This window comes from Pygocentrus nattereri, chromosome 8 (assembly GCF_015220715.1).
Source record: "Pygocentrus nattereri isolate fPygNat1 chromosome 8, fPygNat1.pri, whole genome shotgun sequence".
NCBI lineage: Eukaryota > Metazoa > Chordata > Actinopteri > Characiformes > Serrasalmidae > Pygocentrus > Pygocentrus nattereri.
In genome coordinates this window covers 4,585,703-4,655,889 of record NC_051218.1, presented here as the reverse complement: position 1 = coordinate 4,655,889, position 70,187 = coordinate 4,585,703, and the positions used below count along the sequence as shown (strand labels likewise).

The following is a 70,187-nucleotide window of genomic DNA, read 5'->3' as shown; positions in this document are numbered from 1 at the left end:
TAATGTTTCCTGCTGTTAGTTTAGGTTTGGCCAGGCTCAAGGACAGCAAATGGCTACAAAAACAAGCACTATAGCAGGAAGGATGATGCTGGATGGGAAGTTTGGCACAGCATGGCTGGATGGAGCTGGCTTGGGAAGACCCAAAGACAAGGCTGGTGAGAGAAGTTTTGATGACGAGGCCTGCGAGTTGCAGCAAGGCACAACGGCAGCATGGTTGGTCAAGGCCAAGTGTTTAAGCTCCAGGGTCACAAGTAGCTTCGGGCCTTACCCAAATAACATTACCCCAATTACCCCACAGCTCATCGCAGAACAGCGCAACCCACACATATACACATCCCCAAACCCACAGCAGCAACTGGATGTAGATATTTACAAGATAGAAGTCTTTCACACCACTACCACAGTGGTAATCGTGGTGCTCCATGCACACCACGCCACATGACCATTCCTCCCATACGTCTATGGCTGAACAAGCCGGTAGCAGGTTGACACATTGCCCCCCCAGTCAGCCGTCTCAACAACCTTCAAAATGTCCAAACAGAATTCAAGCAAAGTCCAAGCAGATAGTCACTGCATAGAAAGGGTTATGGACTGTCCACTGTGACAGCTGCATGTATCACCAGTCCAACCTCAGGGTCACATCCTCCTGCCCATGGCACTGGAACACTGGAGACTGAGTACCTCCTCATGGCTTGCAGCATTACTCCTGGCACTACTAGGGACAGCAACAGCAGTGGTACTTTCTCTGCCTACTCTCTGCTTTCTCTGCGACCCATGGCACTATAGACTCCAATGAGGCTGCTGCTTGTGCACGCTGGAGTTCTGACATGAAGGCTTCCTTATGCCAGCCACTGTCCAGATGTCCAGAGCCAGCAGGTTCTTGTGGCTGGCAGACTAGCTCTGCTGTTGAGCCTCATTGCACAGCCTCAACCACTGTTCTCAGACTGCTCCTCTTCAGTCATCAGCCAGTGATCGGTCTTTTCTGCTGTTTTGCCACCAAGTTTGCCATTTACCTTTGGTCCACTAGGGGGTATTCCCACTTCTGACACCAGTGTGGTGTCGACGTAGAATAAAAAGACGTGGGAAATATAGTGCTTCTACTGGCTGCTCTTTTATTGAGACAGAAGCAGGGGAGACCTTTCACTGCTGAACAGAAAGCAGTGTAAGTCACCTATGGCCACACAACTTTACCTGACAAATGACAGTAACATTACTCCAACTACCCCACAGACCATCAAAGAACAACACAAACCACACATATACATATCCCCAAAACCAAAACAACTGTTTACAAGATAAAAAAAATCTCCCTCACCATTGCCGCGCCTCCTACGTACCCATGGGCAAATGAGCTGGTACACTACAGTATTTAGCTGTTGATGGTTCTGTTTAACCTTTCATAACAGTATATATCTTACTCAGATTTCAAGATGCATTGAATTCTGAATTGAAGATGTGACATTAAAATTTTGATCAAAGTTAGCTAAAGTAGCCTTTATAACAGATGACACCTATTGGAATAAGCATTTATAAACAGTTATGTAGGGTTATGTCAGTTGTCATGACAAGCTTATGAAAGTGTCATATAGCCTCATGAACAGAAGTATCCAATAAAGTGTTACCACATTTTGTGTAACTGGTAAATGTGTAAATCATTGTATTTAATAAAAAAGGAGCAAATAAAATATTTACAGATTAATTAGAAAAAATACTGAGTGTACTATAGAGTGAACTGCGGTGCGTCCTGTATGTTTACAGGCCCGGCCAACCTCCCTGGTTGGAACAAAAAACTTGTTACATTAACTTATATTAAAGGTAGGAAAGTTTTTACTTCTCCTGAACATTTCCTATTTTGGGGGATGGATGGATGGATGGAACTTTATTGATCCTGAAGAGAAATTGCAGTGTTTCAGTAGGAAGACATATAATTGCACATAAATGTACACAAACTATGCGGAAAAATAGAAAACAGAGATAAATCTAGACATAAGTTGAAGTATAAGAGAAAAAAAAAGTATCTATTTACATATTTACATGGCATATGAGACAGATTTATGTATTTACAGACAGCAGGCACCGAGTGGTATGAGGTAAAATAAAAGCACAGATTACAGACATGACTAACTCTGAGTTGCATCAGTATTGCACCGTAAAGTAAAGTGCATAGTGAAAAGTGTCATTACAGTAATAGTCGTGATCCATTGCACACTGTGTATTAATCGGAGAGGAGCTACAGTGATGTGGTTCAGCACAGTTCAGACAGCAGGAGATCAGTACCGTCTCTGCAGTCAGGAGAATTGTTGTAGAGCCTTGTAGCAGTAGGTAAGAAAGAGCTCACATGGCGCTCTTGAACACAGCACAGCTGTAACAGGCGGGCACTGAATGTGCTTCTCCGTTCATCCAGTGATAAGGCATAGGGTGTGAGGTGTTATCCCTTATGGCTAACAGCTTGTTGAGTGTCCTCTGCTCTGGCACAACCTCCAAATAGGAAGAGGAGAAGAAAGATTTTCAAGCTGTCTTTTACTACCACTTATAAAAATCTCTCACCACAAATACTACAAGAATATGTGTTTGATAGACAGACCAGATCTTTTTATTTTGTTTACAAATTAGCATATTTGTGGGCAATTTCTCCACTGATATGAATTTGATTGGACACTTTAGTAAAAAATAGAATGTGTGTGAACTCGACTGATTGACAGGAGGAAAAAAGAAAACCATCTGCTGCACTTTGAGATTTGTAACGACTATTTTGAAAGTCCAAATTAAAAAATGTAATGAGTAAAAAGTATGTTTTTCTCTTGGAAATGTAATTGAGAGAGTACAGATATTCAGTTTTACTTAAGGACAGTAAGAAAGTGTAATTCGATTATAGTGTGTTAATCTGTGTCTGGAGCTGCAAGTAAAGCTAGACAGTGTGTTAAACTTACCTTGAGGGTCTGAGGAGATGGTCATCAGCAGGACCAGCCCCAGCACCAAAGACACACAGCTCATCTTCATCTCCATCTTCTCTGCAGGTGCCCGAAGCTCTGAATGCTCCTCTCTCTGTCTGTATCTCAGCTTTGAGTTATTGAGACTCTGTCACTCTTTTTTATAGCTCATTTTGAGTCCTTTATTAAAGGCTCTGCCCCCCACAGCCTCCCCTGTTGACCACATCTTCCTCTCAGAGCTCAGAGCAGAAGCTCTAGTATGAAGATGACCCATGATGATAGCAGCTCTGATGTGTCTGATATGCTCAGTGCTCAGTGCACTAAACATCATACAGTTACTGAAAAGCTGTGACACAGTTTATTCATTATGTGGACACTTATCAGTGCGATTGGCAACACCCATTACTAACAGATGAATAAAACCAAGCTTACGACCATGCAGTCTCCACCGGCAGTAGACTGAGTCATACTGAAGAGCTCAGAAACTTTCAACACGGGTCTGTCCCAGGACTGTCCACAAAGTCAGTTTGTCAAATTTCTGCTCTGCTAGAGTTGCCCTAGTCAAATGTCAGTGTTATTGTTGCTACTGGATGTTTCCAGTTTAAAACAGCTCACCTGAAAAGATGTACACTACACAAGATCAAACATGGGACTAATACATGCTGAAGCTAGTGTTATTGAGTTTGATTCCCAGCAGAGCTACAGTGGAGACAACTGAGGAGGCTGTTACTTCCTAACTTGGTATCTAGAAAGCGCACATTGGTAGACCACGCTGATGAATTCATTATTAAATAGAAGAATAAATAAGTAAACAAATAAATATTGTGAGCTTTAAGTGTCCAGACGGAGACTGGGGAGGGCTGGAGAGGTCAGACTGATGTGGCACAGTGAAGAGAGAGGTTTTGAGTCCAGGGGACCTGAAGAATGTGAGAAGCTGAGATCTCAGCCCACCGTAAGTCTGTCTACTTAAATGTGCATTATCAGGCCTCCAAAACCACAGGGGCGAGCAAGCATTTGGTATCAGAGACATCAGTATATTTGGAAGACAACCCACCACTATTTGAGTTCAGGATGCTTAAGGAGTGCTGACCTATAGAAACAAAGCTAAAAAAAACATTGATTCAACCAATAAAAACCTCCTTTTCAGCTGGGAGGCGGGGCATTTCTCAAACAGTAAAGCCTTGCTGAGCTGCTGTTCAGTGAGAGGAGCTGCAGCTCACTAATACAGTAAAAATGCTTTTACAGTGATATGAGATCTGCTTCGCTCAGTCAGAGAACAGTTTATGGTTCTACACTGTGTGATTTTACTGTATGTCTGTTTAAATGTTTCCTGTTTGGTGCAGAACTATCAAACTTTTTGTTTAGTTGAATCCATTTAACACTCCTGTATTCACCAAACAACCAAACCTTTCTCAGAGACCCTCTATCATTCGTGCAGCACGAGCAGCTGTTAATAACACAAACAAAAATAGTGAATAAATGCTTTAGATTTTTGCACATGTAGTGGTTGGTTAGTGTAGTGGTTAACACCTCTGCCTTTGACACTATAGACTGGGGTTCAATCCCCACCTGGTGAAACACCCTACACTATACCAATAAGAGTCCTTGGGCAAGACTCTTAACACCGCCTTGACCTGCCTGTGTAAAATGTAATCAAATCAAATTGTAAGTCGTTCTGGATAAGAGCGCCAGCCAAATGTCGTAAACGTAGAGAATAGTTCTGGCCAGCAGTCAGTGACCTGTTGCTTTACGATGAATATAAACATTAAGTGTTTCTGCTTTTTTCTGTTTTCATGGTGGTGAATGTAAGAATAAAAGGCCACTTGCAAAATCTCTGAGCAACAACCCAAAACCCACATGTGTAATTTGGTGCCCTTTAGCCAGTGCAGTGTGAAACCAACCAAAACAATGAAAAACCCAGAGTGTGGTGAGAACGTCACAAAACCAAGTCAGCCTGATGTTCGGCAGAGATGCTAGTGAGCAGAGGCTGATGCTGAACCCAGCGACTCGATCAAAAATAACTGACTCTGTTCATGAAAAGGCTGGCCTTTTATTAGCATGATATGAAGAGGACAAGCTGCATTTTATCTCAGCTGAGGGTTTTTTGTTCTTAGACAATAACCTTTGCCCCACTGCCTTTGGAGGCGTGAAGCCACCCTGTGCATTATTACAAGATGATTATACTAAACACAACATTGTGGATCATGTTTATCTCATTATTACAGACTTTTTTGTGATTCTGAATGTAAACGAAGCCTCTGCCCTATCACTACTATATCACTCTCACTGCATCACTCTTATATAATATCCATGTACCACTGTGGCAATATAAATGATTTTCTTGAAATGTTTGAAACGCACTCTTTTATTTTGATTCACAGCATAAGCATTAAAAACACATTGTATATTATATAGAATCTGTATTTTGTTGTAGGATGTTACTTTGCCTTGCAGAGATTTTTATCATACACTAATACTGAAAAAGCAAAGCGCTGACTGATAAAATCCTGAGATGATTAAAGAGGTGTGTAAAGCTTTCAGCTTGCTGTTTGCTGTGTCTGGGTTCTGTTGAAGCTGCAGCTCTGAAATCCAGATGTACTGCGGGTTCTTCTTACACAACCTGCCCTTTGAGGTTGTAAACCTGAAAAATGCAAATCAGATTTAATATAGAAATAAATGTGTTAATGTGACATAATAAAGCTACACATTGTCTCTATTGGAAAAATTATGTTGTTCTATTTTCAACTGACTTTGAAAGTCCAAAAAATTGCAAGGAGTAAAACTTTGTCGCTTGGAAATGTAACAGAGGAAGAGTCCAAATATGTTTCCAGGAGTACTTCAGTACAAGTCTTCCAACATTATACTTAAGTACAGTAAGAAATTACAGTTACTCAAGTATTTTCCACCCCTGACTGTAGTGTGTTAATCTGTGTCTGGATCTGCAAGTAAAGCTAGAACATGTGTTAAACTCACCGGTAGCATCTGAGGAGAAGGTCATCAGCAGGACCAGCACCAAACACACACAGCACATCTTCATCTCCATCTTCTCTGCAGGCGTCTGAAGCTCTGAATGCTCCTCTCTCCGTCTGGATCTCCAGTTTTATGTGGTAAGGCTCTATTTAAATTAGTTGTTTATCAAAAACAGGTGGTTTTGCCCCCCCCCCACTCACCACGTCTTCATCACAGAGTGCAGAGCAGAAGCTCTAGTATGAAGATGACCCATGATAGCAGCTCGAATGTATCTGATGTGAGTCTGCAGACAGTCAGTGAAGGCCTGTAACTTGGTCTGTTGAAGAAGTAACCAGTGATATCATCCTTTAAATTTACCAAATTAAACCCAAACTGTTAAACAACTCAGTCTATGAAAGCTACTTTGATGCACAGGTGGAAACGTATTGTAGGGACGTACACAAACAGCTTATCATCTTTTTAAGATCTTCAAAACTGATCTTCAAAAACTGATTAAGAGCTTCTGAGAAAATGTTCCTCCTAACGACCACCTGGAAGAGCTGGTTGACCACAAAACTGCCCCCATCAGATAAACTGCACTGAAAGATTGGAGAACATCAAGCTGCTTCAGATCTGAAAACATCCACAGGTGTTTCTGTCCATCCTTCCACTGGGAGAAGACCACTCAGTGCTGTGGGTCTGAAAGGATGTGTAGCTGATCAAGAAGAACCTCACCGAGAAAAGGAGACAATTGAACAAGGAGAACATTTGCCCCAGAATACAAAAACTGGCCATTTAATAACAAAGTCTAATTGTGAAACTGAGATCGTAATCAGATCGTGAGAAGCAGAAAACGCTAAATTTGCTTCTAAGACTGAACTTCAGAGGTGAGATTCTTTGAAAGCGAGTCTCCTGAAAAGAGTGGAGGCTGCCCTGAAGGTAAAGGATGAACAAATTAATTACTGAAATAAACTGATGAAGTTGTGTGTTCAGGGTGCTGTGATACCACCACAGTATTCCAAGATGCAGCGAAGGTCCTGGATTGAAAGTAAGGCCCAGTCCCATTTCACCCCTTGCCCCTAACACTTAGCCCTACCCCTCCCTTTTGCGCGTTCACGTCTAGGGGTAGAGTTGTCCTGATTGTTGTTGAGATGGAGGGGTAGGGTGAAGTGTTTGGGCTATTTGACCCTTCAAACTGAGATTTTTCAGAGGCTGCACTACAAACGGAGGGTTATGAGGAAATTCCCAGAATGTCCTGTGAATCATCAGCAAGACGGCTGCACAAGCGGCCAAAGGGACACATAAATGTAAGTATTTCTCTGTTAAAAAGCCGCTGTACTGTAAGAACCACTGTAACAGCGTTTTATGCTCATTTCTTTCATAACACGCATAAAAATCGCCAGTAATGCGCTGATGTCTCGGTCGCTACCGGGTGAAACTTTCCGTTCCACCTTAAATGGTGCAGCAGTTACGTTCTGGCACCCGAGGTTGCTGCACCATTTAAGGTGGAACGGGAAATCAATCATGAAGCTGGCGATTAGGAAGCTAAGCTCAGCTTCATATCACCGAAGAATTCTTGGTGGTGATAATAAATAATTGCCCCCCTCTTTGAAGGCACATGATGCCCTAAATGTATTTAAGCAGTGAGGAGCTGAACTTTCCCCTCCTCTGCTGTCACTGCAGACCGGCAGGGTCCCCCACAGAGCTGTTAATGAAGTGATGTAGTTTTCTGTTTGTGCTCTTTTATATTTGGTGACTCGTTTGATTGATTGAAGTGTAAAACTGAAGCTGTGAATGAATCGGGGGGCCAGGCTTTTCAGTCTCCTTCAGATAAAAGGCGAATGTCGGTGTCGCTGCAGTCTGGAGACAAAGCAGGAAAACACGTCCTGATTATTTTTTTCAGGATATTTTAAATGTTTCACCTGTCCTGTCATGTGACACACAGGTGAGCCCACCACAGCTGGAGGCAGCATATTGGAGATGGCTGGAAAACCTCGCCTCGTCTGTTTATGTAAAAGTCGCTGATGAAAACTGATGACGTTCTTGAAGGGTTGCCCCGTTTCATAGGGGCAAGATTTCAACCAATACCCCTTGTAACTCAGTTTCAAGAGAGATTGTTACACTCAAAAACAAGGGGAAGGGGTAAAAATAAGCAATGTGATTGGGCCTAAGAGTCTGACATTTGTCTAAAAATTAAGTGGTGAAGTCAGATGAACTTGTCGAATTTGAATCCCAGTGGAGCCACAGCAGCACCAGGAATCCAGCAACTGTGGATGGAAAACTTGACTAGATCAATAAATGAGCGAACAAACAGATATTTGAAGAAATTTCATGACGCTTCACTGTTCAGACAGAGACACGTGAGGGTTTGATAGCTCCTCTCTCCAGATAGAGACGTGCTTATTATCTCACAATTATAACCAAGTCTGCATTCAGAGCACATTCAGCCCAAAATCTGCATCTGAGCCACAAACAATCCACCTTTAACAGCTTCGCCGCCACAACTGGTGCCCATTACCAGGACTTTGTCAACTCTATTCTGATTGGCTAGCCCTAGATCCACATGCATGCAGTTCTGTTTATGGGTCAAAACAGTTCAAGAGGAAATGCAACTAGTTCTACACTCTCAGAAATAAAGGTACTAAAGAGTCACTGGGTCTGTGCCTCTCTCATCACTGGGGTGGGACTCTAAGACTCTCATGCTTTAAAAAAACAAAACAAAACATTTTATCTTTTTATTAAAGGCTCTGCCCTCCACTGACCACTTTTTCACATCTTCCTCTCAGAGCTCAGAGCAGAAGCTCTTGCATGAAGATGACCCATGATGATAGCAGCTCTGATGTATCTGATAAGCTCAGTGCACTAAACACCAGACAGTTGCTGAAACCCTGTGACGCAGTTTATTCATTATGCAATAACTCATAAAACATCATACACTACCATGAATACTTTGAACCATAACTGCTACACTGCTAAAAGTGTGTGGTCACTCCTTATAATTTGTGTATTTCGTAACATCAGCTAACAGATGCATAACATCAAGCTGACAGACATGCAACCTCCAGAGACTGTTTAGCAGTAGACTGAGTCGTACTTAAGAGCTCAGTGACTGTCTGTCTGTAGTGACTAATGCCTGGCCAGAAAGTCAGTTGGCCAAATTTTTGCTCTGCTAGAGCTGCCCTAGTCAAATGTAAGTGTTATTGTGAAGTGGAAACATCTAGGAGAAACAACAACCCACCTGCAGAGGGGTATGACACACAAGCACACAACCAGACTATTAAGTGCTGAAGCTCATAGCATATAAAAAAGAATGGAAGCTGTAATAAAGGTAAATGGTGGACATACGAATTACAGAAAAATATGAAATTATGGTTAGTTTTTGAGATGAGACAGAATTGTGGTGTCACTGTCATAGTCCTCAGCATAATGTGATGGGATGTAACCAGTGTCAGAGTATGCATGTGTCATGGACAGTGGCTCTTGTGTGTGATGCTGATCAAAAGTGTGGCATTATTTTTGTTGCACGTTAATGCACGTTTCATTAATCCTACAGTTTCGTTAATGTCATTGTTTGTTAGTCTAAAGTGGGTGTGGTTGCTTATAGGGCTGGGAATCTCTGGGCACTTCATGATTCAATTCAGTTACGATTCAGAGGCTGTGATGCGATTATAAAACAATTATTGATGCATCTTTTTTTAATATATATACAGGATTTCATTTTTTTACTGTGTTATTACTTTGTACTTTTAAAGCAAAGTATTTGTAATGATCCACAACGAATTTACTTCCAATATATTTTATTAATAAAACAAATGGAAGTGTTTTGGCAAGTGAACTGGAAGGCTCTCATTCACTGCTCTTGTTTGGAGCACACGAGACACTGCTGCCATTCATCTGTGATAAAATGCGTAGTTATACTGAAATAAGATCCAGTGGCAATGCATGTCCACACAGCACATTACAGCCATCCTACCCATTTCATTTAGTGATTTTTCCAGTTTTGGTCTTGTTGTAGAAAGGGAGGGGGTGTCGCTGTGTCATTACAACATGTTCGACACTAAACGCTCTCTCAGCAACATAGCGCGAAAGCCCGGGTTCGTAATTCAGTTCCAATTTGGATGGAAGCTTTGACATTGCTTGCTTGAACATTTGGAGATGAACAGACTTATTCGCATTTATAAGTAGCGCAGTTGGTTTCCTGGCGCATTAAATCGTCACCGAGAGATGGTCAAACACTACAGTTGTGAAGATGACGTCACTTCTTTTTCGAATGTCCCCATTTCACCTTAAATGGTGCCGCGTTTCCGTCCTGGCGCCTCAGTCAGAATTTAAGGTGGAACAGAAAAATTCGAACAAGAAGCTGGAGAATGAAAAGCGACTTTAGCCTCATTTTACATTTACGTTTACATTTACGGCATTTGGCTGACGCTCTTATCCAGAGCGACTTACAATTTGATCATTTTACACAAGTAGGCGAAGGTGGTGTTAGGAGTCTTGCCCAAGGACCCTTAAGTGGTTTAAGGTCTGATTGTGAAGCTTAAATCCGTTTTTCCAGGTGAAAAGTTGGTATTTGTTCCTTTTCATAACCGAATGTTTTAAAACAGAACAGTAGAGTAAAAGCCTGGAGGCGAGGCGAGGCGGGGTGTGTGGAGTCAGTACAGCTTAAAACAGATCATTTCAGTGGATTATGGTTCATTTATGTTCCCTGACTAAAGGGACTGAGCTGGAGCTTTAAGGGAACCACCCCAGTGATGAGAGGGGTCCTGCCCCAGGGACAGTTTAGTGCCTTTATTTCTGAGAGTGCACAGAAGAGCGTTTCCCATTGAACTGAATGCACATGGATCTACGGATGGATAATCAGAATGGAGCTGTCAAAATCCTGATATTGACACCTGATTTGTAGCTGAGAATTTGTCACAGGTGGATTTCTTGTGGCTCACATGTGGATATTTTGCTGAATATTGCACACAATAACCCCACAGCCCGACACAGTGAATCATTAGGGGTGAGGAAAACTCGACTTTTAGATGCATTGCGATGTGGACGTGGACGATTCTGAATCGATTCACTAATGTCAAAAATCTATTTTCTAAATATTTATTTCATAACGTAACGTTGACGGAACATAAAAGGCGGGCCTTGGCAGTGCGGAAGTGCAGTGCCCAGACAGTCTTTGGCGGCACAAAAACAACTGGATGATTGAGAAATCTGACCGGCTCCCTCTGCATTAAAAGCCAGGTTAGGTCAGGAGTCACAACCCAAATGTTAAGAAGAGACATTTTGTCCTTTCAACATAAATCAAGCCACCTTGGGAGCCACAACATTTAATGCCCTGCATGTCTCAGTATGTGTTTATGTCCTAGTGTAGGCTAAAAAATATTAACGACAACGCAGGTTTACTTTGCTCTGCTTTAAGCTTCAGCTATACCCGCTTTCCTCCCCTTTTTGCCAGGAAACTACTCCAAGCATTGAACAGTTTCTTTTAAAATGTTGCTCAACATTCGACTGTTTCATGAGGCTCCCCCACCGGGGTAAGCACCCTACACTATACCACTGTAGAACCTTTTGAGGGGACATTTACACTGTTTGTACCTTGAGTGAAAAATGTACCAGCACAGAACCTTCATTTCTAACCTTATCTGATCTGTACTTACAGAGAAAAACAGACCTCATCAGAGTCAAACAGGGTTTCTGTGTTTACAAAGACAGTAGAGATCTTGGCATCGCATCTTAAAATCAGTCAAGGGGTTAGAAGCTCTTCAGCGAGAAATCATCGACCCGACTGCTGATTTGTTTTCTACAGATCAAACTTATACAGGTTGGCTGGTTTGTTGGTCAGTCTAAAGGGCCAGATCCTCTGATCGCAAAACCCAAAAGCCCAAACATCACCCTTTATTTTTATATCCATACAGCTTTCAACTGTATTGCTTATTTTTGTCTGTTCTGTGTATCTAAATATGTATAATTCTTGTTTCATTACCACACAGTTACTCTAAACACAACATAATGCCTCATCCTTAACTCATTATAATGCAGTTTTTTTGTGATTCTGAGTGAAGACACACCCACAGCCTCTACTACGTATATCACCACTATACCACCACTATATCACTCTCACTGCCTCTAATATCCATGTAACACTATGATGATATAAATGATTCACTTAAAATGTTTGCAATGCAGTTTTATTTGAATCCACAGTATAAAAAAAGCATAAGTGACATAAGAAGTAGCAAAACATTCTTTATTGCACAGAAGCTCTAGCACTGAAACCTAAATGCTGATGTTATTTTTCGCCGCAGAGATTTTTCTTGCAGAAATTGCCCCTCGGAGTTGTAACCCTGAAAAACAGCACAGTTAACCTCATTATGCTTTCAGTGAAGAGAGTCTCACCTACTGATATTAATAAGACAATAAACCACATATCGTCTCTAACAGAGCAAACCTCGGTTGTTTAACATGAGCTGACATTCACAAAAATCTCATGATGAACGAGTCCAATAGAAATTGGGAAAAAATCTCGTTGCTTTAACGTGCAGTAAAGTTAGGAAAGTTTTTTCCTCTCTTGGAAAGTTTTTATTTTGGAGGCTTTATTCTGACGGCGACGATCATCTTCTAAAGTTTGATACTCACACAAAGCCGGGCTTTGGGCAGTCAGAATGTGTTTTTTCAATTTTTAGTATTTCTTGTTCTGGAATTTTAAGAGTGATGAAGCTGTAACAGCAGGGATAAGGATGGGCATTGGAACCACCTGGGGAAGAGGAGAAGAAAGATTTTGAAGCTTTCTAATGAAGAACCTGCAGTTTAATCTGCACACTTAACTACTTTCACTATGAATACCAATAACAAAAACTGGTCAAATATGCTCAAAATAATAAACAATAATGAACAGTTTTCTTCTTATTATTGATCAGTAGAAATTATTCCCATTGCTATTTTTAGTAGTACTAATTACTAATATTAATAATAGTTTAGTCATTGCCTTCTGCCCGAAGACTGCAGGGATAGGCTCCAGCACCCCCCTGCGACCCTGACGGAGAAGCGGTTTAGGAAATGGATGGATGGATGGATGGATGGATGGATGGATAGTTTAATCATTTTTAATACTGAGTTACTATCTGAGAAACTATGTAACTGAGATGATTACAAAATAAGAGTCTTAAATTAATCCATATCTATATTAAAACATATTTAAAAAAATCAAAAAGTTACCGATAGAAAAGTTTGTTCTATCCTTTTTAATGTTTTAATATATTTAATTAACTAACACTGGGTTGTTTTGGATGTTTTAGAAAAAAATTAAAAATAAAATCTGTGAAATTTAAAAAATCCTAATGTGCAGTAACTCAACTGATTGACAAGAGGAAGAAAAAGGAAAGCATCTCCGACACTTTGAGACTTGTATTTTGTAGAGTACAAATTTCAGTTTTAATAATACTTCAGTACAAATCTTCCAAAATTATACTTAAGTACAGTAAGAAAGTACAATTACTCGAGTATTTTCCACCCCGATTATAGTGTGTTAATCTGTGTCTGGATCTGCAAGTAAAGCTAGAACATGTGTTAAACTCACCGGTAGCGTCTGAGGAGACGGTCATCAGCAGGACCAGCCCCAGCACCAAACACACACAGCTCATCTTCATCTCCAGCTTCTCTGCAGGCGTCTGAAGCTCTGAATTCTCTTCTCAGCTGCTGAGACTCTCACTTTCTCTTTTATAACTCATTTTCAGTCCTTTATTAAAGGCTCTGCCCCCCACGGCCTCCTCCATTCACCACATCTTACTCTCAGAGCTCGGAGCAGGAGCTCTAGTATGAAAATGACCCATGATGATAGCAGGCCTGATGTACCTGATAAGCTCAGTGCACCAAACACCAGGCAGTTACTAGAATTACCACAGTAGAGCCGCCAGCATCTGGCACTGATCATGAACTCCATCTCTTACTTGACAGAGAACCTATTAGACGGTTCTAGCTTTACATTGCTTTCCTCTTACAAGCCCAATTCCAGTGAAGTTGGGACGCTGTGTAAAACAAATACAAACTGAATACGATGACTTGCAAATCCTTTTCAACCTACAATCAGCCATACAGTCATTCAATCTCCACACACAGAAATATGTAGACTGAGTTGTACTGAGGAGCTCAGTGACTCACAGGATGCCACCTGTCTACAAGGTCAACTAATTCCTGCCTGCTAGAGCTGCCCTAGTCAGCGGTAAGTGTTATTGTGAAGCAGAAACATCAGCAACAACAGCTCACCCACAAAGGGGTACAACACACAAGCACACTGAAGGGAACTACTACGTGCTGAAGCTCATAACTCATAAAAATCTTCTGTCTCCTGAAAAGAAGCAGTAATAAAAGTAAATGGTGGACATAGTAAATACTGAAAAACAATTTCTGCATAATGTATCATAATAGCACACAGACTGAAGGCAAGGTGTGAATTACAGGGCCTAATCAACCCCTCAATGTATTTTTATTGCTTTCAGGGGGTCCCTAAAAAGAAACATGATAAAGAAGTCATGTATTGTGATGTCTTACAGAAGCAGGCATGTACAGTGGATATAAAAAGTCTACACACCCCTGTTCAAATGCCAGGTTTTTGTGACGTAAAAAATCATTTCACAACTTTTTCCACCTTTTAATGTGACCTATAACCTGTACAGTGCAATTGAAAAACAAACAGAAACCTTTACATTGGGAAAAATATAAAATAAAAAACTTAAAATAACCTGGTTGCATAAATATGCACACCCTGAAACTAATACTTTGTTGCAGCACCTTTGGCTTTTATTACAGCACTCGGTCTTTTTGGGTAGGAGCCTATCAGTGTGGCACATCTTGATGTGGCAATATTTGCCCACTCTTCTTTGCAAAACCGCTCCAAATCTGACAGATTGCGAGGGCATCTCCTGTGCACAGCCCTCTTCAGATCACCCCACAGATGTTCGATGGGATTCAGGTCTGGACTCTGGCTGGGCCATTCCAAAGTCTTAATCTTATTCCGGTGAAGCCATTCTTTTGTTGATTTAGATGTTTTGGGTCATTGTCATGCTGAAAGATGAAGTTCCTCTTCATCTTCAGCTTTCTAACAGAAGGCCAAAGGTTTTGTGCCCCAGTTCCAGCTGAAGAAAAACAGCCCCAAAGCATGATGCTGCCACCACCATGCTTCACTGTAGGTATGGTGTTCTTTTGGTGATGAGCAGTGTTGTTTTGGCGCCAAATATACCTTTTGGAATTATGTCCAAAAAGTTCAACCTTGGTTTCATCAGACCAAAACACATTTTCCCACATGAGTTTGGGAGATTTCAGATGTCTTTTTGCAAAATTAAGCCAGGCTTGGATGTTTTTCTTTGAAAGATAAGGCTTCCGTCTTGCCACCCTACCCCATAGCCCAGACATATGAAGAAAGACGGGAGGGTGTTGTCACATGTACTGCACAGCCAGTAGTTGACAGAAATTCTTGCAGCTCCTTCAATGTTGCTGTTGGCCTCTTGGCAGCCTCCCTGACCAGTTTTCTTCTTGTCTTATCATCAATTTTGGACGGACGTCCTGTTCTTGGTAATGTCACCGTTGTGCCATGTTTTCTCCACTTGATGATGACAGTCTTCAATGTGTTCCATGGTTTATTTAATGACTTGGAAATTCTTTTGTAGCCTTCAACTGACTGATATCTCTGAATAATGAGATCCCTCTGACGCTCTGGCAGCTCTTTGCGGACCATGGCTTGTGCTGGAAGCCTACTAGAACAGCTGAACTTTATTTGGGGTTGATCAGAGGCACTTTAATTGGTGACAGGTGTGTGCTGACTCCAATTTAACATGAGTTTGAATGTAATTGGTTAAATCTGAACACAGCCACACCCCCAGTTATAAAAGGGTGTGCGCACTTATGCAACCCCATCATCTCAGTTGTTTATGTTTACTTCACCTCCCTGAAAGGTTTCTGTTTGTTTTTCAATTGCACTGTACAGGTTATAGGTCACATTAAAGGTGGAAAAAGTTGTGAAATGATTTGCAGACACATACACATTTACACCACGGGGCAATTTACCACGACCAGTTGGCCTGCATGTCTTTGGACTGAGGGAGGAAACCAGAGAACCCGGAGGAAACCCACGCAGACACGGGGAGAACATGCAGACTCCACACAGAGAGGACCCTGGTCGCCCCGGCCGGGGAATCAAACCCCAGCCCTCCTTGCTGTAAGGTGACAGCGCTACCCACTGTGCCCATATCAATAAATAAATAAATAAATAACCAATTAAAGACATTTTGTGATTCTTCACTGTCCAGATGGAGACGGAGGAGAGGCCAGGTTGATGTCGCATACTGAAGTGAAAGTTCTTGAGTGCAGAGGGACCTGAATCTTCTTGGCACTTCACCATTCACTGAATGGACGCACGATCTCTAACACTGAACACTGAACCTCTTCAGAGCGAGACGCAGTCTATGTATTTATATAAATGTGAAGTTCTTGGCGTCACATCTTGAAGGATTTCTCTGAAGCATTTAGGAGCTCTTACGCGAAAGGTCCTCCCATTTTCCACAGACCAAACTTTAACAACAGTCTGAGGTTGGTTGATCAACATCGGTGGTTCTTGGTGATGAACCACTCCAGAGTCTCTGATCACAGGTTAACGTCTGGCTTGTGAGACTCACCGTTCACCTCCTTCATAGAACCAGAGTCCAGAGCCCAACATCGCACACACAGTCTCTACAATATCACTATTACAGCATCACTCTTTCATATAATAACCATGTAATACTGTGACGAAATAAATGATTCACTTGAAATGTTTGCAATGCAGTTTTATTTGAATCCACAGCATAAAATAAGCATCAATGATAATGAAAAGAATCAGTACATTGATTATTGCACAGAAGCTCTAGCACTGAAATCTAATTTGACTGTTTTTTTTTCTCTCTACAGAGATTTTTAACCATGCACTGTTTATTTCCACAGAGTTAAACAGCCACTGATAATACTGAAAAAGCAAAGCGCTGGCTGATAAAATGCTGTGATGATTACAGGGGAGTGTAAAGCTTTTAGCTGCTCTGTTTGCTGCGGCTGGGCTGTGTTGAAGTTACAACTCTGAAAAATTAATGGACAGAGTCCTTCTTGCAGATTTTGCCCCTCGAAGTTGTAATCCTGAAATACAGAACAGTTAACCTTATTAATGCTTTTGGTCAAGAGAGTCTCATCTACTGATATTAAAAAGAAAATCAGAGTTAATATAGAAATGAAGGTTTTTTATGTGACACAGTAAGACAATGAACCCCATATTGTGTCTAATGGAACAAAAACGGGCACCTTCAGTTTTTTAAACATGATTTGAAAACAGCAGCTGACATTTACATCCTGCTAAAATCTCATGATGAACGGAAAAGCTCCTGTTTTGAAGATAAGAGGTTTAATTCCTTCAGTAATGACAAAGGCAGATACTCACACATAGCCTTTGTGTGGGCAGCTGGAATGTAGTTTTTCAACTTGTTTTATTTCATTGTATGGAATACTAAAATGAACGAAGCGGAAACAGCACTGAACAGGATGACCAAAGGCAAAAGCTGTGGAGGAGAAGAAAGACGGTGAAGCTCTGTCTTCTAATAATGAAACACTTGGAGCGGCGTTTTCTGCACACAACTTTTACTATTAATACAGATGAAAAAACGTTTCTGAAATGCTCATAATAATAACAACACTATAACTGTATTATTACAAGTTAACAATTTTGTTTTTATCATCACTGATTTACCATTTTCAGTAGTACTTGTTCTCATTGCTATTTATTATTATTATTATTATTATTAGCAGTAGTAGAGTCACTGTTTAATACAGAGTTACTATCAAAGAAAGCATTTTAACTGAAATTATTACAAAGTAAGTGTCTTGAATTCATTTATTTCTATATTTAAACACATTCCATTAACTACATATCTAAAAAACAGCAAAGTCAGCACATCCATTTTAATCTTAAAACATTGTTAACTTTAGTGCTGGGTACAAATCACCTCCTCCATCACCCAGACTGGCCAACCTGCCTCGTCTTAACACCAGAACTATGAGAATATTACTGTTATTAATAGTCAGAACTGTTTCTTCCACAAAACATAATCTAGCATAGTTGTGGGCTGTTAGTCCACTGATATGAATTTGATTGGATGTTGTAATTAAAACACCAAATGAGTGAGAACTGAACTGCTTCAGAAGAGACCGAGAAGAAGAAAGGCGTCTCCTGCAGCTTTAAAATAGTTCTTACAAAAGTCTGAATTACAAGATGTAAGGAGCTTTTATCATTTGGAAATGTAATGTAAAAGAGTAGAAGTGTTCAGTTTCACATACACTGAAGTACAGATTTACCAAATGAGGACTTACAGTAAGAAAGTGTAATTACTCGAGTAATCTTTCACCCCTGATTATAATGTGTCTGGATCTGACTGGAAAGATACAAAGTGTGTTAAACTCACTGTCAGCGTCTGAGGAGACGGTCATCAGCAGGACCAGCCCCAGCACCAAACACACACAGCTCATCTTCATCTCCATCTTCTCTGCAGGCGTCTGAAGCTCTGAATGTTTCTCTCTCTGTCTATATCTCGTTTTTTGAGCTGCTGAGACTCTCACTTTCTCTTTTATAGCTCATTTTCAGTCCTTTATTAAAGGCTCTGCCCCCCACGGCCTCCCCCTTCACCACATCTTCATCTCAGAGCTCAGAGCAGAAGCTCTAGTACAACCCCAATTCGAATGAAGTTGGGACGTTGTGTAAAACATAAATAAAAACAGAATACGATGATTTGGAAATCCTTTTCAACCTATATTCAATTGAATACGCTACACAGACAAGATATTTAATGTTCAAACGGATAAACTATGTTTTGTGCAAATATTCACTCATTTTGAATTTGATGCCTGCAACACGTTCCAAAGAATTTGGGACAGGGGCAACAAAAGACTGGGAAAGTTGAGAAATGCTCAAAAACACCTGTTTGGAACATTCCACAGGTGAACAGGTTAAATGGAAACAGGTGACTGTCATGATTGGGTATAAAGGAGCATCCCTGAAAGGCTCAGTCATTCACAAGCAAGGACGGGGCGAGGTTCACCACTTAGTGAACAACTGCGTGAGCAACTAGTCCAACAGTTTAAGAACAACGTTTCTCAATGTGCAACTGCAAGGAATTTAGGGATTTCATCATCTACAGTCCATAATATCATCAAAAGATTCAGAGAATCTGGAGAAATCTCTGCAGGTAAGCGGCAAGGCAGAAAACCAGCATTGAATGCCCATGACCTTCGATCCCTCAGGCGGCACTGCATTAAAAACCGGCATCATTCTGTAACGGATATTCCCACATGGGCTCAGGAACACTTCAGAAAACCACTGTCAGTGAACACAGTTCGTCGCTCCATCTACAAGTGCAAGTTAAAACTCTGCCATGCAAAGCAAAAGCCACATATCAACACCACCCAGAAACGCCGCCGGCTTCTCTGGGCCGAGCTCATCTGAGATGGACTGATGCAAAGTGGAAAAGTGTCCTGTGGTCTGACGAGTCCACATTTCAAATTGTTTTTGGAAATCATGGACGTCGTGTCCTCCGGGCCAAAGAGGAAAAGGACTGTCTGGATTGTTTTCAGCGCAAAGTTCAAAAGCCAGCATCTCTGATGGTGTGGGGGTGTGTTAGTGCCCATGGCAGGGGTAACCTGCACATCTGTGAAGGCCCCATTAATGCTGAAAGGTACATACAGGTTTTGGAGCAACATCTGCTGCCATCCAAGCAGCGTCTTTTTCAGGGACGTCCTGCTTATTTCAGCAAGACAACGCCAAGCCACATTCTGCACGTGTTACAACAGCGTGGCTTCATAGTAAAAGAGTGCGGGTACTAGACTGACCTGCCTGCAGTCCAGACCGTCTCCCATTGAAAATGTGTGGCGCATTATGAAGCTCAAAATATGACAGCGGAGCCCCCGGACTGCTGAGCAACTGAAGCTGTACATCAAGCAAGAATGGGAAAGAATTCCACCTACAAAGCTTCAACAATTAGTGTCCTCAGTTCCCAAATGCTTATTGAGTGTTGTTAAAAGGAAAGGTGAAAAGGAAAGAAAACACAGTGGTAAACACTCCCCTGTCCCAACTTCTTTGGAATCTGTTGCAGGTATCAAATTCAAAATGAGTGAATAGTTGCAAAAAACAACAAAGTTTATCCGTTTGAACATTAAATATCTTGTCTTTGTAGTGTATTCAGTTGAATATAGGTTGAAAAGGATTTGCAAATCATCGTATTCTGTTTTTCTTTGTTTTACACAACGTCCCAACTTCATTCGAATTGGGGTTGTATGAAGACAACCCATGATGATAGCAGGCCTGATGAATCTGATAAGCTCAATGCACTGAACATCAGATAGTTACTGAAACCCTGTGATGCAGTTTATTCATTATGCAATAACTCATTAATACTCATTACTCATCTCCAAACGTGTAGATACTCATATGCATGAAATCAAGCAACCTTCATAGACAGACACTGGCAGTAGACTGAGTCATACTGAAGAGCTCAGTGACTCAACACGGTTCTGTCTCAGGATGTTTGAAAAGTCAGTTTGTCAAATTCCTGCCCTGCTAGAGCTGCCCTGGTCAAATGTCAGTGTTATTGTAAAGCAGTAACATCTAGGAGCAATAAAAGCCCACCTGCAAAAGGGTGCAACGGACAAGCACACAGAACAGGACTATAAGATGTAAGATCCAGACACAGAAGTGTAAAACCTCATAGAACTACAGGGAGATTCACTCGAAAGAGGCCCTGAATATTCTGGTCTAACTCCAATTATGATGAAGTAATCTGAACCAAAAAAATATACTACATACCTTGACATATGTGTGATTGATTGCATTACATGCAGTGCTGGAAGTGCTCTCCGTTTTCTGCCAGACACATAAAGGGGTACGGGGGTCTGCACCCAGAAGTTGTAAACGGAGATTAAACATTGCAACAGCTGCTCAGTGCCTACCTTATCACGCTGACACAGGAGCATCTCAGTTTGTGTGAAACTGCATATACCGAGGAGCACATTGCACATTGTGTCATTCAGATTGCCTCGTCTTAGCGAGGGTTATTGCAGAGTATTCTGGGCCTCTTTCGAGTGAATCTCCCTGTAGAAATCTTCCATCAAGTCTCCTGAAATGAACGGAAGCCGTAATAAAGGTAATGAGTGACACTGAATACTGAACAGTGTTATATTTGGATTTTGAGGTTTCTTTGTAATCGTCATAACGGGACATAGACTGTAGCTACAACATGAACACATTACTCAGATTCCAGGTCCTGGGCTGTCGATGAGGGTGTGATGTTAAAAGCTCACATTTGGGCCTCTCAGTGGTGGAATCAGTTAAGAAGGTTGTATATAATTGAGTTTGACTCCCAGCAGAGCTACAGCGGAGACAGGAGTCCAGCAACTGTGGAGGCTGATACAGATTTACTTAGTCCCCACACACCCCCCCCAAAACACACATTATCTTCTCTGCAGGCGTGGTGAAGCTCTGAGTTCTATCTGTTCTATCTCCAGTTTTATCTGATAAAGCTCTACTTAAATGAGCTGTTTTTGTCAAATGTTTATTAAAAACAGGTGTTTTGCCCCCCGCCCACTCACCACATCTTCCTCTCAGAGTGCGGAGCAGAAACTCTAGTATAAAGATTACCCAATGATAGCAGCTCTGATGTATCTGATGTGTCTGCAGATAGTCAGTCAACGCCTGTTCATGAAGTAACCAGTGAATGTCATTCTTTCAATGTATCAAATGAAACCTGTACTTTATGTAACTCAGTCGATTGAGTCCAGTTTGACAGGTGGAAACATTTTGTAGAGAACTACACAAACAGCATTTTATGTGTTTAAATCGTACCTGGTTTATGTTTCTCAATTTGCAACTACAATGACGTCAGTTCGAAGTGGAAAAACAAGTTTGTAAAAAAGTTTGAGCTCACAATTGCTTAAAAGCTACAGAGGGACTCCTAACAACCACCTGGAACACCGGGTAGACACCAAAACTGCCCCCATCAGATAAACAGAACTTAAAAACAGCACTTAAAAACTCCTGAAAAGCACTAATTATTATTATTATCAGTAATATAGTCGCTGTTACTAATGTTTAATAATCAGAGGTGTAAATAATATTCAACTAAACAATATTCAACTGAAAGGGTGTGTATCTATATTTAAAGAGCTTTCTCATACAAAGCCCCCCAGCTCTAGATCTAGACCTGCCGGAGGCTCTGCTGCTCTGCTATGCTGTAATCTGTGGTCAGCCACTCTTTACAGAACTGGCTCTGTGTTTTCTTCTTTTCTCTGCCGAGCTGAACAGCCGCCCATCCTGTGCGTCTGATGCTGTTGGCCCTTCTGCCCTGATCGAGGGTCACTGCTCACCAGCCATCGGCTTAACCACCGCTGTCGCCGCTGCTGCTGCATAATCATAAACTAATCAAATTGGCTGCTGCTTTCTTTTTTCAACCTCTGTGTACTATAATACTTCATAGTAGCAATGTTTGCTGTCCAGTGTGGACCAGAGGAGGACGGGTTCCCCTTCTGAGTCTTGGTTCCTCTCAAGGTTTCTTCCTCTTTTAGGGAGTTTTTGATCGCCACTGTTGCCACTGGCGACGCTCCTGGGGGCTCGGACCCGGATTTTCTTCTTTTCTTCTTTTCTTTTTCATTCTGTAATACTGACTGTTCTGTAAAGCTGCTTTGTGACAACACCTGTTGTAAAAAGTGCTGTATAAATAAACTTCAATTAAGTTCAATCAAGCTAAACACATTCAATTAAAGCCAAATCAAACCGTTACAGATAAAGAGGCAGCACATCCTCTAAAACATTTCATTGTTTTAAAACACTATTACATTTGATGCAATTGTCAAACACCGTTCTGGTCTTGACTCGCATAGGGACTCAATTTCCCAGAATCAACTGGGAGATCACGTGACTCCTTAACCTCAACCAGCCATTGTTCTAACTCTGCTGAGTACTGATCTTTTTCACCTGTGTGGCTTGTCATGTGATTTCTTTAGTTTAGTATATAAGTCTGGGCTTCAGCTTAGGATGATAGTGAGGTATTGTTTCTCTGGTAGAGCTGCTGAGCGCCTCTTTTCTCGATTGCCTTTTTGTTTTGGACTACTTTCTGGATTCCTGTTTTCTGCCTCTTGTCTTTGCCCCTCTGGTTATGTTTGCTGTTTTGTGTCTTTTGGCTGTTTTCGATTTGACCCACACATGTGTACTGACCCTGATTTTTGCCAACCCCTTTGATATTAAAGCCTCATCTTTTGGATTTTACTCTGAGCATCTTCATGTTACAAACAATGACTCTCCATCACCCAAGTACTTACCACAACAACTATGTGGTACTAGTGGCAGTAGTATTGTGATTAATAAGCAAAACTGCTTCTTCCACAAAAAAAAAAAAAGGTTTTCAATTAAATAATTCAAATTTGAATGGATGATTTAACTGAAACATTAAATGTGCAGGAATCTGACTGATTGACAAAAGACAAAAGATTTGAGAAGCCTCTCTTGGCCTTGAAAGTCCAAATTTTCATTGCAAAGTCCAAATTAAGATTGCAACCTATGTCTGGGGGAACACTGTCATACCGATGACTGACAGACCACTTTGCCCATGAGCAAAAACACATGTCCATTGGACCAACATCAGAGAATTAGAGATGGCTTCATGCTTTGTGAAGTAGGGCTGTGCACAACACTGAATATTTGAAATACCTTCAGTATCTTCATGAGAAGAAATGCTGCTTATTAGTCCCACCACGGGGAAATTTCACCTCGGCATTTAACCCGTCTGTGAAGTGAAACACCACATACACTCTAGTGAGCACACACACACACACTAGGGACCCGGGGATCAGCTGGGGGTTAGGTGCCTTGCTCAAGGGCACATCAGTCATGTTGTGTCTGAGCTCTTAGGCATGTGTGATGTAACACACTAACAGCTGACCTACAAAACACGTAGCTTACACTGTACAGGCTTCAGGCCTTAGAAACCTAGTTGATGTTGGATCAATTACAATTACAATTGTATGGAGCCCTGATGATGGCATCCTCTATAAATAAAATTAATCCGTGGCCACACCTTATTAATGCATGGGAACGAGATGATTAAGCCTGTAGCCTGTAACCACACGCTCCTTCAGGAAATGGTCTCCTGAAGCCGAAGCGGCTCTCAGGGATTGTTTTGAGTCCACGGAATGGAGTTTACTGCAGGAGCCATACGGGGAGGACATTGAGGGGATTACGCGCTGCATGACGGACTACATGAACTTTTGCATGGACATTGTTGTTCCTGGGAAAAAGGTACACTGCATTGCTAACAACAAGCCCTGGATAACCAGCAATGTCAAAGGTCTGAATAAGAAGAGAGCCTTTAAAGACAACAACCAGGAGGAGCTTAGGAACGTACAGAAGGAGCTCAAAGTTCAATTGCGAGAGGCCAAGGAGTCCTACAGGGTGAAGGTGGAGCAGAAGTTAAGGGAGAATAGCATGAGGGAGGTATGGAATGGTATGAAGACCATTACAGGCTGTAAGCAGAGGATGGACAGTGCGTTAGATGGTGACGCAGAGAGATCCAATGAGTTCAACACAGATCAAGTTCACTGCAGATCAAGTTAGAGGTGAGCTGAGGAAACTCCACACAAGGAAGGCAGCTGGTCCGGACAAAGTACGTCCTAGATTACTTAGGTCCTGCGCTGCTGAGCGGGGGCACCCCTACAGCACATCTTCCATCTGAGTCTACGCTTCTTCTACATCTTCTCAGACCCCAGGTTCTACACACAATGGACCTCTTGCAGTTCGTCTACAGAGAGAAAGTGGGAGTGGAAGATGTCATGCTATACCTCTTCCATTGAGCCCACTCTTATCTGGACAAGGGTGGCTGTGCTGTAAGAGTCATGTTCTTTGATTTTTCCAGTGCCTTTAACACCATTCAGCCCCTCCAACTGAGAGACAAGCTGGTTAACATGCAAGTGGATCCACACCTGGTCTCCTTGATTACTGACTACCTCACTGGCAGACCTCAGTATGTCAGGCAGAAGGACTGTACATCAGAGACTGTGGTCCGCAGCACAGGAGCACCACAAGGGACTGTACTTTCCCCCTTTCTGTTGTGAGCGATGTGATGTGAGCGTCTGATTCCATCTCACTGGTACAGTCATACACTTTTTATGTCCAGTTAAACAATCACTGATAATGTTGAAGAACTAATGCACTGACTGATAAGATCATGCGACGACTAACAGGGTGTTTAAAGCTTTTAGCTGCTCTGGGCTGTGTTGAAGCTGCAGCTCCGAAATCTAGATTTACTTTAGCACTTCTTCCTCTTTGCAGTGCTTGTCCTTCTTTGTTGTTACCCTAAACGATGCAAATCAGATTTAATATAGAAACAAATGTGACGTAATTCAACAGTAAGCTGCACATCTTCTCTATCAGAACAAAACCTTGCATCGTCATTTTTTAATCTTTGAAAACAGCAGTTGTCGTTTTACATTGTGTCAAGAGTTTCATGATGAATGGACCAGTAGAAATGCTCCAAAATTAGTTTGGAAAAAAAAAAAACAACTTACATTTCTGCTAAAAGATTTTTTGGAGAAAAGAGGTTTTGTTCCAATAATGACAATATAAATCTTCTAAAGGCAGATACTCGCACATAGCCGGACTTGGGATGTGTTTTGACCACTTGTAGACTTTCTGTGTCTGGAATTTTGAAAGCGATGAAGTTAAAACAGCACAGATCAGGATGACCAAGGGCATGAGATGAGGAAGAGGAGTACAAAGCTATTGAAATTCTAATTTTGGAACACTTGGACCTCCGTTTTCTGCACCCGTGGACTAATTTTTGTATTGTTACTACTAATAAAAATAATAAAGAATACTACTATTAGTAGTTCTACAACTAATTATTAGTATTATAATTATAATACTAGTAATTATTATTATAATTATAATACTAATAATTATTATTATTATTTGTTGAAGTATCAGCAATAGTAATTGTAGTAGTAGGAGTAGTAGGAGTAGTATTAGTAGGAGTAGTAGTAGTAGTAATAGTAGTGGTAGCTGTATTAGTAGGAGGATTAGTAGTAATAGTAGTGGTAGCAGTATTAGTAAGAGTATTAGTAGTAGTGGTAGTAGCAGTGGTAGGTGTAGTGGTAGGTGTAGTAGTGGTAGTAGTGATAGTAGTAGTAGTGGTGGTATTAGTAGTAGTGATAGGTGTAGTAGTAGTAGTGGTAGGTGTAGTGCTAGTAGTAGTAGTAGTGGTGGTAGTCGTAGTAGTGGTAGTAGTAGTAGTGGTGGTGTAGTAGTGGTGGTAGGTGTAGTAGTGGTAGTAGTGATAGTAGTAGTAGTGGTGGTATTAGTAGTAGTGATAGGTGTAGTAGTAGTAGTGGTAGGTGTAGTGCTAGTAGTAGTAGTAGTGGTGGTAGTCGTAGTAGTGGTAGTAGTAGTAGTGGTGGTGTAGTAGTGGTGGTAGGTGTAGTAGTGGTAGTAGTTGTAGTATAATTTTGAATGTTGAATTATCATGATCTGTAGTACTTGTTCTTATTGTTGTTTTTTGTAGTTGTATTACTTATGATTAGTAATAGTATAGTCACTGCTATTACTGTGTTATAATCAGGGGTGAAAACAATGCTGAGAAGCTGTATTTAACTCAGATTATGATTACAAAGTAAGAGTGTCAATGAATTCAAAGAAACACATTCAATGAAATATAAAATCAATGAGTTACAGATAAAGAGCCAGCACCTCCTTTACATTGTTTTAAATTGTGTAAAACCACAACCTGTATGTAATACACAGAGGTGGACGAAGTACACAAATCAGGTACTTGAGGAGTTAAAGTAGATACCCAAGGTAAAATATTACTCCAGTAAAAGGTCCTTACTACAGTAAAGTCCTTACTCTAGACCTCAACTTGAGTAAAAGTACTAAAGTATTTGCCTTCAAATGTACTTAAGTATAAAGTAAAAGTACTAAAAGTAATTCTGGCTCTGATGGCCTGTTATCATTTTTATAACCAGACTAGCTTCATGAACTCATTTCAGGTGAAGGTCCTCCAGCGTCTCTCTTGGTAAACCAGTCTTTTAATAGAACGTCATTAATTAGTGACGCTGACGTCTATTAAAATGATCAGAAGCACAAAACACTGAAGGTAAACAGTTTCCATCAGGGAGAACCGAGTGGCTCTGAAATCACTTTTTACACACAAGCAAAGTTTCAGTTTCAGATTTATTTACAACTTAGTTCCAAGTTTAAGTTGAATAAAAACTGGCTTTAAACTCAGGATCACAGATGAGCTCCTTTACTGTGTTGATCTGTAGGCCTCTGTTCATAAACATGATTGGTGCTCTGGCTTTGCACTTCTTTCGTTTTGACATGTTATGTTTTTATACACACAGAAACCAAAAGGAACGACAGATTTCTCAGAATGTGGTAGAGGAAAAAGTCGGATATTAGACTCTGAAATGTAGTGGAGTGAAAGGAAAAAGTCGCCCAAAATGGAAAAACTACAGTAACGAATTACATTTACTGAGTTACTGTCCACCACTGGTAATACAACAGCATGGCTCCACAATGAAAGACTCCAGGTGCTAAACTGACCTGCCTGCACTACAGATCTGTCACCCTGTGAAAACATTTGTTGCATTATGAAGCAAAAATATGAGGAAGAAGGAGCTGAAATCCTTTATCAAGCAAGATTGAGACCATTTCATGTTCAAACCTTTCAAAACAGCAGTGTCTCCTGAGTCCCAAGCGCTTACAGAGTGTTGATATGAGAAGAGGTGATGAAACACAGTGGTAAACATGTCCCTGTCCCAACTTTTATGAAACATGCTCCTGGAATCAAATTCAAACTGGTCAAAATGGTAATTTTCAACATTTGATATTCTGTCTTTGTACTATTTTCAAATAAATATTGGGTTTAATGATTTGAAACGAATTGCATTCTACTTTTATTTACATTTTGCCTGGCATCCCAACTTTTTTGCAAGCAGGGTTGTAGATAAATAAGAGCATACATACTTAATCTCTAACATGGCCTGGGACTTTTGGCAGACCCAAAGTTTTATTACACACTTCTATACACCAAGAATAGTTCAGCCAGTGTGCATTGAAGTTGCTGAAGTTCCTGAATAGAAAGCCTTAGTATGTAATAAGCCTGAGATTTTAAGAGGTTGAGGAAATTTGGTGGTCCTTCATTGTCCAGGCACAGACAGGGGAGAGATGTAGAGGTCAGATTGATGTTACACACTGAGGTGAAAGTTCTTGAATGAAAGGAACCTAATGCTTCATCATCCACTGAATGGACACATGATCTCTGATGTAGGTGAGAAGCTGAGTCAGAACTGGAGCTCCAACAGTCTATTAGACAGTGAGAACTTCTGCCTCCACAGCAACTTGTTTCTGTGTGGATAGAGAAGGTCTCACTATCAGATGGGCTGGTGATGAGCTCCAGTTCTGTCTCAGCTTCTCACCTTCATCAGGTCCTGCACTCAAGAGCTTTCCCTTCAGTGTGTAACATCAGTCTCTCCACAGTAATGTTGATGTTCTCGCTCAGCTAAACATCTGGTCAGTTTCATTCTGATTGGATATCTACACATCCGTGTGCATGTAGTTTTGTTTATCAATTGTAATCAGACCAATGCGAAATGTATTTTTCCCAACCTGTTGTTTTTCCATTCACAGTTAAAACAATAACCTTCCTTAGAGTGAAATACTCACCGGCCACTTTATTAGATACACTTGTTCAGTTGTTTGTTAACACCAATACCAATAGCTAATCAGCCAATCACATGGCTGCAGCTCAGTGCATTTAGGCATGTAGAGGTGGTCAAGACAACCTGCTGAAGTGCAGACCGAGCATCAGAACGGGGAAGAAAGGGGATTTAAGGGACTTTGAACGTGGCGTGGTTGTTGGTGCCAGACGGGCTGGTCTGAGTATTTCAGAAACTGCTGATCTACTGGGATTTTCACGCACAACCATCTCCAGGGTTTACAGAGAATGGTCCAAAAAAGAGGAAATATCCAGTGAGCGGTCAGTTGTGTGGACGAAAATGCCTTGTTGATGTGAGAGGTCAGAGAAAGGGCAGACTGGTTCCAGATGATAAAACGACAACAGGAACTCAAATAACCAAACAAAATCTCTGAGGAACGTTTCCAACACCTTGTTGAAAGTCTGACACGAAGAATTAAAGCAGTTCTGAAGGCAAAAGGGGGTCCAACCTTTTACTAGCACCTGATAAACCTAATAAAGTGGCCAGTGAGTGTATAGCCTACACATAGTCTTTATATTCATAAAAAAGTCATATCATGACATCATTCAAGATATTTCTCTGAAGTATTTAGAAGCTCTTAAGCAAGAAATCCTCAAATAAACACTGATTTGTTTCCCTCAGACCGAACTTAAAACAACATCTGAGGTCGGTTGGTTAACATTGGCGGTTCTTCATCATGTTAAACTATGATATACTCCAGACTCTCAGACGACAGGTTAAAGTCTGGCTTGGGAGATTCCTTCACGCCGTTCATGACACTAGAGCTCAAAACCCAACATCGCTCTATCTTTGTCTAAGCAGACAGCTTTCAACATTTTTTACTTTTCTTTTTATTACTGTACATTCTGTCTCCATAAATGTGCACTAATACTACTACACACAAGATGGGTAGACTAAACACATCGACACGCTGTTCGTATCATCAACCCACACTGTTGTGTGAATGTGAGTGCACACTCAGCTTCAATATCACTGTATCACTATCACTGTTTGTATCTATGGAATACAATAACAATATAAATGACTCACTGGAAATGTTTGCAATGCATTGCTTTATTTGAATCCACAGCATAAAATAAGCATTAATAATATTTATATACTGTATAGAAGCTTGAGCACTTAAGTCGAATTTATCTTAATGATGTTATTTTTCTCTGCAGAGATTTTTGTCATGAACTGCTGATAAAATCCTGTGATGACTGAATGGGAGTGTAAAGCTTTCAGCTGCTCTGTTTGCTGCAGCTGGGCTGTGTTGAAGCTGCAGCTCAGATCTAGATTTCCTGCAGGTCTTTCTTGCAGAGTCTGCCCATGCTCTTCGTTTTAACCCTGAGAGATGCGAATCAGATTTAATACAGAAATAAATGATAAGACAATATACATCATATCGTCTCTATCAGAACAAACCCTTGCATCTCCACTCTTTCAATATGATTTGAAACAGCAGCTTTTGATTGTGCCAAAACCTCACTATGACTGGACCAATAGAAATGCTGTAAAATCTCATAACATCCACTCACGTTGAACTCAGGAAAGTTTTTTCTCCTCATGAAAAGTTCACATGTTGGAGACGCAAGGTTTTGTTCCGACTGTGATGATCTATGTCTTCGAAAGGCAGATTCTCACACAAAGCCTGTCTTTGGGCAGCTGGGATGTGTTTTTACAGCTTCTAGTATTTCTTTGTCTGGAATTTCAAAGGTGACGAAGCTGAAACAGCAGTTATCAGGATGACCCTCGATACTATGAGCTGAGGAAGAGGAGAAGAAAGATTTTCAGCTCTTCTAATAACAAAAAACTAACATCTGCATTTTCTGCACACCATTTTCACTGTTAATATTAATGATAAAAATGGTTGTAAGATGCTTATAATAATAAAATGATTGACACTTTCTTTTAATATTGTTGATTACCAGCAGGAGTTGTTCTTATTGTTATTGTAGTACAGCTAATTATTATCAGCAGTAGTACAGCCACTGTCAGTTACTATAAGATAAGCTATTTAACTGAAATTATCAATAAAAAGTCATTTAATTCATTTTATTTAATTAACTCTCACATTAACAAAGAAATTGTACATACTAATACATTAATGTATTTATGCATATGTGTGTGTGTGTGTGTGTGTGTGTGTATATATATATATATATATATATATATATATATATATATATATATATATATATATATATATATATTTATTATTTTTTATTTATTTATTTATTTTTTTAAAGATTTTCAACAGCAAAGTCAGCACATCCATTTTAATCTTAAAACATTGTTAACTTTAGTGCTGGGTACAAATCACCTCCTCCATCACCCAGACTGGCCAACCTGCCTCGTCTTAACACCAGAACTATGAGAATATTACTGTTATTAATAGTCAGAACTGTTTCTTCCACAAAACATAATCTAGCATAGTTGTGGGCTGTTAGTCCACTGATATGAATTTGATTGGATGTTGTAATTAAAACACCAAATGAGTGAGAACTGAACTGCTTCAGAAGAGACCGAGAAGAAGAAAGGCGTCTCCTGCAGCTTTAAAATAGTTCTTACAAAAGTCTGAATTACAAGATGTAAGGAGCTTTTATCATTTGGAAATGTAATGTAAAAGAGTAGAAGTGTTCAGTTTCACATACACTGAAGTACAGATTTACCAAATGAGGACTTACAGTAAGAAAGTGTAATTACTCGAGTAATCTTTCACCCCTGATTATAATGTGTCTGGATCTGACTGGAAAGATACAAAGTGTGTTAAACTCACGCTGAGCGTTTGACGAGACGGTCATCAGCAGGACCAGCCCCAGCACCAAACACACACAGCTCATCTTCATCTCCATCTTCTCTGCAGGCGTCTGAAGCTCTGAATGCTCCTCTCTCTGTCTTTATCTCGTTTTTGAGCTGCTGAGACTCTCACTTTCTCTTTTATAGCTCATTTTCAGTCCTTTATTAAAGGCTCTGCCCCCCACGGCCTCCCCCTTCACCACATCTTCATCTCAGAGCTCAGAGCAGAAGCTTTAGTATGAAGACGACCCATGATGATAGCAGCTCTGATGTATCTGATAAGCTCAGTTGCTGCAACCCTGTGACGCAGTTTATTCATTATGCAATAACTCATTAAAACACCTCGACATTCAGTAAATTAAATCAAAACTACTGGATTACGTCTCCAAACATGTGTAGATACTCCTAATTAGTGTATTTGGCAACTCCTACTGCTAACAGATGCATGAAATAAAGTATACAGCCAGGCGACCTTCATAGACCGACACTGGCAGTAGACTGAGTCGTACTGAAGAGCTCAGACACTTTCCGCACAGCTGTGTCTCAAGATGACGCCGGTCCAAAATATCGGTTTGTCGAATTTCTGCTCTAGTACAGCTGCCCTGCTCACATTTCAGCATTACTGCAAGGTTGGAACATCTAGGAGCAACAACAGCCCAACGGGGTGGAATGACTAAATTCAAAACCTCATAGCACATAAAACTCTTCTGTCAAGTCTCCTGAAATGAATGGAAGTGAGAACATAGAGATACATTCCTTATATCTACAAAATGAAGTGAAGTTCTTGGCATCACATCAAAAAAAGTCTTTCAAGGTATTTCTCTGAAGCATTTAGTAGTTCTCAAGCAGGATATCCTCACGAGTGCTGAGGGCAGTTTCCCACAGTCTGAGGCTGGTTGGTCAACACTGGTGGTTCTTGGTGATGCTAAACCATGAAATATTTGAGACTCTCTGACGGCAGGTTAAAGTCTGGGTTTCGAGACTAACCTTTCACCTGCTTCAGAACCTAAACCCAACATCACTACATGTTTTTATAAGCAGACTTTGTCTATTCCGTCTACATAAACATGCGCATTATGAGATGATTGTACTAAACACACTAAGCATCATCCAATCATTACACACTGTTTTGTGGTTGTGAATGTGAATGAACACAAGCCTCTACAGTATCACTACTATATCACTCTCCCTGCATCACTCTCTTATATAATATCCATGTAATAATATGACAAAATGAGTGACTCACTTGAAATGTATGTAATGCATTGCTTTATTTGGATCCACAGCATTAAATAAGCATTAATAGTATTGAAAAAATAAAAACATTGTTTATTGCATTGCCTGTTTACTGCAGCTCTGAAATCTAATTCGTCTACATGATGTTTTTTTTCTCTACAGAGATTTTTATCATACACTGTTTTGTTAAACCATCACTGATAACACTGAAAAAGCAAAGCGCTGGTTGATAAAATCCCGTGATGATTAAAGGGGAGTGTGAAGCTTTTAGCTGCTCTGTTTGCTGCGGCTGGGTTCTGTTGAAGCTGCAGCTGTGACATGGGTTTCCTGCAGGTTCTTCTTGCATAATCTGCCCCTCGGAGTTGTAATCCTGAAATACAGCACAAACAGAGTCTCATCTACTGATATTAAGTAGCAAATCAGATTTAATATAGAAATAAATGTGTTAACGTTACATATTAAAGCAGTAAACCAGGTAACGTCCCTATCAGAAGAAAACCTCTCTGTTTAACACGATTTGTAAACAGCTGCTGTCGTTTACATTGCGCCAAAATCTCATGATGAATGGTCCAATAGAAACGCTCCAAAATAGCTTGGACAAATCTCATTACCATAACTGACATTAACGTTAGGAAAGTTTTGTCCTGTTTTCCTGAGATACGAGGTTTTATTCTGACAGCGATGATGAAAATCTTCTAAAGGCAGATACTCACACAAAGCCTTGCTTTGAGCACCTGGAATCTATTTTTTCAACTTCTAGTATTTCTTTGTCTGGAATTTCAAAAGTGACGAAGTTGAAACAGCAGTTAACAGGATGACCCTCGAGACCATGAGCTGAGGAAGAGGAGAAGAAAGATTTTCATTTTTTAACAAAAAATCTTAAAATATGGTTATAATTATAAAAATAATGAATAACTTGGTTCTTCTTATTATTGGCATTAGCAGTAGTATGAATTATTATTTTTAGTAATGTCACTGTTATTACAGTATTACTATCTGTCTACTTTGTAAAAGCAGCTATATAAGTGTAACATTATTATTATTAATAATTCATTATTTATATATATATATATATATATATATATATATATATATATATATATATATATATATATATATATGTATGTATATATATATATATATGTATGTATATATATATGTATGTATATATATATATGTATTTAACTGAAATTATGATCACAAAGTAACGGTCTCATATTAATATATTTCTATTCAAACATATTCAATCAAATACAAATCAAAATATGCCAATAGAAAAGTCAGTACATCCTTTTTATTGTTTCGACACATTAAATCAACTTCAGTGTTGGGTTTTCCTCACACTCTCCATCACCCAGACTAGCACATCTGCCTCATCACTGCAAATCACTACAAATCAAACTCACTGTTATTCATAATCACAACAGTTTCTCCCACAAAACACTTATTGTGTAAAATGTGTAAGGCGTATGAACAGTTTTTTCTCTAGGAAACGTAATTGAGAGAGTACAAATATTCAATTACTATAATACTTAAGTACAAATCCTCCAAAATAATACTTCAGTATAGTAAGAAAATACAGTTACTCGAGTTTTTTGCACCCCTGATTATAGTGTGTTAATCTGCGTCTGGATCTGACTTTGAAGCTAGAAAACGTGTTAAACTCACGGTTAGCATCTGAGGAGACGGTCATCAGCAGGACCAGCCCCAGCACCAAACACACACAGCTCATCTTCATCTCCATCTTCTCTGCAGGCATCTGAAGCTCTGAATGCTCCTCTCTCTGTCTTTATCTGAGTTTTGAGCTGATGAGACTCTAACTTTCTCTTTTATAGCTCATTTTTAGTCCTTTATTAAAGGCTTTGCCCCCCACGGCCTCCCCCTTCACCACATCTTCATCTCAGAGCTCAGAGCAGAAGCTCTAGTATGAAGATGACCCATGATGATAGCAGCTCTGATGTATCTGATAAGCTCAGTGCACAAGCCATCAGACAGTTGCTGCAACCCTGTGACGCAGTTTATTCATTATGCAATAACTCATTAAAACACCTTGACATTCAGTAAATTAAATCAAAACTACTAGATTACGTCTCCAAACATGTGTAGATACTCCTAATTAGTGTATTTGGCAACTCCTACTGCTAACAGATGCATGAAATAAAGTATACAGCCAGGCGACCTTCATAGACCGACACTGGCAGTAGACTGAGTCGTACTGAAGAGCTCAGACACTTTCCACACAGCTGTGTCTCAAGATGACGCCGGTCCAAAATATCGGTTTGTCGAATTTCTGCTCTAGTACAGCTGCCCTGCTCACATGTCAGCATTACTGCAAGGTTGGAACATCTAGGAGCAGCAACAGCCCAACGGGGTGGAAAGACTAAATTCAAAACCTCATAGCACATAAAACTCTTCTGTCAAGTCTCCTGAAATGAATGGAAGCTGTAATAAAGGCAATGAGTGCCGACTAAATACTGGACAACGTGATATTCAGCTTTTGAGGATTCTTTGTAATCTATCATAATAGTACATGGACCACAGAAACAGCATGAGCACAGTACTCAGACTCCATCATGCAGTGGAGGTTGAGGACTGTAGATGAGGGGGTGATGATAAAATCTGACATTTGGGCCTCTCAGTGGAGAATCAGTTCAGAAGGTTTCATCTCATTTTGATTCCCAGCAGAGCTACAGTGGAGACAGGAGCCCAGCAACTGTGGAGGCTGGTACTTGTTAACTTGGTCCCCAGAAAGCACACACACACACACACACACACACACACTAGATGAGCAAGCTCACGAGTTCATTATTAAATAGAAGAATAAATAAGCAAACAATGAAATATTTAAAGACATTTTGTGACCCATCACTGTCCAGACAGGGGCGGGCAGGGATAGAGAGGCCAGATTGATGTTACACATTGAAGTGAAAGTTCTTGAGTGCAGGAAACCTGAACTTTCTTGGTCTTCCTCATCCACTGAAAGGACACATGATCTCTGATGAAGGTGAGAAGCTGAGACAGTACTGGAGCTCCAACAGTCTGTTAGACAGTGAGAGCTTCTGCCTCCACAGCAACATGTTTCTGTGTGGATAGAGAAGGTCTCATTATCAGATGGGCTGTTGATGAGCTCCAGTTCTGTCTCAGCTTCTCACCTTCATCAGGTCCTGCACGCCAGACCTTTCCCTTCAGTGCGTAACATCAGTCTCTCCACAGTAATGTTGATGTTCTCGCTCAGCTCCTTGTCAGGTGATGGTTTCTCCTCAGCCAAAACTGAGGTGCCCTCAACTATAAGGATTTTGTTTCTTTCTGATTGGCTCTCCACACCTCTGTGTGCTTGCAGTTCTGTTTACTGGTTGTAATCAGTCCAGTGATAAATGCATGTCCAATTTTATGTTCTGTACATAGTGAGAACATCACAGGTTCAGACGGAGATACATTCCTTATATTTACAAAATGAAGTTCTTGGTATCACATCAAAAAAAGTCTTTCAAGGTATTTCTCTGAAGCATTTAGTAGTTCTCAAGCAGGATATCCTCACGAGTGCTGAGGGCAGTTTCCCACAGTCTGAGGCTGGTTGGTCAACACTGGTGGTTCTTGGTGATGCTAAACCATGAAATATTTGAGACCCTCTGACGGCAGGTTAAAGTCTGGGTTTCGAGACTAACCTTTCACCTGCTTCAGAACCTAAACCCAACATCACTACTTGTTTTTATAAGCAGACTTTGTCTATTCCGTCTACATAAACATGCGCATTATGAGATGATTGTACTAAACACACTAAGCATCATCCAATCATTACACACTGTTTTGTGGTTGTGAATGTGAATGAACACACAGCCTCTACAGTATCACTACTATATCACTCTCCCTGCATCACTCTCTTATATAATATCCATGTAATAATATGACAAAATGAGTGACTCACTTGAAATGTATGTAATGCATTGCTTTATTTGAATCCACAGCATTAAATAAGCATTAATAGTATTGAAAAAATAAAAACATTGCTTATTGCATTGCCTGTTTTCTGCAGCTCTGAAATCTAATTCGTCTACATGATGTTTTTTTCTCTACAGAGATTTTTATCATACACTGTTTTGTTAAACCATCACTGATAACACTGAAAAAGCAAAGCGCTGATTGATAAAATCCCGTGATCATTAAAGGGGAGTGTGAAGCTTTTAGCTGCTCTGTTTGCTGCGGCTGGGTTCTGTTGAAGCTGCAGCTCTTAGATCTAGATTTAGTGCAGGTTCTTCTTGCAGTATTGGCCCCTCGGAGTTGTAATCCTGAAATACAGCACAAACAGAGTCTCATCTACTGATATTAAGTAGCAAATCAGATTTAATATAGAAATAAATGTGTTAACATATTAAAGCAGTAAACCAGGTAACGTCCCTATCAGAAGAAAACCTCTCTGTTTAACACGATTTGTAAACAGCTGCTGTCGTTTACATTGCGCCAAAATCTCATGATGAATGGTCCAATAGAAATCCTCCAAAATTAGCTTGGACAAATCTCATTACCATAACTAAAATTAACGTTAGGAAAGTTTTGTCCTGTTTTCCTGAGATACGAGGTTTTATTCTGACAGCGATGATGAAAATCTTCTAAAGGCAGATACTCACACAAAGCCTGTCTTTGGGCAGCTGGAATCTGTTTTTACAACTTCTAGTATTTCTTTGTCTGGAATTTTAAAAGTGACGAAGTTGAAACAGCAGTGAACAGGCTGACCAACACCATCTGAGGAAGAGAAGAAGATTTTAATTTTTTAACAAAAAATCTTAAAATATGGTTATGATTATGAAAAAAAATAACTTGGTTCTTCTTATTATTGGCATTAGCAGTAGTATGAATTATTATTTTTAGTAATGTCACTGTTATTACAGTATTAATATCTGAGAAACTACTTTGGAAAAGGAGCTAGATAAGTGTAACATTATTATTTATTTATTTATTTAACTGAAATTATGATCACAAAGTAACGGTCTCATATTAATACATTTCTATTCAAACATATTCAATCAAATACAAATCAAAATATGCCAATAGAAAAGTCAGTACATCCTTTTTATTGTTTTGAAACATTAAATCAGCTTCAGTGTTGGGTTTTCCTCACACTCTCCATCACCCAGACTAGCACATCTGCCTCATCACTACAAATCACTACAAATCAAACTCACTGTTATTCATAATCACAACAGTTTCTCCCACAAAACACTGATTAGCAGAGTTGTGGGCAATTGATATGAATTTGTTTGGATGTTTAATCAACCAAAATCAATCCTGTGGGATCTCAAATGACGGACAAGAGCCAGAGAAAAAGAGAACCATCTCCTGCACTTGGAGATGTATAACGACTATTTTGGAAGTACAAATTAAAATGTGTAAGGAGTATAAACAGTTTTTTCTCTAGGAAACGTAATTTAGAGAGTACAAATATTCAATTACTATAATACTCAAGTACAAATCAGTACAAGTACAAAGAAAACGCGTTAAACTCACTGGTAGCGTCTGAGGAGACGGTCATCAGCAGCACCAGCCCCAGTACCAAACACACACAGCTCATCTTCATCTCCATCTTCTCTGCAGGCGTCTGAAGCTCTGAATGCTCCTCTCTCTGTCTTTATCTCGTTTTTGAGCTGCTGAGACTCTCACTTTCTCTTTTATAACTCATTTTCAGTCCTTTATTAAAGGCTCTGCCCCCCACGGCCTCCCCCTTCACCACATCTTCATCTCAGAGCTCAGAGCAGAAGCTCTAGTATGAAGATGACCCATGATGATAGCAGCTCTGATGTATCTGATAAGCTCAGTGCACAAGCCATCAGACAGTTGCTGCAACCCTGTGACGCAGTTTATTCATTATGCAATAACTCATTAAAACACCTTGACATTCAGTAAATTAAATCAAAACTACTGGATTACGTCTCCAAACATGTGTAGATACTCCTAATTAGTGTATTTGGCAACTCCTACTGCTAACAGATGCATGAAATAAAGTATACAGCCAGGCGACCTTCATAGACCGACACTGGCAGTAGACTGAGTCGTACTGAAGAGCTCAGACACTTTCCACACAGCTGTGTCTCAAGATGACGCCGGTCCAAAATATCGGTTTGTCAAATTTCTGCTCTAGTACAGCTGCCCTGCTCACATGTCAGCATTACTGCAAGGTTGGAACATCTAGGAGCAGCAACAGCCCAACGGGGTGGAATGACTAAATTCAAAACCTCATAGCACATAAAACTCTTCTGTCAAGTCTCCTGAAATGAATGGAAGCTGTAATAAAGGCAATGAGTGCCGACTAAATATGGACAACGTGATATTCAGCTTTTGAGGATTCTTTGTAATCTATCATAATAGTACATGGACCACAGAAACAGCATGAGCACAGTACTCAGACTCCGTGATGCAGTGGAGGTTGAGGACTGTAGATGAGGGGGTGATGATAAAATCTGACATTTGGGCCTCTCAGTGGAGAATCAGTTCAGAAGGTTTCATCTCATTTTGATTCCCAGCAGAGCTACAGTGGAGACAGGAGCCCAGCAACTGTGGAGGCTGGTACTTGTTAACTTGGTCTCCAGAAAGCACACACACACACACACACACACACACACACACACACACACACACACTAGAAGAGCAAGCTCACGAGTTCATTATTAAATAGAAGAATAAATAAGCAAACAATGAAATATTTAAAGACATTTTGTGACCCATCACTGTCCAGACAGGGGCGGGCAGGGATAGAGAGGCCAGATTGATGTTACACATTGAAGTGAAAGTTCTTGAGTGCAGGAAACCTGAACTTTCTTGGTCTTCCTCATCCACTGAAAGGACACATGATCTCTGATGAAGGTGAGAAGCTGAGACAGTACTGGAGCTCCAACAGTCTGTTAGACAGTGAGAGCTTCTGCCTCCACAGCAACATGTTTCTGTGTGGATAGAGAAGGTCTCATTATCAGATGGGCTGTTGATGAGCTCCAGTTCTGTCTCAGCTTCTCACCTTCATCAGGTCCTGCACGCCAGACCTTTCCCTTCAGTGCGTAACATCAGTCTCTCCACAGTAATGTTGATGTTCTCGCTCAGCTCCTTGTCAGGTGATGGTTTCTCCTCAGCCAAAACTGAGGTGCCCTCAACTATAAGGATTTTGTTTCTTTCTGATTGGCTCTCCACACCTCTGTGTGCTTGCAGTTCTGATTACTGGTTGTAATCAGTCCAGTGATAAATGCATGTCCAATTTTATGTTCTGTACATAGTGAGAACATCACAGGTTCAGACGGAGATACATTCCTTATATTTACAAAATGAAGTTCTTGGTATCACATCAAAAAAAGTCTTTCAAGGTATTTCTCTGAAGCATTTAGTAGTTCTCAAGCAGGATATCCTCACGAGTGCTGAGGGCAGTTTCCCACAGTCTGAGGCTGGTTGGTCAACACTGGTGGTTCTTGGTGATGCTAAACCATGAAATATTTGAGACCCTCTGACGGCAGGTTAAAGTCTGGGTTTCGAGACTAACCTTTCACCTGCTTCAGAACCTAAACCCAACATCACTACATGTTTTTATAAGCAGACTTTGTCTATTCCGTCTACATAAACATGCGCATTATGAGATGATTGTACTAAACACACTAAGCATCATCCAATCATTACACACTGTTTTGTGGTTGTGAATGTGAATGAACACACAGCCTCTACAGTATCACTACTATATCACTCTCCTGCATCACTCTCTTATATAATATCCATGTAATAATATGACAAAATGAGTGACTCACTTGAAATGTATGTAATGCATTGCTTTATTTGAATCCACAGCATTAAATAAGCATTAATAGTATTGAAAAAATAAAAACATTGCTTATTGCATTGCCTGTTTTCTGCAGCTCTGAAATCTAATTCGTCTACATGATGTTTTTTTCTCTACAGAGATTTTTATCATACACTGTTTTGTTAAACCATCACTGATAATACTGAAAAAGCAAAGCGCTGGTTGATAAAATCCCGTGATCATTAAAGGGGAGTGTGAAGCTTTTAGCTGCTCTGTTTGCTGCGGCTGGGTTCTGTTGAAGCTGCAGCTCTGAGATCTAGTTTTGCTTCAGGTTCTTCTTGCAGTATTTGCCCCTTGGAGTTGTAAACCTGAAATACAGCACAAACAGAGTCTCATCTACTGATATTAAGTAGCAAATCAGATTTAATATAGAAATAAATGTGTTAACATATTAAAGCAGTAAACCAGGTAACGTCCCTATCAGAAGAAAACCTCTCTGTTTAACACGATTTGTAAACAGCTGCTGTCGTTTACATTGTGCCAAAATCTCATGATGAATGGTCCAATAGAAACGCCCCAAATTAGCTTGGACAAATCTCATTACCATAACTAACATTAACGTTAGGAAAGTTTTGTCCTGTTTTCCTGAGATACGAGGTTTTATTCTGACAGCGATGATGAAAATCTTCTAAAGGCAGATACTCACACAAAGCCTTCGTTTGGGCAGCTGGAATGTGTTTTTATAACTTTTAGTATTTCTTTGTCTGGAATTTTAAAAGTGACGAAGCTGAAACAGCAGATATCAGGATGACCAAGAGCATCTGAGGAAGAGGAAGAAAGATTTTCATTTTTTAACAACAAATCTTAAAATATGGTTATAATTATGAAAATAACGAATAACTTGGTTCTTCTTATTATTGGCATTAGCAGTAGTATGAATTATTATTTTTAGTAATGTCACTGTTATTACAGTATTACTATCTGACTACTTTGTAAAAGCAGCTATATAAGTGTAACATTATTATTATTTTCAATTAATTATTTATTTATATATATATATTTTTTTTTTTATTTAACTGAAATTATGATCACAAAGTAACAGTCTCATATTAATACATTTCTATTCAAACATATTCAATCAAATACAAATCAAAATATGCCAATAGAAAAGTCAGTACATCCTTTTTATTGTTTTGAAACATTAAATCAGCTTCAGTGTTGGGTTTTCCTCACACTCTCCATCACCCAGACTAGCACATCTGCCTCATCACTACAAATCACTACAAATCAAACTCACTGTTATTCATAATCACAACTGTTTCTCCCACAGAACACTGATTAGCAGAGTTGTAGGCTATTGATATGAATTTGTTTGGATGTTTAATCAACCAAAATCAATCCTGTGGGATCTCAACTGACGGACAAGAACCAGAGAAAAAGAGAACCATCTCCTGCACTTGGAGATGTATAACAACTATTTTGGAAGTACAAATTAAAATGTTTAAGGTATGAACAGTTTTTTCTCTAGTAAATGTAATTGATAGAGTACAAATATTCAATTACTATAATACTTAAGTACAAATCCTCCAAAATAATACTTCAGTATAGTAAGAAAATACAGTTACTCAAGTTTTCTCCACCCCTGATTATAGTGTGTTAATCTGCGTCTGGATCTCCAAGTAAAGCTTAAAAGCGTGTTAAACTCACACTGAGCATCTGAGGAGACGGTCATCAGCAGCACCAGCCCCAGCACCAAACACACACAGCTCATCTTCATCTCCATCTTCTCTGCAGGCGTCTGAAGCTCTGAATGCTCCTCTCTCTGTCTTTATCTGAGCTTTGAGCTGCTGAGACTCTCACTTTCTCTTTTATAGCTCATTTTCAGTCCTTTATTAAAGGCTCTGCCCCCCACAGCCTCTTTGTTTCACCACATCTTCCTCTCAGAGCTCAGAGCAGAAGCTCTAGTATGAAGATGACCCATGATGATAGCAGCTCTGATGTATCTGATAAGCTCAGTGCACTAAACACCAGACAGTGGCTGAAAACCTGTGATGCACAAAAACCTATTAACACACCTTTAGGTTCAGTAGATTAAATCAGAAGTTCTTCACAGCACCTCCAAACATGTGTAGACACTCCTTCTAAACAGCTTTGCTGGCAACACCCACAGATGCATAACGCATACAGCATCAGCATAATACTCAGATCTTGGGTTGAAGATGAGGGTGTGATGTTCAAGGCCTTTCAGTGGAGGAATCAGTTAAGAATGTTGTGTCTGACTGAGTTTGATTCTCAGCAGAGAAGTAACTGTGGAGGCTGGTACTTGTTAACTTGGTCCCCAGAAAACATGCATTAGAAAGGCACACTCATTAATTAATTATTTAATAGAATAAATATGTAAATAAGTAATTCATCAAAGAAATATTGTGACTTTTCACTGCTCAGACAACGGCAGGGTGGTGGTAGTGTGGATAGATAGATAGATAGATAGATAGATAGATAGATAGATAGATAGATAGATAGATAGATAGATAGACAGACAGACAGACAGACAGACAGACAGACAGACAGACAGACAGACAGATAGATAGATAGATAGATAGATAGATAGATCAGTCTCTCTACAGTATTGTTAATAGTCTCTCTCAGCTAAACACCCTCTGGTCAGGTGTCGGTGGCTCCTCAGTCAGATCTCAGGTGCCCACAACTATCAGGATTTTCAGTTCCTTTTCTGACTGGATGTCCACACCTCAGTGAGCATGCTGTTGTGTGCATGTTTACTGTTTGTAGTCCACTTTTGCAAGGAAGTGTATGCTCTGCACACAGGTAGAACAAAGAACCTCTTCAGAGTGAGATACAGTCTCTATATTTATTTTTAAAAAGTAATTAAGCAGTTGAAGGTATTTCCTTGAAGGATTTAGCATCTCTTAAGAAAGATGCCCTTACGTTTGCCAATTTGTCTCCCATAGACCAAACTTAAACAGCCTGTTTGGTTTGTTGGTGAGTCTAATGGGCCTTTTTGTCAGTATTGGTGATTGTTAAAAGATGAAACACTTCAGATTCAGACATGATAAAGTCTGGCTTGTTAGACTAACCATTCACCTCCTTCAGAATGCTAGAAACCAAAATCCAACATAACTACTTGTTTTTTACACTCACTGGCCACTCTTTTAGGTATACCCTGCTAGTAGAAGGTTGGGCCCCCGTTTGCCTTCAGAACTGCCTAAATTCTTCATGGCAGACTTTCAACAAGGTGTTGGAAACGTTCTTCAGAGATTTTGGTTGGTTATTTGAGTTCCTGTCACCTTTCTATTATCTGGGACCAGTCTGCCCATTCTCCTCTGACCTCTCACATCAACAAGGCATTTTCGTCCACACAACTGACCGCTGACTGGATATTTCCTCTTTTTCGGCTCGTTCTCTGTAAACCCTAGAGATGGTTGTGTGTGAAAATCCCAGTAGATCAGCAGTTTCTGAAATACTCAGACCAGCCCGTCTGGCACCAACAACCACGCCACGTTCAAAGCCCCTTAAATCCCCTTTCTTCCCCGTTCTGATGCTCGGTCTGTACTTCAGCAAGTTGTCTTGACCACCTCTACACACCTAAATGCAGTGAGCTGCAGCCGTGTGATTGGCTGATTAGCTATTTGTGTTAACAAGCAACTGATCAACTGTACCTAATAAAGTGGCTGGTGAGTGTATATGTAGACAGTTTCAACATCCTTGTCTATTCTGCATATCTCATCATTATAACCTGTTATTGGTGTCCTGTGAACGTAAATGCACCCTCAACCTCTACAGCATCACTATTGTATCACTATCACTGCATCACTCTCTTATACAATATTCATGTAATACAAAAACATAAATGTCTCACTTCAAAGGCATGCAACACATTGCTTTATTTTAAACAACAGCATCAGAGGTCATAAACACGGCCCAGAAGATCATCGGCTGCCCACTGCCCTGCATGGAGGACCTGTTCAGCTCCCGCTGCCTCAGCAGGGCAGCCAACATCCTGAAGGATACATTTCACCCGGGACATCATCTGTTCCACCTGCTGCCCTCAGGTAAACGCTTTAGGTCCATCCCATCCCAGACAAACAGAGTTAAAAACAACTTTTACCCCAGAGGCGTACGGGAACTGAACACTTCCAGACCCACACAATGGCAAGGACCTTCTATAGAACACTGAGCTCAGTGGAACCGACTGAACACCACTACAACTCTTTACTGGCACTGACCTCATTAGGACACTTTACACTGTTCCAGTGTTCCAGTGTTCCACCCCACATCTGTTCTATTTATTATTCATTTGTTCTCGAGAGTGTGATCTGTATTCTTACTGTGCAATAATTCTCAGATGTGCAATATTATAAAACACTATAAGCTGTCCAAGGAATGTGCAACTACAACTGCTACCTCACCTGTCTATTGACTGTTTTAGAATATATAGTTTTATAGTCCTTTTTCTTATTTCTTTTCTTTTTTTTTATACTGTATTTAAGATTTTTGACACCCAACCCCCCTTAAATCTGCACTTCATATATTTTAGCCTTGTGTTTAAATTGTTTGGTATGTAGGAAGTGCCGCTGGATTGCTGCTCAATTTTGTTGTACACTGTGCAATGACAATAAACACATCTTGTCTTATCTTGTCTTGTCTTGTCTTGTCTTGTCTTGTCTTGTCTTGTCTTGTCTTATCTTAGATAAGCATTGATATTGAAAAAGGCAATACACGGTACACTGTATAGAAGCTGTATTGTACACTGTATAGAAGCTGCAGCACTGAAATCAAATTAGTCTTTATGATGTTACTTTTCTCTGTAGAGACTGCAGCTCTGGTGGTGGAGAAAAGACGGTTTTCTTCAACATCAGAAAAGAAATCATCTTCACCAACAGTCCAAGGCTAATGCATCCAAGGAGCTCACTTGTGGACAATGGCTCCTCGCCAGAACTCAGGTGCCCACAACTCTCAAGCTTTTGTCAGTTCCACTCTGTATGCAGTTCTGTTTACTGGTTCTAACCAGTCCAGAAATGCACTTCTACCATCATTTGTATGCTCTGCAGAAAGTGAGGACAATGATCCTCTTCAGAAGGAAGTACAGTCTATATATTTACAAAAAAAGGTGAAATTCTTGGCTTCGCATGTTCTTGCACGTTCGTTCTTGGTCATATTAAACAATAAAACACTCCAGACTCTGATTAGTATTAGAGTTGCAAGCCTTACCCTTCACCTCCTTCATAACACTAGAGCCTTAAAACCAACAACACTGCATGTTTTTATGTGCAGACAATGTTCAAGATATTATTTTTATTGTTATTATGGTCTATTCTGTCTACCTACCTGTTACTGTAAGATGGCCTCATGTTTTCTCATTATTACACACTTTTTTGTGGTTCTGAATGTAAATGCGCACACAGCCTCTACAAAATCACTACTACACTATATTTACAAGAAGTATTGGCTCGTCTGGCTTCACACGCATATGAACTTGAGGGACATCCCATTCTTAATCCATAGGGTTTAATATGATGTCGGCTCGCCCTTTGCAGCTATAACAGCTTCAACTCTTCTGGGAAGGCTTTCCACAAGGGTTAGGAATGTGTTTATGGGAATTTTTGGCCGTTCTTCCAGAAGCGCATTTGTGAGGTCAGACATTGATGTTGGACAAAAGGACTGGCATGAAATTGTCCAAAATCTCTTGGTGCTGAAGCATTAAGAGTTTGTTTCCCTGGAACTAAGGGTTCGAGCCCAACTCCTGAAAACAACCCCACACCATGATCCCCCCTCCACCAAACTTTACACTTGGCACAATGCAGTCAGACGAGTACTGTCTCCTGGCAACCGCCAAACGAAGAGTCGTCCATCGCATTGCCAGATGGAGAAGCGTGATTGGCCACTCCAGAGAACATGTCTCCACTGCTCTAGAGTCCAGTGGCGGCGCTTTACACCACTGCATTCGACGCTTTGCGTTGCGCTTGGTGATGTAAGGCTTGGATGCAGCTGCTCGGCCATGGAAACCCATTCCATGAAGCTCTCTACGCTGTTCTTGAGCTGATCTGAAGGCCACATGAAGTTTGGAGGTCTGTAGTGATTGACTCTGCAGAAAGTTGGTGACCTCTGCGCACTATGCCCCTCAGCATCCGCTGACCGCTCTGTCATTTTATGTGGCCGACCACTTCGTGGCTGAGTTGCTGTCGTTCCCAATCGCTTCCACTTTGTTATGATCCCACTGACAGTTGACTGTGGAATATTTAGTAGTGAGGAAATTTCACATTTCTTATATAATATCCATGTAATACTAAGACAATATAAAGGATTCACTTGAAATGTTTGCAATGCATTGTTTTATTTTGATCCACAGCATAAAATACCTATTAATAATGTTAAAAAGAAGTAATAAATTAATTGACAAAAGTAATATAAGTAATGTAAAACTGTTAAAACCTCTTTGTGCTGTATCTGGAGTATATAGAAGCTCTTTGTACAGTTTATATCCTATAGAAAACCTAAATTGTCTTCATGATGTTAGTTTTTCTCTGCAGACATTTTTGCCATACCCACAGAGTTAAACAATCAGTGATAATATTAAAAAGACTGCGTAAAGCTTTTAGGCCCTATGTCAGCTTCGTCTGAGTTCCGTTGTAGCTGCAGCACTGATTTACTTCAGGACTACTTCCTCCTTGCAGAACTTGCCTCTTTTCGCCACAACCCTGAAAGATGCAAATCAGATTTATTATAGAAACAATTGTGTTTGTGACACATCACATAATTTCTATCAGAACAAAACCCTGTATCTGTGATTTGTTAGTTTTTTGGTCCCACTTTAGTTTAAGTGTCTCTAATAACTGTGTAGTTACATGTGAATAACGTGTAATAACATTGTAACTACTGATGATTTATTCACTGTTACAGATGGATTACAGGACTACAGCCTACATAATTACACATGTGTATCAACTTCAGTTTTGCCTAATGTAATTGCACAAGTGTATCTTGAAAGTTGTAACAGCCTGTTCTCTCTCATGCAATTATACCAGGTTAATAACATAAATGTGTGTTTACATTTGTAACCATACTGGAACAGAAGGTGTCCCTCTTATCTTAAAACATCTTCTGTAACATTCATTTAACGTGTTACATTAAAATTATAGCAATGTCTACATTACAACTCCTTTATTACATGGTCCCTACGTAACAACTACACAGGAACTGTCCACTTATTTTATAGTGTAACTTTAACACTACACTACAGGAAAGTAAATGAGGCAAAACAAGTTGAAACACATGTGGAATTACATAGGCTGTAGTTCTGTAATCCATCTGTAACACTGACTAAATCATCAGTAGTTACAGTGTTGTTGCATATGTTATTAATGTGTAACAACATAGTTATTAGACACATTTGATATAAAGTGGGACCGTTTTTGTAATTAGAGACAGTAGCTGTTTTTTTGTATTGTCAGTTGACAAGTTCATGATGACTGGACCAACAAAAATGTTCTAAAATGAATCTAAAAAAATCTCATTATATGATACATTAAAGTTTTTATTCCGACTGTGATGATCTGCATCTTTTAAAGTTTTGTCCTGTTTTCCTGAGATATGAGGTTTTATTCTGACAGTGTTGATGAACATCTTCTAAAGTCAGATACTCACACATAGCCGCGCTTTGGGCAGTTGTGATGTGTTTTTACAACTGCTTGTATTTCTTGATGTGGAATCTTTAAAGTGGCGAAGATGAAACAGCACAGATTAGGCTGGCCAAGAACTAGAGCTGAGGAAAAGGAGAAGAAAGATTGTGAAGGTCTTTCCTTCTAACTGTTGAACAACTGAACTGATAACTGACTACCTTTACTATCTCTACAACTAATGAAAATTTTAGTAGTATAATCATAATAATATTTATGATAATAATAATTCCATTGCCAATGGTAGGCATTCATTTTTGAAGCAGTACTAATTATTTCACTGGAATTAGGAGCACAAAATAAGAGTCTCAAAGTTCAAGATATCTACATTTAAACACATTCGATTAAAAAGCCATCAAAAAGTTAAGAGAGTCACCACGTCATTCTTATTGTTTTAAGGCTTTAAATGAACTGTACTGCTGGGTACAAGCCACGCTCTATGCAGGGATGGGTAATAATAGATCACATGTGATGGCATTACACTAGGATTCAACAAAAGGAAAGCATATTACAGAAAAACGAAGGTAAACAGATTGCAGGTACAGTATAAACACAGCTTGTTTACCAGCAGAATCACATTAAGATGTAAATTTGTCATTTTTGACAATGAAGACAAAGCAAAGGGTGAAAAACACAAGGAAGCAAACATCAACAAACCGCTCAGTAGATCACAATGATACAACACTTCGCAGTGTTCCTGTTCTAAGCCTGGACCTAAATACTACCTAGTAAGGTCATATGATCTAGTCCACAGGTGATCCGTGTCTGGGGGATTGTGAACGCTGATAGGAGCATGCTTGGCAGGTGCTTGGCAATCAGTCACATGAGTCCCCTGTGACTCCCGGGAAATGGAGTCCAGACTCGTGTCCGCTGAATGAATAAATGGTGCAGATCCAACTGCAACGTCTGGTTGGTATATGGTAGTGGGTAACACCTCATAAGAGTCCTTGGACAAGACTCCTAATACTACCTTTGCCTACCTGACTAAAATGATCAAACTGCCGCTCTGGATAAGAGCGTCTGCCTGTAAATGTAACTGAGTTCTGGACTGCTGCTGTGGTCACTGTTTGCTTTCTTGCTGCTCTGCTACTTTCGGAAACAGAACAGGTTGCCAGCAATTCAGAACTAGGATCAATATACATTTCTAAAACAGCTGTTTGCATTTTCAAACCTTTTTTAGCGACTGCTATTACTTTAAAAAGTTGTCCAGGCAGAAAATGCACCTGCGACTGTATAATTCCCATTCACACTGCACTTTCAGACTAACTGGAATTTTTGGGAAAACCTCAAGTCTGCCAACCCTGCGTGATGGAGAAAGAGCTCATGAGTGAAAAACAATACATGTGGAAAACAAGCAGTGTACAAGGTTTCCTTGAAACTGCAGATGAAGTTCAATTCCATCAGTCTGAAATGTGAAAAGAGAAGTCTCCTGAGCGGTAAAGTTAGTTTCATTATAGTTTCACATGTATGATTTCTTTCTTCAGGAGTTAATTATCCCACCTGGTCTCATCGGATATATGTACCTCTGACCACGTGTAGGGGGACAGAACCCCCGTCCCCCAATAACTTCAGCCAAAAGGTTATGGGAACCTCTGCTTGGTAGCCAGCAAGTACACAATCTTCTTTATCCACCAAACTAACGTTATAGGAGAACAGACCCAGCTATAGCTATAGCTACGTATTGTGTTAGAAGCGGCATTAGCTACCTGCTTTGCCCACTCATGAACTGGCAGACATCACAGGTGCTCCGAAATTACTCTAGATTTTATCATTAAAATAGTGCTGATGACTGACAGCTTCAAATGAATCAAAACCTCAAATACAGTCAGTTTCAATGGCAAAATAATGGCAATGTTACATTAAAGTGCACACTTCTCTATAGCGCCCCCATAGCGGACATTTGTTTCTCAAAAGCGCAGCAAAATGTACTTGAGGGTACGTATTTGTGGCTTTGCAAAAAAGGTTGATAAAACGTGGTCAGGGGTACTTATATCTCACGAGACCAGGTTGATTAAATTGGTCATTGGTACGTATATCCCACAAGACCAGGTTGATTAAAGTGGTCAGGGGTACGTATATCCCATGAGACCAGGTTGATTAAAGTGGTCTGGGGTACGTATATCCCATGAGACCAGGTTGATTAAAGTGGTCAGGGGTACGTATATCCCACGAGACCAGGTTGATTAAAGTGGTCTGGGGTATGTATATCCCATGAGACCGGGTTGATTAAAGTGGTCTGGGGTACGTATATCCCACGAGACCAGGTTGATTAAAGTGGTCTGGGGTACGTATATCCCACGAAACCAGGTTGATTAAAGTGGTCTGGGGTACGTATATCCCATGAGACCAGGTTGATTAAAGTGGTCTGGGGTACGTATATCCCATGAGACCAGGTTGATTAAAGTGGTCTGGGGTATGTATATCCCACGAGACCAGGTTGATAAAAAGTGATCAGGGGTACGTATATCCCACAAGACCAGGTTGATAAAAAGTGATCAGGGGTACGTATATCCCACAAGACCAGGTTGATTAAAGTGGTCTGGGGTACGTATATCCCACGAGACCAGGTTGATTAAAGTGGTCTGGGGTACGTATATCCCATGAGACCAGGTTGTAATTATCACTATTTGTAACTAAGATAAGCTGTCTCTTAGTTTTCATGTGAAATGTATGCCTTTTTAAACTTTTGATATCTATGAGCTGATCAGGGAGCGTCTACAAATTACCACAATCAAAGTTCAGAAGCAGGACTCTTCAATATGAAACTTTATGAACTATGAGAGGCCTTGACAGACAAACCCCAAAACATGCCCATTTAAAGTTTTAGAATGACCTCTATGTATGATTATTGTTGATAAGGGGTCTCACAATAAGATTCCTATCAGATTGATCTTTTAACTTTGGCATGATAAGAGATTTTTAGCAAATAAGGAAAAGTCCAAGGAGAGAAGTACAGTTTTAACTATATTATACATGATGTACTACACATTCTACAGTGACTGCTTGCTGTCCTGTGTTTTATTCGGAGAGCCTTTAGTCTCAGTGTACTGTTTTTTTTTTTTTTAATTCCTGTGAAAATCACTAATTTTTTTCCTCAGGAGCAGAGCTTGCTTTTTAAAAATCAAGGTCTTCATTCTACACAAAAAATTATACTGTTATACAAATTTGTCATCTTTATGTTTTAAAATATTTCCATATATTCCTTCATTTAGCTTAGTGAGATATGATGTAAGTCACCTATAATCTATCATTCTTTTTCATACACAGTGCAGTTTTTGTGTTTGACGTGTGTTTAGTTCTTGTTTAAAAGTCTTGTTTCTATCTTATTTTCTCTTTTCCTGGTTTATTTAATGATTTTTAATGAAACCCTCTTAACCCTAGCTCTATGTCATCCAGACCAGCAAATCTACCTCTTCTTACCACTGTTTCCACCACAAAACATTAATTTTAATAAAATAAAATACATTTTTTAATAAAAAAAATCAATTCTGCCAGAAATCAACTGATTTACAAGAGACAAAGAAAAAGAAAAGTATCTCCTGCACTGTACATAATTAAAACATATAAGACGTATAAACTTGACAGGACAAGGGCTTTGAGATTTGTAACAACTATTCTGAAAGTCCAACGTTATACTTAGTACAGTAACAAAGTACAGTTACTAGTATTTCTCACCCCTGATTATAGTGTGTTAATCTGTGTCTGGATCTCCAAGTAAAGCTTAAAAGTGTGTTAAACTCACGGGCAGCATCTGAGGAGATGGTCATCAGCAGGACCAGCCCCAGCACCAAACACACACAGCTCATCTTCATCTCCATCTTCTCTGCAGGTGTCTGAAGCTCTGAATGCTCCTCTCTCCGTCTGTATCTCCAGTTTGAGCTGCTGAGTCTCTTTTTTTCACAATTCATTTTCACTGTTTATTAAATCATGTAGCTCTGCCCTCCACGACCTCCTTCATTCACCACATCTTCCTCTCAGAGCGCAGAGCAGAAGCTCTAGTACGCAGATGACCCACTATAGCAGTTTTGATGAATCTGATAAGCTCAGTGTACTAAAAATCAGACAGTTACTGAAACCCTGTGACACAGTTTATTCACGGTGCAATCATTCATTAATACAATATCCTTTCAATTCAGTCAGTTAAACCCAATCTGCTACACTATATATCCAAAAGTATATGGACACTCCATCTAATTAGTGTCATTAAGTTAAGTGATACTTTTTTGATCCCACAACTGGGGAAATTCCACCTCCGCATTTAACCCATCCGTGAAGTGAAACACCACATACACACTAGTGAACACACACACACTAAGGGGCAGTGAGCACACTTGCCTGGAGCGGTGGGCAGCCCTATCCACGGCACCCGGGGAGCAGTTGGGGGTTAGGTGTCTTGCTCAAGGACACTTCAGTCATGGACTGTCGGCCCTGGGGAGCAAACAGGCAACCTTCCGGTCACAGGGCCAGATCCCTAACCTCCAGCCCACGACTACCCCTGTCATTGGTAACACCATTACTAACAGAGGCATAAAATCAAACATACAGTCATGCAACCTCCACAGACCAACACTGGCAGTAGACTGAGTCATACTGAAAAGCTCAATGACTTTCAACACGGCGCTGTCACAGAATGACGCAAGTCCAGAAAGTCGGTTTGTCAAAATTCTGCCCTGCTAGAGCTGCCCTGGACAAATGTAAGTGTTATTTTAAAGCAAAAACATCAAAAAAAGTAACATCAGCTCAACCACAAAGGGGTACAACAAACAAATTTACTTCTGACTAAGAGCAGAAGTAAATGAACATTTCTGTTAAGTCTCCTGAAAAGAATGGACTGTAATAAAGGTATAGGATGGACACACAAAATAATGAAAAATGTTATATTTGATTGATAAGGTTGCGGTGAAATCTATTGTAACAGTACATGGGCGAGGGGCATGGCATTCGCTAGGCCCGGCTGCTGGGTTAACTATTCAAGGGGGGTGAAAGAAATGACTGATGGGGCACAATATCCCTTACCCAATGAACCGCGGGGTTGTCGATTGTGATAAACATGATTACAACACAACTTCACAGAATCAGAAACAATCAAATATTAAAATAAAAAATATTAACTTTGGTGAACAGAAGCCAATCAACCAGTCACACATGGAAGCCTAATAAAGCTGTAAACTGTCTTTTCACAAACCTGAATGCCACTCTTAGGCTATGTTAACATCACCATGTTGAAGTGGCACAAGTCTGACTTTTTGCCCTAATGCGACTCAGATCTGATGTTTTCAGATTCTGTCTCAGCTTCACACCTTCATCAGGTCCTGCACTCAAGAACTTTCCCTTCAGTGTGTAACATCAGTCTCACCACAGTAATGTTGATGCTCTCTCTCTCAGGTAAACATTGTCTGGTTGAGTGATGGTGGCTCCCTGGCCAGAACTCCTGTTCCCAGAAATATCGGGCTTTTGTTAGGTCTATTCTGATTGGTTATCCACACAACTGTTTGCATACAGTTCTTTTACCAGCTGTAATTAGTCCAATGGGAAACGTACTCCTGCAGCCAGTTATATGGTTTGCACATAACAAGGACATTGAACCTCTTTAGAGTGACAATAGTCTAAGGCCCAATCCCATTTCACCCCTCGGCCCTACCACTGAGCCCTTAGCCCTCTGTTTTGCGCGTTCACATCTAGGGTTAGGCTGTCCCAATTCTTGTCTTGTAAGTCGCTGTGGATAAGAGCGTCTGCTAAATGCTGTAAATTATTGAGATAGGAACGTAGGGTGATGTGTTGGGGCTACATGGCCCTCCTAATGGACGTTTTTAGAGACTCCAAACAGAGAGTTATTGGAAAAAAAGAAAAACCGGCCAGATGGCTGAGTGAGCGACCAAAGAAACCCACAAAAGTGAGAATTTCCTCTGCTAAAAATGATCATATTATCTTAGTTTAATGTTGTTTCAGTGTATTTTGGTTATTTTCTTCATAGCAAGTATAAAAAATTCTAATAGTATGATTATGTCTCAGTAACTAGCTAGTTAACTTTCCTGTTCCACCTTAAATAGTCCAGCAGTTCTGTTGCCTGAAGCGCCAGAATGTAACTGCTGCATCATTTAAGGTGAAACTTCGAACAAGAAGCTGGTGAATATCTGACGTCAGCTTCTTATCACCAAAGAATTACCGGTGGGCGATAATAAATAATTGCCCCCCTCTTTGAAGGCTTATGATCCCTAAATGTAACTAAAGCCCAGCTGAACTTTCCCCTCCTCTGCTGTCACTGCAGACGGGCAGGGTCACCTACAGAGCGGCGCTAGTAGCTGTTAATTAAGTGATGCTCTTTTTATTTGAGGGTCCCATTTTGTAGAGCCGGAGTTCAAACACTACCCTTTGTAATTCAGTTCCAAGGGGTTAGGTTGACACTCAGAAACAAGGGGTAGGGGTTAAAAGAAGAAATGGGACTAGGTTTTTACAAAAAAGTGAAGTTCTTGGTTTCACATCTTGAAGTGATTCAAGGGATTGCCTTAAACCATTTAGAAGCTCTTAAGCAAGATATCCTCACATGACTTGGTCTGTTGACGGGCCTTTCCGTCAACATTGGTGGTTCTTGGTCATGTTGAATGATGGAATACTCCAGACTCTGTGATAACAGGTCTGGCTTGCAAGACTACCTTTTCACCTCCTTCATAACACTTGAGCCCAAAACCCAGTTTCTGTCTGTTCTGGCTGCCCAAGCATGCATTATTTCAAGATGATGAAAACAATATATATCATCCTTATCTCACTATTACACACTGTTTTTGTGGTTGTGAATCAGAACGCACACACAACCTACAATATCACTACTATATCACTATCACTACATCACTATAATATCCCTGTAATACAATGACAATATATAAGATTCACTTGAAATGTGTCATATTGTTTTATTTGAATCCACACCATAGAATAAGCAATACATTATACATTGTATAGAAACCGTATTGTGTATTATTTTATATTGCATATATGCTGAAAACACACATTTTTGAAGCCGCTTATCCTTCTGGGTCGCAGGGGGAGCTGGAGCCTATCCCAGCAGTCATTGGGCAGAAGGCAAGAAAGCTTAGGTCACCAGTCCATCACAGGGTAGTTACACAGAAACATGCATTCACACCTAGAGGCAAACATCTCCAATTGGCCTGCCTGCATGTTCCTGGGAGGAAACCCACACAAACACAGGGAGAACATGCAAACCCCACACAGAAAGGACCCTGGTCACCCGGCCGGGGAATCGAACCCAGACCCTTCTTGCTGTGAGGCAACACTATTGAAAAGGCAAAGCGGTGATTAATAAAATGCTGTGATGATTAAATGGGAGTGTAAATGTTTTAGCTGCTCTGTTTGCTGCGTCTGGGTTCTGTTGAAGCTGCAGCTCTGAAATCTAGTTTTACTGCAGGGCCTTCTTGCAGAAACTGCCTTTTGGCATTGTAACCCTGAAAGACAGCACAGTTCATCTCATTATGTCTTCAGTCAAGAGAGTCTCACCTACAGATAGAAAATAGCCATTCAACATTTATATAGAAAGAAATGTTTTTTATATGGCATATGATATAATTAGTAAATGTCTTGCTGAATCTGCCCTTCGGCATTATAAAACTGAAAAAACACAGTTAACATAACTTTGTTTTCAGCCAAGAGAGTCTCATCTACTGATATTATGCAGGAAATCCAATCTAATATATAAACAAATGTTATTATTTTACATAATAAAACAGTGAACCTGCCAAAATAAAACCTTGTATCATCTTTTTTAAACTGTCTTGGAAACAGCGCTTGTCATTTACATTGTGCCAAATTTTCACAATGAATGGACAAATAGGAATGTTTCATTTCATTAGATGTGAAAATATCCCATTACATAACTTTAACATTAAGGTTAAGAATGTTTTTTCTTCTCCTGAAAATTTCTCATTTTGGAGATGCAGCCCTTGTTCTGACAGTGATGATCTACGGCTACAACGACAGATATTCACACAGTCTTTGGGCAGTTGGAGTCTATTTTCACAACTTCTAGGATTTCTGTGTCTGGACTTTGAAAAGTGGTGAAATCGAAGCAGCGATTAACAGGATGTTGAAGAGCCTGAGCTGCGGAAGACGAGAAGAAAGCTTTCAAAGACCTGTCTATTAATTGTGAAACACTTGGGCCTGCACTTTCTGCATTGTTTTTGTTATTACTAATAATACAGTTCTAATAATAGCACACTAAATTTTGTATATTTGCACATTGTCTGTACTATTTTGAACACGTTAGCCTGTGTCTGGATCTATATTTCGAGCTAGAAAGTGTGTTAAACTCACGGGCAGCGTCTGAGGAGATGGTCATCAGCAGGACCAGCCCCAGCACCAAACACACACAGCTCATCTTCATCTCCATCTTCTCTGCAGGCGCCTGAAGCTCTGAATGCTCCTCTCTCCGTCTGGATCTCCAGTTTGAGCTGCTGATTCTCTCGCTCTTTCTTGTAATCACTTCATTTTCATCATTAAAGGCTCTTCCCCCACAACCTCCTCCATTCACCACATCTTCATCTCAGAGTGCAGAGCAGAGGCTCTAGTATGACGATGATCCATGATAACAGGCCTGATGTATCTGATAAGCTCAGTGCACAAGCCACCAGACAGTTACTGACAATCTGTGATGCTTTATGTTTGCTTTATGATTCATCCGAGCTGCTGTGATGTGATTCTTAACCCAAAAACTCTTGAGTACAGTAGACCTGAAGCTTCTTGACCTTCATCATCCACTGAATGGACACATGATCTCTGATGTAGGTGTGAAGCTGACACAGTACTGGAGCTCCAACAGTCCATTAGACAGTGAGAGCTTCTTTCCCCACAGCAACATGTTTCTGTGTGGATAGAGAAGCTCTCACTATCAGATGGGCTGTTGATGAGCTCCAGTTCTGGCTCAGCTTCTCACCTTCATCAGGTCCTGCACTCAAGAGCGTTCCCTTCAGTGTGCGACCTCAGTCTGGCCTCTCCACACAGGAATATTGGGCCTCTCTCAGCTAAACGCCTTCTGGTCAGTTGATGGTTTCTCCTTACCCAGAACTCAACAGCTGTTGGGCTTTGGTCAGTTCCATTCTGGTTGGCTGTCTACGCATCTGTGTACATGCAGTTCTGTTTACTGGTTGTAATCAAGCCAACAGTGAGAACAGTGAACATCTTCAGAGTGAGATGAAGTTTCTGTATTCATGAAAAGTGAAGATCTTGGAGCACTTATATCTCTTGAGCAAGAATCTCACCAGCGCCGATTTGTTTTCCACAGATTGGACCAAAACAGGGTGGTTGGGTTGTTGGTTTGACCACCAGTTAAACGGGCCTTTCCGTCCACATTGGTGGCTCTTGGTCATGTTAAACAAAGATTCCCTGACCACTGGCAAAAGTCTGACTTGCTAGACTAACAGATCACCTCTTTCAGAACGCTGGAGCCCACAACAAACACCACTGCATGTTTTTATATTCTGAAACACTTTTAATGTGCGGTTCCTTTTCTTTGAATTATTGTCTGTTCTGTTTACCTAAACATGTATTATTACTAGATGATTACACTAAACACAATAAGCGTCATTCATATCTCACTATCACACACCGTTTCTGTGGTTCTGCATTAGAACATGAATCCAGCCTCTACAATATCACCACTATATCACTCTCACTGCATCACTCTCTCATATAACATCCGTGTAATACTGTGACAATATAAATGATTCAGTTGAAAGGCTCAAGACAGAGTTTTATTTGAATCCACAGCATAAAATAAGCATTAATAACACTGAAAAGAAGCAAAATATTGTGTCTAGACTTTTATTTCCACAGAGTTAAACAGATCACTGATAATACTGATAAAGCAAAGCGCTGGTCGATAAAATCCTGTGATGATTAAATGGGCGTGTAAAGCTTTTAGCTGCTCTGTTTGCTGTGGCTGGACTGCAGGTCCTTCTTGCAGAATCTGCCGTTCGGTGTTGTAAACCTGAAAAATGCAAATCAGATTTAATATAGAAACAAATGTTTTCATGTAACACTGTAAATCAGTAAATCAAACCTTGTATCTGCTCATCTTATATGATTCGTCAACTGAAGCGGTCTTAAATTTTGTGCTAAAATCTCTGAAAATCTGATTAAATTTGGCGTCTTTTTTTTTTCTTCTTCTGAAATATTCCTGTTTTGGAGATATGAGTTGATGACAGTGATGACGAACATCTTCTAAAGGCAGATACTCACACGTAGCCGGACTTTGGGCAGTTGTGATGTGTTTTCACAATGCCTGTTATTTCCGTATCTGGAATGTCACTAGTGGCGAAGTTGAAACAGCACAAGTCAGGATGGCCCTGGGAAACGGCAAGAGCTGAGAAAGAGGAGAAGAAAGAGTTTGAAGCTGTGTCTTCTACCGCCACACTAAGAAAGTATGGTTATAATCATAAAAACAATGAATAATGTTGTTATAATGATTGATTTCCATTATCAGTAGCAGTTGTTTGTACTGTTATTATCAGTAGTAGTGCTGATTATAATTATTATTACTGTAGTTTAGTCTTTCTTACTGCTGGGTTATAATCAAAGGTGGAAAGAGTACAGAGAAGCTATATTTACCTGAATGTATGGGTACAAATAAGAGCACCAAAGTAATAAATATCTATATCCAGAGTTACCGAGAGAAGCGTCATCTAGACTAGCAAAGCTGCCTTGTCTTACCACAAGTACAGTCTTACTACAAGAACGGAGCTGTGATTAATAAACAGAACCGTTCCATTTGATCTGACTTTCTAGTAAAAAATCAAACGCTCAGGAACTCGGCTGGTCTTTGAGACTTGTAACGACTTCTCTGAATGTACTTAAGTACAGTAACAAAGTACACTTACTCAAGTTTTCTCCACCCCTGATTATAGTGTGTTAATCTGCGTCTGGATCTCCAAGTAAAGCTTAAAAGCGTGTTAAACTCACGCTGAGCATCTGAGGAGACGGTCATCAGCAGGACCAGCCCCAGCACCAAACACACACAGCTCATCTTCATCTCCATCTTCTCTGCAGGCGCCTGAAGCTCTGAATGCTCCTCTCTCCGTCTGGATCTCCGGTTTGAGCTGCTGAGTCTCTCACTCTTTTAAAGGCATCACTTCATTTTCGTCACTAAAGGCTCTTCCTCCACTGTCTCCCCCCTTCACCACATCTTCCTTTCAGAGCGCTGAGGAGAAACTCGACTGTGAAGATGATCCATGATAGCAGGCCTGATGTATCTGATAAGCTCAGTGCACGAGTCACCAGACGGTTACTGACAATCTGTGATGCTTTGTTTGCTCTATGATTCATCTGCGATGCTGTGATGTGATTCTTTACGCAAAAACTCATTAGTACATCATCCATTAAATCCAAACCTCTACGTTACACTGTAACTGTGTCCAAAAGTATGTGGACAGTCCTTCTAATTACCGCGTTTGGCAACAAAAGTGTTATGACAGACAGGATCACAGAACGGGACTGTTAAGTGCCAAAGCCAAAAGCCCACAAATATCTTGTGGTAAATAAGTGAAAAGCCCTGATTCACTCACCTTCGACTGTATCTCGCCGTTACAGGAAACTTTATCTTCACAGTTTCACAACCAAAAATAAGAAAAAACAACTGAAAAGAAGACATTTGACCTTTTAAAGGTGCCTACGCTACAGCCTAGACCTGGGTAAACAGCCTGTACAACAAAGTTGTGTAGTGCTACATTAATAACTATTATCATCTTTTATCTATTGCCCCGGAGTTTGCATGTTCTCCCCGTGTCTGCGTGGGTTTCCTCCGGGTTCTCCGGGTTCCTCCCACAGTCCAAAGACATGCAGTCAGGTCGATTGAACATGCTAAATTACCCCTGGGTGTGAGTGACTGTCTGAGTCTGTCTGTCTGCCCTGCGATGGACTGGCGACCTGTCCAGGGTGTATCCTGCCTTCCGCCCGAAGACTGCTGGGATAGGCTCCAGCACCCCCCGCGACCCTGATGGAGAAGCGGCTTAGATAATGGATGGATGGATGGATGGATGGATGGATGGATGGATGGATGGATGGATGGATGGATCTATTGCCCCTCACACTGCAGTGTTTCATTAATGAGTACTGTTGTTTTGACTATAATTAGTTCTTAATATCGTTAGTAGTATTATTAGTAGTATTAATAGTACTAATTAGTATTTATAAGTAATAGCATGTTCTTAAAACATGTTAAAATGTTATGAACTCATGCTGAGTCTTTTAGGACACTGTTATCAGCAGGATCAGCGCCAGGGCTGAACACACACACAGCGCGTCTTCATCTGCTCTGTCAGTATCTCAAGTCTGAGCTGGTGAGAGAGTCTTTCTCTCTCTATCTCTCACTCTCTCTCTATCTCTCACTCTCTATCTCTCACTCTCTATCTCTCACTCTCTATTTCTCTCTCTCTCTATCTCTCACTCTATCTCTCTCTCTCTCTATATATATATATATATCACTCTCTCTCTCTCTCTCTGTCTCTCTCTCTCACTCTCTATCTCTCACTCTCTATTTCTCTCTCTCTCTATCTCTCACTCTCTCTCTCTCACTCTCTATCTCTCACTCTCTATTTCTCTCTCTCTCTATCTCTCACTCTCTCTCTCTCACTCTCTATCTCTCTCTCTATTTCTCACTCTCTATCTCTCACTCTCTATTTCTCTCTCTCTCTATCTCTCACTCTATCTCTCTCTCTCTATATATATATATATATATCACTCTCTCTCTCTCTCTCTGTCTCTCTCTCTCACTCTCTATCTCTCACTCTCTATTTCTCTCTCTCTCTATCTCTCACTCTCTCTCTCTCACTCTCTATCTCTCACTCTCTATTTCTCTCTCTCTCTCTCTCTCTATATATATATATATATATCACTCTCTCTCTCTCTATCTGTCTCTCTCACTCTCTATCTCTCACTCTCTATTTCTCTCTCTCTCTATCTCTCACTCTATCTCTCTCTCTCTCTATATATATATATATATCACTCTCTCTCTCTCTATCTGTCTCTCTCTCTCACTCTCTATCTCTCACTCTCTATTTCTCTCTCTCTCTATCTCTCACTCTCTCTCTCTCACTCTCTATCTCTCACTCTCTATTTCTCTCTCTCTCTCTCTCTCTCTCTCTCTATGTATATATATATATATATATGGGTCATTCCACTAGAATGGTTCAAATTGGACTTTGACATTTTCAAATTTTTTGCTTAAATGTATCATTGATCTGTAAACCTCACAGTCAAACATGTAACGGGGTCGAGTGTGACGGGGTTGTGATTTTTGCACAAAATGGCCGCTGCTCTACATACTGTACACCAGAGAGAGAGCACATGACATGCATGAGATTCAGAATTAGCATATAGTTTTGAAATAAAAAAACTTTTTTTATAAGTAATAGTTTTCTATCTTTTTTTCATGTGACGGTGTTGAGTCACTGAGTTTGGCGACCACAATATCACAAGATAAATGACCAAAATTAAATAAAAGAAGGAAGCCACTTGCCTGTCTTTGCTGTCCTGTTGTCCAAAAGACTTGAGTGATGTCACTTCTTGATGTATATGGATCATATGGATCATACCATTGTTTTTGTGGGGGAGATTCATTTGTGTTACGGGGTTGAGGGGTTACTTAGGTACAGAACTAAATAATGTGATTTTAATAAATAATTATCAATTAACTTTGAAAAATAATATCACAAACAATTAAACACAGACAGTTGTTTAGGTTGACATCAAAATATATGGACTTTTTTATAGTTGTATTTGGTATATTCTAAGTATACTTTCGTTGAAGGCCATGAGGGACATGACAAAATAGGTGGTGTCAGCAAAAATAAATAAATAAACAAAGTTCTCATAAAAAGATCAAATAAAAAAAAATACAGTGTATTAAAGGAGATATTCCAATGTATGTGTAAAGCTGTTAAAATATAGATTTTTGTGACCCAGTAGATAAAATACACCTAAAGAGGTGATGAGGACTCAAAATGTGCCATTTCCATGGAATGACCCATATATATATATCACTCTCTCTCTCTCTCTATCTGTCTCTATCTCTCACTCTCTCTCTATCTCTCACTCTCTATCTCTCACTCTGTATTGTGCATTGTATAATGTATATCGTACAGAAGCTGCAGCTCTGAAATCTCATTTATCTATATGATGTAATTTTTCTCCATAGAGACTTTTGTCGTGCATGTTTTATTTTATTAGCAGTTGGCTTGGAATAAACTGTACCTACAAAACCTGTAACTGGATCTACTTATTCTGATTCATTACCTTTATCCTACAATTCTATCCTGTTGGGAGTGATCTCTTCCATGACCCCTTTCCTGAGCCTGAAAATGATGTAAATAACATACTATGGCTTTTGCGGTCAGCAGATCTGAGCCCAACAGTGCTCTCCACCACTATCACCAAGTGAAGGCATATCTTTTGGAAGAATCGCTCCAGTTAAGTTTTAGATGAGTAGAATTTTGAGTCTTGTAGAATCTATACCAAGATGTAGTGAAGGTTCTCTAGTGGCTCTGCACTTATTAAAACGCTGTAAACACAATATTCTTTCACACTTCTTTTTTCTGAGGTTAAAAGCTGTTGTGAACTTACGGCCCACATGGATGTGTTTGTGTGCTTGGTTTCTGAGCAGGTTTCTTTGGTTGTAGGGATGATGGTTGTAGTGTTTATTTCACTGTTCACTAGTTTTGTTCACTGTGAACAGTTCCCTAGGCACAAACACATTTCGAACTCATTTGCAGCAAACGGCTGAAGCTGGGCTGGGTTCTGGTCAGTGGGGTGGGGTGTTCTCTCGCCCTCTACCAAGCTGCCAATTGAGGGAACCTGAGGAGGCTTTTGTGAGACAGGCTTGTGGCTGAGACCAGAGAGGATTGGAGGTACAACTGTGTCAGTGAACTCTGAAAATGGGCTGGACTGCAGGCGAGGTGTCTGTGTCCAAGCAAAGTGTAAGTACAATTACTCTTGACCCCTGGTGTAGCAGGTTGGTCAAGGTTATGAGCTTCTCCTGTCAGCTTACATCTGATAAGCTTTGTGAAATAGACCTCCAGTCAAACACATCAGCGACAGGGGAGGTGTGAGGTCAGTCACAGGAGATAAGTGGGCTGCATATTTAGTAAGTCACAGTTGCTATTTACAAATACTCAGGTAATAATAATGATAATAATAACAATAATAATAATTCTAATGTCACGAGACTGACTCAGTCAGACGCTTGCAGTAAAAACCAAGAGATGAGGCTTTAATTGAAACAGCATTGGCAAGAATCGTGGTCATCATACAGGCATAGGTCAAATCCAAAATAGCAAAAAGGCAAAACAGTGTAAGCATAACCAGAAGGGCAAAGACAAAAAAGACAATGACGAGTAATCCAGGAAAAGAGTCCAATGCACAAGAAAGGGCAACCAAAAACAAAGTCGAACAGTACAGTAGGTCTACAAGAGAAGCAGTACCTCGCAACTATACCACTCTAGAGCCCAGGCTTCTATACTAAACTAGGATAGTCACATGACAGACAGCGCAGGTGTAACAGATCAGCATTCAGGGGAACTGGAGCGATGATTGGTGGATCGAGGAAGATCAATAAATCACGGGATTGGAGGGCTGGTGCAATGTGGTTCCTCAGGTCAAGACCTCTCTTCAGGCATGCAACAGAGCTCTTGGGTCTTACTATCGGCAAAGAAGAGAACATCCCGAACCGTTGAGATGTTACGAAGGTGATAATTCTGCTGTGGATAGAGAAGCTCTCTCTATCTAATGGGCTGTTGATGAGCTCCAGTACTGTCTGAGCCCCTCACAGATCACCATTCAGTGGAAGGTGAAGGCAAAGGAGCTTGAGTTACCAGCATCAGTCTGGCCAATCCACAGTAATTCTGTCTGTTTTACTAGGGATCACTGTCCTGTTGGAAGATCCAGTGACACCCAAGCTTCAGCTTCCTCACAGAAGGCTCGTTTTCTCCTAGGAATTTCTGACACTGTATTGAATCCATCTTGCCCTCCACACACTGCAGGTGTCCAGTGCCAGAGGACGCAAAATGTTGGCAATGTAAGAGGTTAATGTTTTGGGGACGCATTGCATTATGGATATTGTGGTGCCTGTTGTTGTAGTCGCCGTGTGCTGTAGCCTCGAGCAACACGCAAACTCTTCCCTCTCACACCTCCACCCCCTTTTCTTTCATTTAACACAGCCACTCGGTTCATTTGTGTGTTATGCTTAAGCTGTCTGCAATAAACACCCAGTACTTCGAGGTAGTCCAGCCTTTGACCAGTCCTTGCGGTGGAAATTACCCAAAGTTTGGGTATTACCCCAGAACGGGTAGGAAGCTGACACCGTTCTGGCCCAGGAGCTAGCAGGTGAAGCAGCTCCCCTGAGTCCTCATGACCGCAGTCGAAAGGCAGAAGTCAGGAAAAGGGAACCAAAGCAGCCCTAGAGCATCACCGAGCCACCGCTGTGCTTCACTGCAGGCAGGGTGTCTTTTTCAACGCATGCTTCTTCCTCCTCCTCCAGACATACGTTGGCCTGTCTCTATTCACAGCAGTATTATCACCTTCATAACATCTCACAGGTGCGGGACGTTCTCTTCGGTGCTGATAGTGAGAACATGTCTAACATCAATCTGGCCTCTCCACAGTAATTCGCACAATCTGTTTTAGCTTAACACCCTCTGGTATTGTGTCACTGGCTCTTCTGGCAAAACTCCACTGCTGCAGAGCCAAGAAGGAAGAGGATTTAGTCAGTTCCATGCTAATTGGCTATCCGCACAACCTTGTGCATCCAGTTATTTACCTGTTTTAATCAGTCTGACAGGGGACTTTTGTTCTTATGTCTTAACTGTTATTCACAAGGCATTTAGTAGCTCATAAGTGAACTCACAACAACGCCCCAGGTGTGCATTGTCAGAAACCCGAGAGGGAATTAAGATCTGCCGGAGGGAATTAGCAGTGACTAAACTGAAGCGAGGCAATGAGTAAATCTATATCTAAAATGTCTATTTACTAAGACAATATTAATGACTTATTTTTTACACCATGCATTGTTACAGTTTAATCTCCAGCCTTAAAATGCATTGATAATTAAAACGACTGACAAAAAATCATATGATGCAGGCTCATGCAAAGCTTTTGCGTTTAGGTAGTCTTCATGGTGTGTCCGGGTCTTCTGGAAGTTGCACCACTGACATCTTGTTTCCCTTCAGGATGCTAGACGGTTTCCCTGCAGATCCTGCCTTGTGGCGTTGTAAAGCTGAAAGACACAGATACGGCAGTTAGCTGCTGGAGCAGGCGCTGAGAACCAGGTTTCTTTTAACAAAGACATTTGCATCTACTGGTATTCAATAGGAAACCAGATTTAATATAGAGGCAAGCATGTTTATACCACATAATAAAAGTTAGACACTCACACATAGCCGTTCTTTGGGCAGTTGGAATGGGATTTTTCAATGTTTAGGATTTCTTCTTCTGGAATTTTAAAATAGGTGAATCTGAAGCAGCACAGATCAGGATGGTTAAGGGAAATCGCTGAGGAAGAGGAGAAGAAAGCCTTTGAAAGCCCGACCTTCTAATTGTGAAACACTAAAAACTGCATTTTTTGCACACTTAGTACTATTATTACTATTATAACATACTATAATAAGAAATGGTAATAAGAACTTAACATGTACTGTTAATAATTGTTCACTAATTACTATAGCTTACAATGATTTCTAATAGTGTTTGCTGTTATTTATAATTGTGCTAATTATTAATAATATTATTGCTAGTATAGAAGGAAAACGAAGTATGAGTGCAGTGTCAAAGTATCAAATCCACATTTAAACATACATATTGATATAAAATTAGATGTTCTGAACTCACGGTTAGCATCTGAGGAGACGGTCATCAGCAGGACCAACCCCAGGACTAAACACACACAGCTCGTCTTCATCTCCATCTTCTCTGCAGGCGTCTGAAGCTCTGAATGTTTCTCTCTTTGTCTGTAACTTTTGCTTGATCTACTGAGGTTCTCACGCTTTCTCTTTCTTTTTCAAAAAAATCACTTCATTTTCAAGTGTTTATTAAAGGCTCTGCCCCCCCTCAGTCTCCTCCATTCACCACATCTTCCTCTCAGAGCACAGAGCAGAAGCTCTAGTATGAAGATGACCAATGATGATAACAAGTCTCATGCATCTGATAAGTTCAGCACACTAAACATCAGACAGTTATTGAAAACCCTGTGACGCACTTTATTCATTATGCAAGAAACAACTGGCATGTTCTCCTTGAAATTCACTAAACCGAACCCAAACTGCTACACTGCACATCCAAAAGTATGTGGACACTCCTAATTAGTACGATTTGCAACACCATTACTACAGATACATAAAATCAAGCATACAGCCATGTAATCCCCAAAGACCAGCATTGGCAGTAGACTCAGTCACACAACACAGCTCTGTTTCTGGATGATACCTGTCCAACAAGTCAGTTTGTCAAATTTCTGCCCTGCTAGAGCTGCCCTGGTCAACTGTAAGTGCTGTTACTCTGAAGTAGAAACGTGGACCAACAGCAGATGAAAAGCAAAGGGCTACACCACAGTTCACGTGGGACCACTGAATGCTGATACCTATATGTACTGAGCTTTTAGGGAAACCATGGCAGCTGCACACAAGCTTAGTCTCTCTGACAATGATCTTACTTGGCTGTAAAATGGTGAAAAGTATGACTGCAAATAGCAATTATTTCTGTAAGCGATGAATCAGTGTCACAGACTTTCCTTATTTAACACTGCACATTTAACACTGGAGCTAATGAGAGCTATAAACTACACACTGGTGAGCCAGACGACAAGGAGACAGGAAACAGACAGCAAACCACCAGTAAAAGCACGTGACAAGACATACAAAGGAAAGTAAACAAAGGCAGATACAGACAGAACCAGAGAAAGACAAGGGCAGAGCAAGGCAAGATGTTACAGCTCACAATGTTCAAACATGACATCCAGCTCCTTCCAGGAGTGAGTAGTATAGAGAATATAGGAGTGCCTGCGGTCTGACATCAGCCCATTGAGGAGCAGATAAGAGAACTCAAACTAGGAATCAAAGTCTTTGGTCTGGTCCCAGCTTCATAATCCACTGTCAGATCAGATGCCTTTTTCTCTCTCAGAAGCTGAATGAAGTGTTCAGGTTAGGTAGTTATTGCGAGCCTCGGGTGGAGCACTTTGGAAGGTGGTGCTTTCTCTTGATTTTATATCTCATCAAGGCCTACTGGTACCTGAAGCCAATGCCACACTCAACGGCCAACTTCAGCACCCCCTGGCAGTATTAGGTCGAAAGTGGGGACTGTTTCCAAAGTGTTACATGATAGTCCACCGTAAACTTTACATACATACATATACAAACATACACACAAAGTGGGTGGGCCAACTTTGTGGACACAGTTTCAAAACATGCAATGCATCCTGCAGTGTCATTACATCAGGCTACAGGCTAGATGTTCACACAACACAACACAACTGTGCCATGCACTCGTATATATAATCACTGTTGTCAGAAGAAAACCTCATATATATATATATATATATATATATATATACACTATAGATCAGCCAATCACTTGACCACAACTCAATGCATTTAGGCATGTAGAGGTGGTCAAGACAACTTGCTGAAGTGCAGACCGAGCATCAGAACGGGGAAGAAAGGGGATTTTTTTTTTTTTTTTTTCTAGAGTGAGATTCAGTGAGCTTTACCACCACACACACACACACACACACACACACGAGAACATTACAGAATAACATCACTTCCTATTTAGGAGGTCTGATATATTCTGAGATAGATAGATAGAGAGAGATAGAAAAAGAGTGAGGGAATACAAGAGAGGGTGAAAATAAAGGCAGAGAGATAGAGAGAGATACAGAGAGAAATGATGAGGTACTTGCTTCATCTGTATAACTCTGGCAGAGCTTGTTCATTTTAACTAGTGAAGAGAGGCAGCAGCACAGGTGAGGTTGGTCATGCTGAGACTGAGCTGTGAGGTATCGTGGTCATGACCTGACCACAGCCAGCTGTTACGCACAAACATGTTCAGTTGTCAGTCCACCCAACCAGATAACTGTGTAAATACCGCTATTTGACTGCTGCAAACTCTACAAACAAGTCTGGTAAATTAGGAGCTCAGGAATCTGACTTTGTTAAACCAGCCTGTTCCACACATCTCTTTTTGTATTGTATATGGGGACGAGACCACCTGGACTGCCGTTATTTAACAAAGATGGAGCTGCACACAAGTTCTATCAGTAGCTTAGGCACTGAGACATTTCGACTCCTTCTGTCAAAATGCACCTCTTTTGCCAAACATATAGAAATCTGCTGACAGAAATAGTGTAAATGTAAGTGTTTAAATATGGACAATAGCTTGGCTGTTCTATCTTCTTTAGAGAAAGTTGGCTTGGGTACTGTAGATAATAGCACTCAAATGTCCACATAAGCTTTATATACCATGTATGAATGCTGCTTATACTTCTTCCTCAGAAATAAGCTTTGTCATAATCATTACACCAGTTGCACCAAATAAGCACAAATATCATGATGTACAAGCAGTGCAAACTCCTTGTGCACACACTGTTTCATCTTTAGTGATCCACAGCAGTTACATTCGGGTACTTATACATGTGTCAGAATGTAACTGCTTCTCCATTTAAAGTGGAACAGAAATAGATAAATAAGTAAGTTAAAAAAAAAAAAAAAAAAAAGGAGGGGAAAAAAACAATTATACAGATATACATACATATACATATTCACATATACATATACATATATACACCCAGACATAATTCTACTATTTGCTGCTACATACATACACATGTTTACATATCTATACATATGCCTCTATACATATACATCCACCCACCACACACAATTCTACTGTTTGCAGCAATGTGTATATGTGTGTATATGCGTTCACGTGTCATGTGTCATGGAATGTGCTCAGCAATGAGGGCAAGAAGCCGCAACCATGCCCCCGTGGTCCAGAGACAGATGGGGAAGGACCCGGGGGACCCGGACCATCCACAGCCCATTAGGAACTCAGGAGACCTGAGGCCACATGCTCCGACGGCCACCGCGTGCACGCCCCAGAGGACGAAGAATGGAGGCCCCAGACAGAGCGCCCACAGACAAAGGGCAAGTGACCGGAGAGCCAGAGGCAATGAGCAGCCCACCCCCCCGGCAGGCCAACATCCCCAGCATGAGCTGAGCATGCGGCCCCCGAGGGCCCAGGCGCCCGAGACCTGCCGACCCCCGGCAGGACCCCCCCCATGCCAGAGAGGCCCAAACCACCCTCAGGACACAACCGCCAAGGGAGCAGGGCAGGGACCACGCCAAGATGTCCAGCCATGCAGTCGGCAAGCAGCGGGGAGCGGTGGGGAGGGGTAACTCCTGCCCACCACCATGTACCACAGATGTCCAGGCTCAGCAAGTCATAGACCCAGGCCCAGCTGTCCACACACACGTTCACATGCACCCACACACACCCACACCCACACCCACACTCGCACACACCAGTCACCCAGGGGATTTAAGTGACTTTGAACGTGGCGTGGTTGTTGGTGCCAGACGGGCTGGTCTGAGTATTTCAGAAACTGCTGATCTGCTGGGATTTTCACGCACAACCATCTCTAGAGTTTACAGAGAACGGTCCGAAAAAGAGGAAACATCCAGTGAGCGGTCAGTTGTGTGGACGAAAATGGCTTGTTGATGTGAGAGGTCAGAGGAGAATGGGCAGACTGGTTCCAGATGATAGAAAGGCAGCAGGAACTCAAATAACCAACCAGAATCTCTGAGGAACGTTTCCAACACCTTGTTGAAAGTCTGCCACGAAGAATTAAGGCAGTTCTGAAGGCAAAAGGGGGTCCAGCCTTTTACTAGCAACTTACTGTACCTAATAAAGTGGCCAGTGAGTGTAAATATATATATATATATATATATATATATATATATATATATA

At 40.6% G+C, this 70,187-nt stretch overlaps 6 protein-coding genes and 2 long non-coding RNA genes across 8 annotated transcripts; all 8 read right to left on the bottom strand.

Annotated features, from left to right (window-relative positions):
- Positions 1–12,085: 12,085 nt before the first annotated feature.
- On the bottom strand, positions 12,086–13,556 carry LOC108428099 (C-C motif chemokine 14-like). The gene is made up of 3 exons (XM_017698816.1): positions 13,453–13,556; positions 12,513–12,630; positions 12,086–12,220 (listed from the first exon to the last, which is right to left on the bottom strand). Exons 1-3 carry the CDS (start codon positions 13,520–13,522, stop codon positions 12,166–12,168), a joined length of 243 nt encoding a protein of 80 aa, XP_017554305.1. The 5' UTR covers positions 13,523–13,556; the 3' UTR covers positions 12,086–12,165.
- Positions 13,557–16,676: 3,120 nt separating this feature from the next.
- LOC108428100 lies at positions 16,677–18,559 on the bottom strand. The gene is made up of 3 exons (XR_001857902.2): positions 18,350–18,559; positions 17,332–17,449; positions 16,677–17,033 (listed from the first exon to the last, which is right to left on the bottom strand). It is a non-coding gene; the product is annotated as an uncharacterized LOC108428100 (long non-coding RNA).
- Positions 18,560–29,731: 11,172 nt separating this feature from the next.
- LOC108428098 (C-C motif chemokine 14-like) lies at positions 29,732–31,627 on the bottom strand. The gene is made up of 3 exons (XM_017698815.1): positions 31,456–31,627; positions 30,321–30,441; positions 29,732–30,023 (listed from the first exon to the last, which is right to left on the bottom strand). Exons 1-3 carry the CDS (start codon positions 31,529–31,531, stop codon positions 29,969–29,971), a joined length of 252 nt encoding a protein of 83 aa, XP_017554304.1. The 5' UTR covers positions 31,532–31,627; the 3' UTR covers positions 29,732–29,968.
- A 1,100-nt stretch (positions 31,628–32,727) lies between these two features.
- Positions 32,728–34,575, bottom strand: LOC108428096 (C-C motif chemokine 14-like). Its single transcript, XM_017698814.2, has 3 exons — positions 34,380–34,575; positions 33,425–33,545; positions 32,728–33,081 (listed from the first exon to the last, which is right to left on the bottom strand). The coding sequence occupies exons 1-3, from the start codon at positions 34,468–34,470 to the stop codon at positions 32,979–32,981; spliced, it is 315 nt and encodes a 104-aa protein (XP_017554303.1). The 5' UTR covers positions 34,471–34,575; the 3' UTR covers positions 32,728–32,978.
- Positions 34,576–37,332: 2,757 nt separating this feature from the next.
- On the bottom strand, positions 37,333–42,329 carry LOC108428094 (C-C motif chemokine 4 homolog). The gene is made up of 5 exons (XM_017698812.2): positions 42,187–42,329; positions 41,186–41,300; positions 40,806–40,847; positions 38,214–38,332; positions 37,333–37,451 (listed from the first exon to the last, which is right to left on the bottom strand). The coding sequence occupies exons 1-5, from the start codon at positions 42,260–42,262 to the stop codon at positions 37,333–37,335; spliced, it is 471 nt and encodes a 156-aa protein (XP_017554301.2). The 5' UTR covers positions 42,263–42,329.
- Positions 42,330–46,934: 4,605 nt separating this feature from the next.
- LOC108428093 (C-C motif chemokine 13-like) lies at positions 46,935–52,107 on the bottom strand. Its single transcript, XM_017698811.2, has 3 exons — positions 51,916–52,107; positions 48,142–48,259; positions 46,935–47,195 (listed from the first exon to the last, which is right to left on the bottom strand). The coding sequence occupies exons 1-3, from the start codon at positions 52,079–52,081 to the stop codon at positions 47,144–47,146; spliced, it is 336 nt and encodes a 111-aa protein (XP_017554300.2). The 5' UTR covers positions 52,082–52,107; the 3' UTR covers positions 46,935–47,143.
- A 5,872-nt stretch (positions 52,108–57,979) lies between these two features.
- LOC108428092 (C-C motif chemokine 4 homolog) lies at positions 57,980–59,284 on the bottom strand. Its single transcript, XM_017698810.1, has 3 exons — positions 59,142–59,284; positions 58,422–58,545; positions 57,980–58,170 (listed from the first exon to the last, which is right to left on the bottom strand). Exons 1-3 carry the CDS (start codon positions 59,215–59,217, stop codon positions 58,101–58,103), a joined length of 270 nt encoding a protein of 89 aa, XP_017554299.1. The 5' UTR covers positions 59,218–59,284; the 3' UTR covers positions 57,980–58,100.
- A 4,138-nt stretch (positions 59,285–63,422) lies between these two features.
- Positions 63,423–66,228, bottom strand: LOC108428091. Its single transcript, XR_001857900.2, has 3 exons — positions 66,057–66,228; positions 65,603–65,720; positions 63,423–65,445 (listed from the first exon to the last, which is right to left on the bottom strand). It is a non-coding gene; the product is annotated as an uncharacterized LOC108428091 (long non-coding RNA).
- Positions 66,229–70,187: the final 3,959 nt, after the last annotated feature.

Excerpts from the sequence above, each read along its gene's own strand:
- LOC108428099 (XM_017698816.1), bottom strand. The coding sequence starts at position 13,522 with ATGAAGATGAGCTGTGTGTGTTTGGTGCTGGGGCTGGTCCTGCTGATG. Across the intron at positions 12,631-13,452 it reads CGTCTCCTCAGACGCTACCG|GTGGTTCCAATGCCCATCCT; the intron begins GTGAGTTTAACA and ends CCTCTTCCCCAG. Across the intron at positions 12,221-12,512 it reads TGCCCAAAGCCCGGCTTTGT|GGTTACAACTCCGAGGGGCA; the intron begins GTGAGTATCAAA and ends GCTGTTTTTCAG.
- LOC108428098 (XM_017698815.1), bottom strand. The coding sequence starts at position 31,531 with ATGGAGATGAAGATGAGCTGTGTGTGTTTGGTGCTGGGGCTGGTCCTG. Across the intron at positions 30,442-31,455 it reads CGTCTCGTCAAACGCTCAGC|CTCATAGTATCGAGGGTCAT; the intron begins GTGAGTTTAACA and ends CCTCTTCCTCAG. Across the intron at positions 30,024-30,320 it reads TGCCCAAAGACAGGCTTTGT|GGTTAAAACGAAGAGCATGG; the intron begins GTGAGAATCTGC and ends CGCATCTCTCAG.
- LOC108428096 (XM_017698814.2), bottom strand. The coding sequence starts at position 34,470 with ATGCCTGCAGAGAAGATGGAGATGAAGATGAGCTGTGTGTGTTTGGTG. Across the intron at positions 33,546-34,379 it reads CGTCTCCTCAGATGCTAACC|CTCATGGTCTCGAGGGTCAT; the intron begins GTGAGTTTAACA and ends CCTCTTCCTCAG. Across the intron at positions 33,082-33,424 it reads TGCTCAAAGCAAGGCTTTGT|GATTACAACTCCGAGGGGCA; the intron begins GTGAGTATCTGC and ends GCTGTATTTCAG.
- LOC108428094 (XM_017698812.2), bottom strand. The coding sequence starts at position 42,262 with ATGGAGATGAAGATGAGCTGTGTGTGTTTGGTGCTGGGGCTGGTGCTG. Across the intron at positions 41,301-42,186 it reads CGTCTCCTCAGATGCTCAGT|ATGCTCTTGGTCATCCTGAT; the intron begins GTGAGTTTAACA and ends CCTCTTCCTCAG. Across the intron at positions 40,848-41,185 it reads TGCCCAAACGAAGGCTTTGT|GTTTACAACTCCAAGGGGCA; the intron begins GTGAGTATCTGC and ends GCTGTATTTCAG.
- LOC108428093 (XM_017698811.2), bottom strand. The coding sequence starts at position 52,081 with ATGAATTGTGAAAAAAAGAGACTCAGCAGCTCAAACTGGAGATACAGA. Across the intron at positions 48,260-51,915 it reads CATCTCCTCAGATGCTGCCC|CTCTAGTTCTTGGCCAGCCT; the intron begins GTGAGTTTAACA and ends CCTTTTCCTCAG. Across the intron at positions 47,196-48,141 it reads TGCCCAAAGCGCGGCTATGT|GGTTGTGGCGAAAAGAGGCA; the intron begins GTGAGTATCTGA and ends TGCATCTTTCAG.
- LOC108428092 (XM_017698810.1), bottom strand. The coding sequence starts at position 59,217 with ATGGAGATGAAGATGAGCTGTGTGTGTTTGGTGCTGGGGCTGGTCCTG. Across the intron at positions 58,546-59,141 it reads CGTCTCCTCAGATGCTCAGC|CTCTTGCCGTTTCCCAGGGC; the intron begins GTGAGTTTAACA and ends CCTCTTTCTCAG. Across the intron at positions 58,171-58,421 it reads TGCCCAAAGTCCGGCTACGT|GTTTACAACACCGAACGGCA; the intron begins GTGAGTATCTGC and ends TGCATTTTTCAG.